The sequence below is a fragment of the Molothrus aeneus genome, chromosome 3 (assembly GCF_037042795.1).
Source record: "Molothrus aeneus isolate 106 chromosome 3, BPBGC_Maene_1.0, whole genome shotgun sequence".
In the NCBI taxonomy this organism is placed as follows: Eukaryota; Metazoa; Chordata; class Aves; order Passeriformes; family Icteridae; genus Molothrus; species Molothrus aeneus.
The window spans coordinates 9,995,790-10,065,452 of NC_089648.1; the positions used below are offsets into that span (position 1 = coordinate 9,995,790).

General features: G+C 49.1%; 1 protein-coding gene and 1 long non-coding RNA gene across 2 annotated transcripts; one reads left to right on the top strand and one right to left on the bottom strand.

Annotated features, from left to right (window-relative positions):
• Positions 1 to 11,450: 11,450 nt before the first annotated feature.
• On the top strand, positions 11,451 to 58,389 carry LOC136553869 (TOG array regulator of axonemal microtubules protein 2-like). Its single transcript, XM_066545623.1, has 24 exons — positions 11,451 to 11,456; positions 14,876 to 15,036; positions 15,501 to 15,547; positions 17,873 to 18,084; positions 18,937 to 19,097; positions 19,562 to 19,608; positions 25,916 to 26,127; positions 26,973 to 27,133; positions 27,598 to 27,644; positions 29,550 to 29,752; positions 38,970 to 39,222; positions 41,267 to 41,428; positions 42,098 to 42,293; positions 43,931 to 44,036; positions 44,781 to 45,016; positions 46,468 to 46,620; positions 47,730 to 47,847; positions 48,802 to 48,905; positions 50,204 to 50,408; positions 51,588 to 51,804; positions 52,883 to 52,969; positions 54,326 to 54,557; positions 54,698 to 54,774; positions 58,367 to 58,389. The coding sequence occupies exons 1-24, from the start codon at positions 11,451 to 11,453 to the stop codon at positions 58,387 to 58,389; spliced, it is 3,426 nt and encodes a 1,141-aa protein (XP_066401720.1).
• Positions 47,401 to 49,278, bottom strand: LOC136554361 (uncharacterized). Its single transcript, XR_010783313.1, has 2 exons — positions 47,918 to 49,278; positions 47,401 to 47,814 (listed from the first exon to the last, which is right to left on the bottom strand). It is a non-coding gene; the product is annotated as an uncharacterized lncRNA (long non-coding RNA).
• Positions 58,390 to 69,663: the final 11,274 nt, after the last annotated feature.

The window sequence follows — 69,663 nt, forward strand, 5'->3', positions numbered from 1 at the left end:
GAGACAGCAGCATGGAGCCCCTGCAATGAGATGGCAGCACAGGTCAGGTTTGGCTTTGGAGCTCCTCCTGGAATGGCTCAGATGGGTTCAGCTCTGGAGCAGGCAGGGTTGATGCCAGCTTGCCTGTTGCTGGATCCTTTCGTGGGCAGAGTAGGCAGATAAGATGTCCAAGAAGGTGACAATTGGCCCAGCTGCCACCATCAGCACTGAGAGCTTTGGCTGTCCTGCTCTCCCTGCCCCTCTCCTGCTGTGTGGGCTCCTTGCTGCTCCTTCCCCCAGGCCCTGGGGAGGGAGGGACAGCTGAGGTTGCTGGATGGCTCATGTGTCCTTGCTGGTGTTACCCAGGAGAGGAATTCATGCTGACAAAAAGGGGAAGAATGAATTCCTGCTCTCTCAGTGCTCCCAAATGCATTCTGCAGCAATGGCAGCATCATTGCAAGGCTGCTGGCTTCCTCCCAGCCACTGAGTTCTCTTCAGGTTTAATTGTACAGTGGGCTTTTCTGTGATCCATTTGTTTTCATGGAATATTTCTTGGCTCTGCTTCAATTTCCAACCAACCTCAGTCCCAAGACAGGTCTTCAGTGTTCTCATGAGGTCAAGAAGCTCCTGTGAAATTCAGAGCAAATGGGAAGGAAGAAACCCTGGTGACAGGTCACTGACCATTTCAAAGAGCAGGAGCCGTCCCTCCCTGGCAGGCTGCCCTTTTCTCCCTGTGATCTGTCCCACCAAGAGGGTGGGAGATAACTCAGTGGCAGATCCCTCCCCTGCCCTGATGAAAGGGGATTTAATGGACCAGCGTGGTCCTGGCCCTGCAGAGCAGCATGAGAGTGATGACTCCCCTTGTGCTCAATGCACTTCCAAACCTTATTGATAAACTTGAAACAAAGGACCTGAGGATTCATGATCCTTTGGATGATGAGGAAGGCAAACAGCTCCTCTGTCTCAATGTTTCCCTTGTTTAATATCCAGAAATAGTTTGTCTGATTTGCTGTCTTCCATCCAAAAAGAGTAATTTTCTTGAGGTTAGTCTCCTGTTTTCAGGGGAAAAGGAAATGATCATCTCTGTAGGTGGGAAAGCAGAGGCAGAAAGAGAGCGAGAGAACTGTTCTGCAGAGCAGGAAAAGGATCCCATCACTGATTATCCCTGTAGTAATTTTATCCCAAGCCCTGTAACTTTGGGGGCAGACTAGCTAATGATTCAATGAGCAGGGACAATATCCATATTGCTGCTTGACATGTGCTGGGCAAATCTGTCCCTCATTTTGTTATGTGTCTGTGTGCCTCCAGCAGGAGTCAAGTGTAGAAATTCCTTTTTGTCTACCTGTATTCTTTGCATGAGAAGAAACAAAACACAACACCTTCACAGGCTCTTTCCCTAAGCCCCAGCATTCAGAGCAGTGAAGGATGGACTTTCTCATTGTTAGCACAGGGAAAAAAACCCCACAACATTTTTTAGTCTTATTCCCTGAATGAAAACAATTGGCTCTTTATTTAAGGCCATTTATTTATTTAAGGCCCTTCTTTTTTTTATGAGATTCTCCTTAAGATCTCTGGCATTCCTTGCCCAGTGTTAGCCAGGCTTGCTGGAAGCATTGAGCTCTCAGCAGTAATTCCATCCATGAGTGTTGTGTCATTTAGTTGTTAACAGGAAAGGCAGCAGACAGCGCCTGCCTGAAGGAGTCAGTCTTGGGAAAAGCCTTTGGAAATGGACCCATAAAAAACCTCCAAGACCTGAAACCCCCATCACAGGATCCACTCCATGGATCCATGGAGTTTTATTTTTTTATTTTTGAAATTTTGTTGTTTTTCTTCTTTTTTTTATTTTTAAAATTTATGTATGTGGGACTGTCACCATGATATTTTCTGAAAAATCTTCTTTGCTCAGGATTTTTCTCCTGAGAAGCCTCAGAAAAGAAATATAATCAATAATTATCTGATTGCTTTGGAACGTGGTCTGGAGGTTGCTCACCAACGGGTGCATCTTTGATTGGTTCCATGTGGATTGTGTTGACTTAATGACCAATCCCAGTCCAGCTGTGTCAGGACTCTGGTCAGTCATGGGTTTTTATTACTCATTCTTTTCTTGCCTTCTGATGCATCCTTTCTCTTTCTTTAGTATGGCTTTATAATATTATAATATAATCTATAAAATATGATATAAATTATATATAATAATATCAGCCTTCTGAGAACATGGAGTCAAGTTCCCATCTCTCACCTCATCCTAGGACCCCATCAGCACCACCTGGGACCTAGATGGGAATTTAATGAGAGGATGTGAGGAGCAAAGCTGCCGAAGCAGTGACCTCTCCTGTGGGGTGAGGCAGCCCCAGTCCATGCCCAGGCACTGGCATTGATGAACACCTTGGTTCCAGCCCACAGCAAATGGACACCAGTTCCATCCCAGGGCTGCTTTATTGGGATGCCAATTCCATAGCACTGAACTCTGGGCTCAAGAGGAGCCTGGAGCTGAGCCAGCACAAGGAATCTTTGAATTATCTGCAATTTCTACCCCAAGCACGTTCTGGGGTCAGGGCTGGAGCAATCTCTCCCAGTGTAGGGTTGGCCACCTGGTATGATTTACAAATAACTCGCTGAGGAGGAGTGTGGGGTTTCCCTATTTGGGTTGGTTAGAAATGCAAAGTAATCTGCATCCATGATCCTGGCTGCAGCCAGAGCAGTGTGGGCAGCAGCTGGGGAAGGGGATCCTGGTGAGATCCCAGCTGCAGGGCTGCACCCAGCTCTGGGCACTCAGCAGGAGGAGGATGGGGCCTGTGACCGTGTTCACAGGGGTCTTGGATGAGGGCAGAGACCAGGATCTGACTCCATGTTTCAGAAGGCTGATTCATTATTTTATGATATATATTACATTAAAACTATACTAAAAGAATAGAAGAGAGGATTCCATCAGAAGGCTGGCTAAGAATAGAATAGCCAAGATAGAATGATTACAAAGGTTTGTGGCTCGGGCTCTCTGTCTGAGCCAGCTGGGCTGTGATTGGCCATTAATTAGAAACATCCAACATGGGCCAATCACAGATCCACCTGTTGCATTCCACAGCAGCAGATAATCAATGTTTACATTTTGTTCCTGAGGCCTCTCAGCTTCTCAGGAGGAAAAATCGTAAGGAAAGGATTTTTCATAAAAGGTGTCTGACATAAACCCAGCAGGACTTGAAGGGTGGCCTGGTTTTCATTGTAAGGATGTGCAGCTCTGCACTGAGCAGGAGGCTGTCAGGACCCATTTCTTTGTGTGTGTGTGTGTGTTTGGATCAGACCAGAGGTGCCAGCACTGCGTGCCAGGCAGCAGGGATTAGGTTTCCATCCTGTGCTTATACTCTATGTGTCAAAACTGAAAAAAAAATTAAAAAAACATTTATCAGGGACAGAGCACTGCTGACCAATATCTCAGCCTCAGTGATGCTCATCTGGAGTGAACAGAGAGTCTGGAATCAATAAAAAGCCATATTTAGAAAGCTGAGACCAGATTAGGAAGAGCAAATGCACTGGAAGAGGCAGAAAGGGAGAGACAGAGCAATTATGAAAGGCAGAAAATGACACTCAACCTTCAGAGACACAAATGGGCTGCTATGTCAGCAATTTAATCATCCATCCCATTTTCAGCACTGTGTTTGGATTAAAACCTCCCTCCCCAGCATGTCCTGGGTAAATAAAGCTGGGTCAGGGCCATATTTTCCTGCTCAGTGAGTGAGATAAATATAGAAAGATGTTTTTCACCTTTTGAGGAGAGCTTTTCCAAAGCAGGAGGAGTGGGAGCTCTTAGCCTGCTCGCAGGTAGTGTCTGTTGTGCACATTTCTCCCTCTGCCTTTTCTTCTTTCCTGTTTGTTTTTCCTCCTGAAGGATTTTTGAGCTGTTCTGTGCCACACACTGAGATGAGAGGCCTCCTTTGCTCAGGGGCAGAGGCAGGGCTGTGCTGCAGCCTCCAGCTCTGGTGACAGCTTGGATATAACTCACGGCAGCTCAAAAGGTCATGTGAGGCGGGTGGGCTTCTAAAAGCAGCAAAGAAATGCTCCTTCCCTCACCTTGCAAAAAAAAAACAACAGAAAAAAGAGGGCAAAAATATTCTGCTGCAATGTTGTGCTGTGCATTAAGTCAGGAAAAATGTATAGGCTGGGAGAGGAGCCATGACCTGCTAAAATCTGGTCAGGGTTAGGGGAGCGGAGCCCCTCCCGTGCTCCCGAGCAAGGAGTTACCTGAGTTGCGCAATTTACGTAAAAGTTGCTTACGTAGGTTGCGTAGCTTACGTAAATTGCGTAGTTTACGTGAATTGCGTCACTTGGGTAGCTCAGGAGCACGGGAGGGGCTCCGCTCCCCTAACCCTGATCAGATTTTAGCAGGTCCTGGCTCCTCTCCCAGCCTATACATTTTTGCATAACGTGCGCAATTTGTGTACTTTACACTATCTGCCTACTTTGCGTACTTTACGATTTTTAGGCAGTTTAGGTTTTTTTACTTTCTTTGTTTATTTATTTTTACATTATTTTATTTTAATTTTTTTAATTATTTATTTAAAAAAGATTTCATTTCATTTTATTTGGTGCTGCCCAGACCAGCTCAAGCTGTTGATTGTAGTGGTGTTTGAGGGTCCCCAGGACGAGGGAAGAGATGATAATCTTGACTCCATATTTCAGAAGGCTGATTTATTATTTTATGATATAAATTATATTTAAAAAATGAGATATTAGAACTATGCTAAAGAAAAAGCAAGGAGACATCAGAAAGCTGGAAAGGAATGAATAATAAAAACCTGTGACTGCTCACAGCCCTGACACAGCTGGACCATGATTGGTCATCAAGTAGAAACAATGCACATGAGACCAATCCAAGATGCCCCTGTTGCTAAACCATCTCCAGCCCCACTCCACAGCCAGCAGAGAGTTATTGTTTCCATTTCTGTTCTGAGGCTTCTCAGGAGAAAAATCAGTGCCAGGTGATGGCACAGGCAGCATGGGCTGGCCGAGGTCACTGTGTCATCCCTGCCAGCCCAGGTGTCACAGCAAGGAGGAGAGAGCTCACCCTGTGCTCACATAGCCCTGCCAAGGGACTGGCTGCCAAAACAGAGCCGTGCCATGGATGCCAGTGTCTGCATGGCAGAGAGAGGACATGAAAAGCCACTGAGGAAGCTGCCACCTCCTCCCTGAACTCTGCCCGCAGGCCGGGCCATGGGCAGCCACTTTGGGAAGGCTGCATTTGCTGCCCATCAGCTGCTCTGTGTCTGCCAGGAATTTCAACAGCCCAGGTTTGGGTTGGTGCTGAGCAGAGGGCAGGGAGGAGAAAGGGAGAAGGCTCTGCTGCACGGCAGGTGGATCCAGGCAGGGCCAATCTGGGGAGCAGCCTTGTCTAACAGCATTTCATTTTCCAGTTCTACCACATTTCATTTCATTCTTCACTTCTGCTAGAACTGCACATCCACAGGTTTCAAATATCCCCCTCAGTCCCAGCAGCCTGCTTGAAGGTGCTGTGTCTTTATCAGAGCATTGATGGTCCTTCTGAAATGTGAGTCTCACTGGCTGCATCCAAACCTTGTGCTTGGAGAGCATTCCTAACTAAAGCAATTTGGGCCTTTGGGGAAGAAGGGGCTGCAAAGCTTTTCCTAAAGCATTTTCTACTCCAATTTCATTGTGAGAAAATACACCTGAAGGATGATGCAGAGATTAGGATTGAGACAAACAGGAGTTTGGTGGGTCAATTTTACTTTGAGAAATTGAGAAACACAGGAAGCCCAAGTGATGATCCCAGAGGGTTGAAGACTGAGGTTTCGCCCTCCCAGAAATACAAGGGCCTTAAAACCACGTTAATTTTTAAATTAATTTCAATTCCTTGCCGGGCTCAGTGGACTCTCCCAGAGCCCAGTCCCTGGCAGTGTTCTCTGGTGGTGCAGTGAAAGTTCCTCCAGTGTGAAGTGTTGAGTGGCAGGAGCTGGAGTGGTACCTTGGAGTCCTGGAAATGCAGCGCTGAAAAGAAAACATTCCTCTCCATCCTGCACACGCCTTTTATCTCCCTGCAGGCTTTCTAGTGTCAAAATGAGACTAGAAAAGGAAGGCATTTAGCAGGAAATGAGAAATGTTCCCACTCCTTTGACCTGCCCTTGAAGGAGAAAAGCTTTCCCTAGGGTTTTTTTTGATCTGAAGCCTTTGAGATGTGAAGGAGATTCGTGGGTATAGCCTGGTTAGACACTGTCGGAAATAGGGAAACCTCCTATGACAGAAAGTCCTTTTGATTTTTCCAGTGAAGGAGAAGGAAACTTCCAAATGGGTGCAGCTAAGGCAGGGTGTGAGTTTGTCATCCTCTGACAGCACAGTCCCAAAGCCACCTATGGCAGGGTCACAGTGACAAATCTCTTCCCAGGCTGTCTCTGCCTGTGTCAGTGTTGCAGGCTGAGGCTGGGACAGGAGATGCCTTGTGCCTGTCCCTGCCTTGCCTGATCCCTGACAAGTGGAATTGTGCCAGACAAAATGCTGGGTCTGGTGCATCTGGGTCAGGCAATGCTTTCAAGTTGGAAGCCTCATTGATGCTGTTGTTGTTCCTTTGGCATCTTTGGGCTGTGTAATGATAGGAGAGATGAGACTTGGAGAACTAATTCTGCTGATGCAGAGAAAGGGATCAGATCCCCCTGGTTTCTTGGCTTAGGGTTAGTTCTGCCAAATCCTGGGTATGGCCCCTTTGGATTGACTCCTTCATTGCTGATCTGCAGCTTAATGCAGTTAAGGAGAAGTATTGGTCATTGAAGAAGTTGAAATTTTTCTGGATTAATTCTGGACTAGGAATTACTTATTTCATTAATCCATACTGGTGTGTCTTTGATTACTGACTGGGACATTTTACAGAGGGAAAGAAATCCAGTTTTAAGAGTGGTATTCCCCTCATAGTCTTGGATGCCACATGGTTTAACCCTCTGTGGAGCCATGTAAATAATTAGTTGTCCCAATTCCAACAGCTGTTTTGGGGAGTATTTCAGATTGACTGGCCATGGGCTCTTTCCGTTAAGGATAATTTTAATTGTCAGTATTAGCCATGATAAGAATTGTTTTGAGATAGGTCGTGTTTATTTGGGTTTGGGTGTCTCTGCTGAAAAGAAAGCAGAGGATAAACCCCTGGAACAATGAAATACAGCAAAAGAGGAATGTTTGGATGGTCAATTTGTTCCCTACAGCTCTTGGCCAACTGAATTTTGGGCTCATCCACTGGGGAGTGCAAAGCTGCTTTTTCTTCCACTGGCCTATGCCATTGTGTGTGTTCCAGCGCTTTATTTGATGTGAAGAAAATTAAACAAAATCCCACACCAACAATCTGCAACCCAGAAATGAGTGGGAATTACAGAAATGAAGGCCTTGAAAAGTAGCTTTGGGAAGGGTTCTACATCCTAGACAATGTGCAAGCCTCAGGCCTGGCTAGGCCGGGCTTAGGGCTGGCTAGGCTTGGGAAGGGAATGGAAAGGGATGGAGTTGGGGTGGGGTTTTGCAGCCATGGTAACGAGAGAAGCATGGGGAGCGTGTCACAAAGGGTCCTTCTGTGTCAAGCACCAGGCTGGGCTGGTGCAGGCTGTGCTTGACACGGCCCCAGTGGCAGCAGACGCGTCCGCCTCTGCCTCTCTGTGCCGAGTGCTGGCGATTGGAGTCACCCGGCCTTGTTCTAAGGCTGGGTACCAAGCTCCCGTCACTGCCACCTCCCAGAGCCATCCCAGATTCAAACCCTGACACTTCTGCCTGGCAGAAGCACGGGTTTGAAGATGGATTTCAGCAGAAAAGCAAAGACCACAGAAGGAAAAGGTGAGGATTGAAGGGAGCTAAAAGGCTGAAGCCAAATGGAAAGAATTTCCCTCCAGATTTCAGGGAAAACGGGTCCATGTTGGTCAGTGCTGGCTCTGTGTCAGAGTAGGTGCCTGACAGCTACAGGTGATCCTGCAAGGACACCCATGGCATCACAACATTGTGTCGTTAGTTTTCGCTGCTTTCTCCTTTTTGACGGTGGCCAAATGACTCCTTCTGTAAGCCAGGACAGGGACTGTGGCCACAGCTGACCCCAAAGTGGAAATGGTCTTGAGATGCAAATTCTGTTGCTTTCCTTGCCTTCAATGTTGAGTCTCACTACAGAGAAATTTCCCGTTCTTCCTCTGCTTGCTGATGAGGTCCAACATTGAAGATGGTGTTACAGTGCTATAGAAACACCAACAAGGCCTGGCTGGTGGCTGCGAGGTCTTTGTGGTTTGCAGAGCTAGCAGTTACAGCTGTGTGGGTTTCTCTTGTGGATTCAGACAAGGCCAGCCTCAAAAAGGAATCTTTTTTCCCCTCTTACCGTTGGAACCTTCCATCTTTCCCTTCAGACTAACTAACTGAATACTGCTCAGAGGAATTAAACACAGGCTAGGTCGGGGAAAAATAAAACCAAAGAAATTGTCTCAGAAAGTAAACAAACCTTGAGTGTCACATCCATTAGATGTGTTGGTGATAAAGGTGGGAGTTCACTGAACTCATTTCTTGCCTTGTGAGCATGGCTCAGCCTCACACAGAGGTAAGGGTAAGCAGGGCTGCTCTCTGATGGGAGGAAGGGTCTTGTGTCAGCCCAGAGAGGCTGTGCACATTGCCAGGGAACAGCTGTGGCCTGCATGTGCCCCCTGCAAGGAGCTGTGCTGCTGGCAGTGCCCCTGGAGCTGTAGGGCTGCTGAGCTGTGGGGCAGGGAGAGGAGCAGGAGGGTGCCTGTGCAGCTGAGGCATTCCTGGAGAGCACAGGGCTCTGGGCTCCCTGCTGTCCCAGGGCAGCCCAGAGGCCAGGCTGTGCCTGTGGTAGCTCTGGGGAAGTGGCTCAGGGTTTTCCCCCTGGCCTGATTCAAGTAGCTGCCTGCAGGAGCATGTTTCCCTGTGCAGGTGTTTAGAAATTTCCAAGGAATGTGTCCCATGAAATACAGAGCTTCAGATGCTTTAGGTTTGCATTGCAGGCTCTGATCCATTTTGTGTCTCCACTTTGCAGGCCTGACTCGATACCCTCTTGCCAGGACTTTTTCCCTGACAAGTCCATCCATGCTCCTTCCCTCCAAGCCATTGCTTCCCGTCTCCAAGAGCTATCCTTCTCCCATGGTGTGCCATGGAGAGCAGGAGACTGGGAAACCTGGCAGCGGCTGGGATGAGGAGAGCATAATGAAAAAGTTAATCACTTCTGAGGATAAAGGAAGTAAGGTAAGGAGACCAAGCTAAGTCCAGTGTACTAAATTTTCAGTTTATGTGCTGTTGGCAGAGCTCTGAGACCTTTGCCCTGGCAGGAACTGACCTTTTCAGTCAAGTTTGAATAGGTCCTGCCTTGGCTCTTTAGCCGGGCCAGAAATGATGGGATACTAGGGGTGGGTGTGCATCTACGCCCAGTGCCTCCAGCCCCATTCCTGGCCATGGCATGGGGGCCCTGGAGCAGCTTGGGCAGGCAGAGAGCTTGCAGACAGCAGCAGGGCAGGGAGCTCTGCTGAGCTTCCCAAATGCCAGTGAGCCTGAGCTGATGGATGTGTGGGAGCTGGAGAGCAGCCAGCATGCTGAGAGCTGAGCAGCATCTGTGCTCAAAGGCTGCTGGGGAACTGTAGGAGGGAAGGGCAGCAGCAGGAGAAATGAGGGTGTTGAGAAAAGCAGGTTTTGACATCCTGCAGAGTGGCTTTGTGGGGCCATGGCTGGAGATCAGCAGTGGCTGTGAGACAGCTTAGGGGCAGGGAGAGGACAGTGATCTAAAGCCACTGCCATGCCATCCCAAAGGCCAGTGGGGGCAGTGGCACCCCAGAATATCTTGATGTCATTGGGAATGCAGCCACACTTGACCCAGAGAGAGCATGAGTGGGGAGGTGTCAAATGTGGGATATTGTCTGTCCCTCACCAGTTCCATTTCCATTCCCTGTGCTTGGCCAATCTGCTCCATCAGTTTGTCTTGTTTATTCCTGCCAGGTCCCAGTTGAGGGCCTATGTAAATGTCTTGAGGCATAAATGGGGGCAAGGCTGGCTGCTTGATCTGAGCACTGTGTTCTACTCTTTCCAGGCTTCCTTGCCATATCCCAGTGGTGGGGAAATGAAGAAGGCATCATTTGGACTGCCTTTGATCCCCCCAATTTGCAAGGCAAGCAGCTCCCATGTTGGAAGTGCTGCAGGGTCTGTCCAAAGCTCTCCCCAGCTGGATTTCCAGGCGTCCTGGGAGATGAGGTAAGCCAAGGTGTCTGCTGCTCCAGTGTGCTGTTCACTCTCCCCATCTCCTGTGGTCATTTTGCACAGTCTCCCATTTAGGCAAGCCTCTGTGTATTCTCCATTTTGCCCATCCAATGTCAAAGCCAACAGCAATGCCCCAAGAGCAGAGGTGGTGGTGGGGAAGAGGAGGCAGGGCTTCAAACCATCTCAGGATGGGTCCTCTGCTGGACTTGGCTCTTGATTCCCCCTGTAATTGTTGTGGTGTCATTTGGGAAGTGTTTTGCATGGGTCTGGATCCTGCAGTACTTTGAATGCTGAGATCCTTGACTGTTAAATTCTGCAGCCAGGAGAATATGCATGGGCAAATATTGGCTCCTGGAGAGGTGTCTGCAAATTCAGGTGCTGCTTCTGTAAACATCAGGTGTAATTTCTCTGTTCCTGGGCCTCCACTGTGAAATGAGATCCCTGATAAATTTTGGGATGCAGGTGTATAATCCAATTCATGTTTAATGTTTAGAACTGGGCTTAAGATCAAAGAGGTCGAGGTACTAAAGAAGAGTTCTAGGACTGTACCTGATGGGAAGATATGGGCTTGGATACGTGTGAGAAAATGTAGTTGTGAAGCTTATCCAAGTTATAACCATAAAGAGGGAGCCACAGAAGTATCATTCCAATTGAAAATCTTTGGTAGGGCTTTGAAAGTGCACTGTGAATATCCTTCTCTAGCAGCTAAATTGGAAAAAGCCATTTTGTTCTGGAAAGAGCTAGGAGGTGTAATATCATTCTCAGGAGACAACAGTGCTCTGACCACATGTAGCATGGGGCTGCCACTAGTGCAAGGCACAAGCAGGCAAAGTCAAACTTTGTGAGCAGTACAAAAGTAGCTGCCCTCCATCCAGGCTGGTGTCTCAGCCCAGCAGCTCTTGCTGCTTCAGAGAGGCTGCAGGAGATACTTGGCTCCGAAAGGAGAGGCAGCAGAATTGGGGAGTTCTGGTGCAAGTTGAAGAATGAACTGCTGTGTTTCAGCCAGAGCTTGGCCAGCTCTGTGTGACTTCAGAGACTCAAAGCTTAAGGAAAATTAATAATATTTGCATTATGCTTTTGGGTTTCGGTGTTGCATTCCCTCCTTCATAGAAGTGACCATGCTAAGTAGCTTTGTCTCCTTCCATGGTACGCCCATTCCCTGCCTTCTCTTTCTACCTCCTCATGTGTTCTTTTCTCCTCCATTTTCTCCAGGCCAAGATCCAGCAGCATAAGCCAAAAGAAGTCCTCTGAACATGCAGGTAGGTACAGGGCATGTCTTTCCTAAAATGACCTTTGTAGTCTGGACTTAGAGGTGACATTTGGAAAGGTTGGTTAAAACCCATTCTTTTAAAAATTTCTTTAAATTCGTTGCAATTCCTTGATGGGCTCAGTGAACTCCCCCAGAAACCCAGTCCCTGGGAGTGTTCTCTGGTCATGCAGTGAAAATTCGTCCAAGTGTGAAGAGCTGAGTGGAAGGAGCTGGAGTGGTACCTTGGGGTCCTGGAAATGCAGTGCTGAAAAGAAAACATTCCTCTCCATCCTGCAAATGCCTTTTATCTCCCTGCATCCTTTCTAGTGTCAAAATGAGACTAGAAAAGAAGGCATTTAGCAGGAAATGAGAAATGTTCCCACTCCTTTGACCTGCCCTTGAAGGAGAAAAGCTTTCCCTAGGGTATTTTCTGATCTGAACCCTTTGAGATGTGTAGGAGATGTATGGACATGGCCTGGTTTTGCAACGGGTGGAATAGGAAAACCTCCTATGACAGAAAGTCCTTTTGACTTTTCTAGTGAAGGAGAGGGAGACTTGCAAAGGGATGTAGCCAAGGCAGGGTGTGAGTTTGTCATCCTCTGACAGCACAGTCCCAAAGCCACCTATGGCAGGGTCACAGTGACAAATCTCTTCCCTGGCTGTCTCTGCCTGTGTCAGTGTTGCAGGCTGAGGCTGGGACAGGAGATGCCTTGTGCCTGTCCCTGCCTTGCCTGATCCCTGACAAGTGGAATTGTGCCAGACAAAATGCTGGGTCTGGTGCATCTGGGTCAGGCAATGCTTTCAAGTTGAAAGCTTCATTGATGCTGTTGTTGTTCCTTTGGGATCTCTGGGCTGTGTAATGATAGGAGAGATGAGACTTGGAGAACTAATTCTGCTGATGCAGGAAAAGGGATCAGATCCCCTGGTTCCTTGGCTTAGGGTTAGTTCTGCCAAATCCTGGGTATGGCCCCTTTGAATTGACTCCTTCATTGCTGGTATGCAAGTGGAATGCTGAATGCAGTTAAGGAGAAGTATTGGTCATTGATGAAGGTAAATTTTTTTCTGGATAATTCTGGACTAGGAATGACTTATTTCATTAATCCATACCTGTTTATCTTTTATTACTGACCGGGACATTTTACAGAGGGAAAGATATCCAGTTTTAAGACAGGTATTCCTCCATAGTCCTGAATGCCCACATGGTTTAACCCTCTATGGAACCATGCAAAGAATTAGATCTCTTACTTTTAACAGCTGTGTTGGGGAGTATTTCAGAATGACTTGCCGTCTGCTATTTAATTTAAAAAAATGTCAATTGTCAGTATTAGCCATGATCAGAAATGTTTTGAGGCAGGTCAGGTTTAAGTTTGGTTTGGGTGTCTTTGCAATAAAAAAGCAGGAATAATAGCCCATAGAACACTGAAGTAGAGCAAAAGAGGAATGTTTGGATGGTCAATTTGTTCCTTACAGCTCTTGGCCAACTGAATTTTGGGCTCATCCACTGGGGAGTGCAAAGCTGCTTTTACTTCCACTGACCAATGCCATTGTGTGTGTTCCAGCGCTTTGATGTGAAGGGAAATAAACAAAATCCCACACCAACAAACTGGAACCCAGAACTGAGTGGGAATTACAGAATTCAAGGCCTTGAAAAGCAGCTTTGGGAAGGGTCTATATCCTAGACAGTGTGAAAGCCGCAGGCCTGGCTAGGCCGGGCTTAGGGCTGGCTGGGCTTGGGAAGGGGATGGAGTTGGGGTGGGGTTTTGCAGCCATGGAAACGAGAGAAGCATGGGGAGCGTGTCACAAAGGGGCAGCCCCAGGCTGGGCTGGTGCAGGCTGTGCTTGACACGGCCCCAGTGGCAGCAGATGCGTCCGCCTCTGCCTCTCTGTGCCAAGCGCTGGCGATTGGAGTCACCCTTAGGCCTTGTTCTAAGGCTGGGTACCAAGCTCCCTTCACTGCCACCTCCCAGAGCCATCCCAGATTCAAACCCTGGCACTTCTGCCTGGCAGAAGCACGGGTTTGAAGATGGATGTTACCAGAAAAGCAAAGACAACGGAAGGAAAAGGTGTGGATAGCAGGGAGCTGTAGGGCTGCTGAGCTGTGGGGCAGGGAGAGGAGCAGGAGGGTGCCTGTGCAGCTGAGGCATTCCTGGAGAGCACAGGGCTCTGGGCTCCCTGCTGTCCCAGGGCAGCCCAGAGGCCAGGCTGTGCCTGTGGTAGCTCTGGGGAAGTGGCTCAGGGTTTTCCCCCTGGCCTGATTCAAGTTTCCCTGTGCAGGTGTTTAGGAGTTTCCAAGGAATGTGTCCCATGAAATAATGAGCTTCAGATGCTTTAGGTTTGCATTGCAGGCTCTGATAGATATTGTGTCTCACTTTGCAGGCCTGACTGGATACCCTCTTGCCAAGAGGTTTTCTTTGGCAAGTCCATCAATGCTCCTTCCCTCCAAGCCGTTGCTTCCCATCCCCAAGAGCTCTCTTTCTCCCATGGCAAGCAAGATATGGAGTAGAGAGCGGGAGAGTGGGAAACTTGGCAGCGGCTGGGATGAGGAGATTAGAGGGAAAGAGATCACTTCTGCGGATAAAGGAAGTAAGGTAAGGAGACCAGGCTAAGTCCAGTGTAGTAATTTTCAGTTTATGTGCTGTTGGCAGAGCTCTGAGACCTTTGCCCTGACAGGAATTAAACCCTTTCAGTCAAGTTGAACAGGCCCTGCCTTGGCTCTTTAGCTGGGCCAGAAATGATGGGATAATAAGGATGGGTGTGCATCTACACCCAGTGGCTCCAGCCCCATTCCTGGCCATGGCATGGAGGCCCTGGAGCAGCTTGGGCAGGCAGAGAGCTTGCAGACAGCAGCAGGGCAGGGGGCTCTGCTGAACTTCCCAAATGCTAGTGAGCCTGAGCTGATGGATGTGTGGGAGCTGGAGAGCAGCCAGCATGCCGGGAGCTCAGCAGCATCTGGGCTCAAAGGCTGCTGGGGAACTGTAGGAGGGAAGGGCAGAAGCAGGAGAAATGAGGGCGTTGACAAAAGCAGGTTTTGCCATCCTGCAGAATGGCTTTGTGGGGCCATGGCTGGCGATCAGCAGTGGCTGTGAGACAGCTTAGGGGCAGGGAGAGGCCAGTGATCTAAAGCCACTGCCATGCCATCCCAAAGGCCAGTGGAGACCGTGGCACCCTAGAATATCTTGATGTCAATGGCAGGCAGGAATGCAGCTACACTTGCACAGGAGAGAGCAGGAGAGGAGAGGTGTCAAATGTGTGACATGGTCTGTCCCTCACCAGTTCCCTTTGCATTCTGAATCCTTTCCCAGTCTGCTCCATCAGTTTGTCTTGTTTATTCCTGCCAGGTCCCAGTTGAGGGCCTATGTAAATGTCTTGAGGCATGAATGTGGGCAAGGCTGGATGCTTGATCTGAGCTCTGTGATTTGCTCTTTCCAGACCTCCTTGCGTTATTCCAGCACTGGGGAAATGAAGAAGGGGTCAGTTGGAAAATCTCTGATCCCTGTGATGCGCAAGGCAGGCAGTCTCGCTGTTGGCAGTGCTGCAGGGTCTCTGCGCAGATCCCTCAAGGTGGATTTACAGGAGTCCGGGGAGATGAGGTAAGCCAAGGTGTCTGCTGCTCCAGAGTGCTGTTCACCTCACTCTTCCCATCTCCTGTGGACATTTTGCACAGTCAGCTATCCCATGTATTTAGGCAAACCTCTGTGTGTTCAGCATTTTGCCCATCTCTGATGATCCAGCCCAATGTCAAAGCCAACAGCAATGCCCCAAGAGCAGAGGTGGTGGTGGGGAAGAGGAGGCAGGGCTTCAAAGCACCTCAGGATGGGTCCCCTGCTGCACTTGGCTTTTCTGTCAGCCAGAGCTTGGCCGTTTTTATGTGACTTCAGCAACTGAAAGCTTAAGGACAATTATTCAGCTTTGCATCCTTCTGGGTTAATGTGTTGCATTCCCTCCTTCATAGAAGTAACCCTGCTAAGTAGCTTTGTCTCCTTTCATGGTACACCCATTCCCTCCCTCCTCATTCTACCTCCTCATATGTTCTTTTCTCCTCCATTTTCTTCAGGCCAGGATCCAGCAGCATAAGCCACGGGAAGACCTCAGAACAGTCAGGTAGGTTCTGGGCATGTCTGTCCTAAAATGACCATTGGAATCTTGACTTAGATGTGGCATTTGGAATGCTTGGTTGGAACCCATTCTTTCAAAAATTTCTTTAATTTCATTTCAATTCCCTGATGGACTCAGTGGACTCTACCAGAGCCCAGTCCCTAGGGAGTGTTCTCTGGTGTTTCAGTGAAAATTCCTCCAAGTGTGAAGTGTTGAGTGGCAGGAGCTGGAGTGGTACCTTGGGGTCCTGGAAATGCAGTGCTGAAAAGAGAACATTCCTCTCCCTCCTGCAAATGCCTGTTATCTCCCTGCAGCCTTTCTAGTGTCAAAATGAGACTAGAAAAGGAAGGCATTTAGCAGGAAATGAGAAATGTTCCCACTCCTTCCTTATGCTTTTGAAGGAGAAAAGCTTTCCTTTGCAGATGTTTTTGATCTGAACTCTTTGAATTGTGAAGGAGATTCATGGACATTGCCTGGTTTTGCACCGGAAGGGATAGGGAAACCTCCTATGACACAAAGTCTTTTTGCCTTTTCCGATTAACTTGAGGGAGACTTGCAAATGGGTGCAGCCATGGCAGGGTGTGAGTTTGTCATCCTCTGACAGCACAGTCCCAAAGCCACCTATGGCAGGGTCACAGTGACAAATCTCTTCCCTGGCTGTCTCTGCCTGTGTCAGTGTTGCAGGCTGAGGCTGGGACAGGAGATGCCTTGTGCCTGTCCCTGCCTGCCTGATCCCTGACAAGTGGAATTGTGCCAGACAAAATGCTGGGTCTGGTGCATCTGGGTCAGGCTATGCTTTCAAGTTGAAAGCCTCATTGATGCTGTTGTTGTTCCTTTGGCACCTCTGGGTGTGTAATGATAGGAGAGATGAGACTTGGAGAACTAATTCTGCTGATGCAGAGAAAGGGAACAGATCCCCTGGTTCCTTGGCTTAGGGTTAGTTCTGCCAAATCCTGGGTATGGCCCCTTTGGAATGACTCCTTCACTGCTGGTATGCAAGTGGAATGCTGAATGCAGTTAAGGAGAAGTATTGGTCATTGATGAAGGTAAAATTTTTTCTGGATTAATTCTGGACTAGGAATGACTTATTTCATTATTCCATGCCTGTGTGTCTTTGATTACTGACTGGGACATTTTACAGAGGGAAAGAAATCCAGTTTTAAAACAGGTATTCCTCTCATAGTCTTGAATGCCACATGGTTTAACCCTCTGTGGAAGCATGTAAATAATTAGCTGTGTTGGGGAGTAGTACAGAATGACTGGCTGTCAGCTGTTTCCATTAAAGACATTTTGAATTGTCAGTATTAGCCAAGATAAGAATTGTTTTGGGATAGGTCATGTTTCTGTTGGGTATGAGTGTCTCTGCTGAAAAGAAAGCAGAGAATAAACCCCTGGAACACTGAAGTAGAGCAAAAGGGGAATTTTTGGATGGTCAATTTGTTCCCTACAGCTTTTGGCCAACTGAATTTTGGGCTCATCCACTGGGGAGTGGAAAGCTGCTTTTACTTCCACTGACCGATGCCCACCACAACAAGCTGCAACCAAGAACTGAGTGGGAATTACAGAATTTAAGGCCTTGAAACACAGCTTTGGGAAGCGTCTACATCCTAGACAGTGTGAAAGCCTGGCTAGGCCGGGCTTAGGGCTGGCAGGGCTTGGGAAGGGAATCGAAGGGGATGGAGTTGGGGTGGGCTTTTGCAGCCATGGTAATGAGAGTAGCATGGGGAGCGTGTCACAAAGGGGCAGCCCCAGGCTGGGCTGGTGCAGGCTGTGCTTGACACGGCCCCAGTGGCAGCAGACGCGTCTGGCTCTGCCTTTCTGTGCCAAGCGCTGGAGATTGGAGTCACCCTTAGGCCTTGTTCTAAGGCTGGGTACCAAGCTCCCGTCACTGCCACCTCCCAGAGCCATCCCAGATTCAAACCCTGACACTTCTGCCTGGCAGAAGCACGGGTTTGAAGATGGATGTTACCAGAAAAGCAAAGACAACGGAAGGAAAAGGTGTGGATAGCAGGGAGCTGTAGGGCTGCTGAGCTGTGGGGCAGGGAGAGGAGCAGGAGGGTGCCTGTGCAGCTGAGGCATTCCTGGAGAGCACAGGGCTCTGGGCTCCCTGCTGTCCCAGGGCAGCCCAGAGGCCAGGCTGTGCCTGTGGTAGCTCTGGGGAAGTGGCTCAGGGTTTTCCCCCTGGCCTGATTCAAGTGTCTACCATTTAGAGCATGTTTCCCTGTGCAGGATTTAGGAGTTTCCAAGGAATGTTTCCCATGAAATATGGAGTTTCAGTTGCTTTAGGTTTGCATTGCAGGCTCTGATCCATTTTGTGTCTCCACTTTGCAGGCCTGACGGGATACCCTCTTGCCAAGGGGCTTTCCCTGGCAAATCCATCAATGCTCCTTCCCTCCAAGCCGTTGCTTCCCATCCCCAAGAGCTCTCTTTCTCCCATGGCAAACAAGATACGGAGTAGAGAGCCGGAGAGTGGGAAACTTGGCAGCGGCTGGGATGAAGAGATTAGAGGGAAAGAGATCACTTCTGCGGATAACGGAAGTAAGGTAAGGAGACCAGGCTAAGTCCAGTGTACTAAATTTTCAGTTTATGTGCTGTTGGCAGAGCTCTGAGACCTTTGCCCTGACAGGAACTGACCCTTTCAGTCAAGTTTGAATAGGTCCTGATTTGACTCTTTAGCTGGGCCAGAAATGATGGGATACTAGGGGTGGGTGTGCATCTACACCCAGTGCCTCCAGCCCCATTCCTGGCCATGGCATGGGGGCCCTGGAGCTGCTTGGGCAGGCAGAGAGCTTGCAGACAGCAGCAGGGCAGGGAGCTCTGCTGAGCTTCCCAAATGCCAGTGAGCCTGAGCTGATGGATGTGTGGGAGCTGGAGAGCAGTGAGCATGCCGGGAGCTCAGCAGCATCTGGGCTCAAAGGCTGCTGGGGAACTGTAGGAGGGAAGGGCAGCAGCAGGAGAAATGAGGGCGTTGAGAAAAGCAGGTTTTGACATCCTGCAGAATGGCTTTGTGGGGCCATGGCTGGAGATCAGCAGTGGCTGTGAGACAGCTTTAGGGGCAGGGAGAGGCCAGTGATCTAAAGCCACTGCCATGCCATCCCAAAGGCCAGTGGGGGCAGTGGCACCCCAGAATATCTTGATGTTAATCATGTGGATGCCAGCTGGGAATGCAGCCACACTGGCAGAGGAGTGAGCATGAGTGGGGAGGTGTCAAATGTGGGATATTGTCTGTCCCTCACCAGTTCCCTTTGCATTCTGAATCCTTTACCAATCTGCACCATCAGTTTGACTTGTTTATTCCTGCCAGGTCCCAGTTGAGGGCCTATGTAAATGTCTTGAGGCATGAATGTGGGCAAGGCTGGATGCTTGATCTGAGCTCTGTGATTTGCTCTTTCCAGACCTCCTTGCGTTATTCCAGCACTGGGGAAATGAAGAAGGGGTCAGTTGGAAAATCTCTGATCCCTGTGATGCGCAAGGCAGGCAGTCTCGCTGTTGGCAGTGCTGCAGGGTCTCTGCGCAGATCCCTCAAGGTGGATTTACAGGAGTCCGGGGAGATGAGGTAAGCCAAGGTGTCTGCTGCTCCAGAGTGCTGTTCACCTCACTCTTCCCATCTCCTGTGGACATTTTGCACAGTCAGCTGTCCCATGTATTCAGGCAAACCTCTGTGTGTTCAGCATTTTGCCCATCTCTGATGATCCAGGCCAATGTCAAAGCCAACAGCAATGCCCCAAGAGCAGAGGTGGTGGTGGGGAAGAGGAGGCAGGGCTTCAAAGCACCTCAGGATGGGTCCCCTGCTGCACTTGGCTTTTCTGTCAGCCAGAGCTTGGCCGTTTTTATGTGACTTCAGCAACTGAAAGCTTAAGGACAATTATTCAGCTTTGCATCCTTCTGGGTTAATGTGTTGCATTCCCTCCTTCATAGAAGCAACCCTGCTAAGTAGCTTTGTCTCCTTTCATGGTACACCCATTCCCTCCCTCCTCATTCTACCTCCTCATGTGTTCTTTTCTCCTCCATTTTCTCCAGGCCAGAGTCCAGCAGCACAAGCCAAGAGAAGACCTCAGAACATTCAGGTAGGTTCAAGGCCTGTCTGTCCTAAAATGTCCGTTGGAATCTTGACTTAGCTGTGACATTTGGAATGCTTGGTTGGAACCCATTCTTTCAAAAATTTCTTTAAATCCATTTCAATTCCCTGATGGGCTCAGTGGACTCTACCAGAGCCCAGTCCCTAGGGAGTGTTCTCTGGTGTTTCAGTGAAAATTCCTCCAAGTGTGAAGTGTTGAGTAGAAGGAGCTGGAGTGGTACCTTGGAGTCCTGGAAATGCAGCGCTGAAAAGAAAACATTCCTCTCCATCCTGCACATGCCTTTAATCTCCCTGCAGCCTTTCTAGTGTCAAAATGAGACTAGAAAAGGAAGGCATTTAGCAGGAAATGAGAGATGTTCCCACTCCTTCCATATGCTTTTGAAGGAGAAAAGCTTTCCTTTGCAGCTGTTTTTGATCTGAACCGTTTGAGATGTGTAGGAGATGTATGGACATGGCCTGGTTTTGCAACGGGTGGAACAGGAAAACCTCCTATGACAGAAAGTCCTTTTGACTTTTCTAGTGAAGGAGAGGGAGACTTGCAAAGGGATGTAGCCAAGGTAGGGTGTGAGTTTGTCATCCTCTGACAGCACAGTCCCAAAGCCACCTATGGCAGGGTCACAGTGACAAATCTCTTCCCTGGCTGTCTCTGCCTGTGTCAGTGTTGCAGGCTGAGGCTGGGGCAGGAGATGCCTTGTGCCTGTCCCTGCCTTGCCTGATCCCTGACAAGTGGAATTGTGCCAGACAAAATGCTGGGTCTGGTGCATCTGGGTCAGGCAATGCTTTCAAGTTGAAAGCTTCATTGATGCTGTTGTTGTTCCTTTGGGATCTCTGGGCTGTGTAATGATAGGAGAGATGAGACTTGGAGAACTAATTCTGCTGATGCAGGAAAAGGGATCAGATCCCCTGGTTCCTTGGCTTAGGGTTAGTTCTGCCAAATCCTGGGTATGGCCCCTTTGAATTGACTCCTTCATTGCTGGTATGCAAGTGGAATGCTGAATGCAGTTAAGGAGAAGTATTGGTCATTGATGAAGGTAAAATTTTTTCTGGATTAATTCTGGACTAGGAATGAATTATTTCATTATTCCATGCCTGTGTGTCTTTGATTACTGACTGGGACATTTTACAGAGGGAAAGAAATCCAGTTTTAAAACAGGTATTCCTCTCATAGTCTTGAATGCCACATGGTTTAACCCTCTGTGGAAGCATGTAAATAATTAGCTGTGTTGGGGAGTAGTACAGAATGACTGGCTGTCAGCTGTTTCCATTAAAGACATTTTGAATTGTCAGTATTAGCCAAGATAAGAATTGTTTTGGGATAGGTCATGTTTCTGTTGGGTATGAGTGTCTCTGCTGAAAAGAAAGCAGAGAATAAACCCCTGGAACACTGAAGTAGAGCAAAAGGGGAATTTTTGGATGGTCAATTTGTTCCCTACAGCTCTTGGCCAACTGAATTTTGGGCTCATCCACAGTGGTGTGCAAAGCTGCTTTTTCTTCCACTGACCGATGCCATTGTTTGTATCCCAGCACTTTGTTTGATGTGAAAGGCATTTAACAAAATCTCACACCAATGAGCTGCAACCCAGAACTGAGAGGGAATTACAAAAATTAGGCCTTGAAAAGCAGCTTTGGGAAGGGTCTATATCCTAGACAGTGTGAAAGCCGCAGGCCTGGCTAGGCCGGGCTTAGGGCTGGCTGGGCTTGGGAAGGGGATGGAGTTGGGGTGGGGTTTTGCAGCCATGGTAATGAGAGTAGCATGGGGAGCGTGCTACTCACAAAGGGGCAGCCCCAGGCTGGGCTGGTGCAGGCTGTGCTTGACACGGCCCCAGTGGCAGCAGACGCGTCTGGCTCTGCCTCTCTGTGCCAAGCGCTGGCGATTGGAGTCACCCTTAGGCCTTGTTCTAAGGCTGGGTACCAAGCTCCCTTCACTGCCACCTCCCAGAGCCATCCCAGATTCAAACCCTGACACTTCTGCCTGGCAGAAGCACGGGCTTGAAGATGGATGTTACCTTAAGAGCATGTTTCCCCGTGCAGGTGTTTAGAAGTTGTCAAGGAATATGTCCCATGAAATATGGAGCTTTACATGCTTTAGGTTTGCATTGCAGGCTCTGATCCATTTTGTGTCTCCAATTTGCAGGCCTGACTGGATACCCTCTTGCCAAGGGATTTTCTTTGGCAAATCCATCAATGCTCCTTCCCTCCAAGCCATTGCTTCCCATCCCCAAGAGCTCTCTTTCTCCCTTGGCAAGGAAGATACGGAGTAGAGAGCGGGAGAGTGGGAAACTTGGCAGTGGCTGGGATGAAGAGATTAGAGGGAAACAGCTCATTTCTGTGGAAAAAGGATGTAAGGTAAGGAGACCAGGCTAAGTCCAGTGTAGTAATTTTTCAGTTTATGTGCTGTTGGCAGAGCTCTGAGACCTTTGCCCTGACAGGAACTGACCTTTTCAGTGAAGTTGAACAGGCCCTGATTTGGCTTTTTAGCCAGGCCAGAAATGGTGGGATTCTAAGGATGGGTGTGCATCTATCCCCAGTGCCTCCAGCCCCATTCCTGGCCATGGCATGGGGGCCCTGGAGCAGCTTGGGCAGGCAGAGAGCTTGCAGACAGCAGCAGGGCAGGGGGCTCTGCTGAGCTTCCCAAATGCCAGTGAGCCTGAGCTGATGGATGTGTGGGAGCTGGAGAGCAGTAAGCATGCCAGGAGCTGAGCAGCATCTGGGCTCAAAGGCTGCTGGGGAACTGTAGGAGGGAAGGGCAGCAGCAGGAGAAATGAGGGCGTTGAGAAAAGCAGGTTTTGCCATCCTGCAGAATGGCTTTGTGGGGCCATGGCTGGCGATCAGCAGTGGCTGTGAGACAGCTTAGGGGCAGGGAGAGGCCAGTGATCTAAAGCCACTGCCATGCCATCCCAAAGGCCAGTGGAGACCGTGGCACCCTAGAACATCTTGATGTCAAACATGGGGATGGCAGCCTGCGATGTAGCCACATTTCCAGGGAAATGAGAAGGCAGAGTGCTCGTAAATGTGTGACATGGTCTGTCCCTCACCAGTTCCCTTTCCATTGCCAGTCCTTTCCCAGTCTGCTCCATCAGTTTGTCTTGTTTATTCCTGCTAGGTCCCAGTTGAGGGCTTATCTCAATGTCTTGAGGCATGAATGTGGTCAAGCCTGGATGCTTGTTCTGAGCACTGTGTTTTATTTCTTCTAGACCTCCTTGCCATATACCAGTGATAGAGAAATGAAGATGGGGCCATTTGGAAAATCTTTGATTCCTGTAATGCGCAAGGCAGGCAGTCTCCCTGTTGGAAGTGCTGCGGGGTCTTTGCCAAGCTCTCCCCAACGGGATTTCCAGGAGTCCGGGGAGATGAGGTAAGCCAAGGTGTCTGCTGCTCCAGAGTGCTGTTCACCTCACCCTTCCCATCTCCTGTGGTCATTTTGCACAGTCAGCTGTCCCATGTATTTAGGCAAACCTCTGTGTGTTCAGCATTTTGCCCATCTCTGATGATCCAGCCCAATGTCAAAGCCAACAGCAATGCCCCAAGAGCAGAGGTGGTGGTGGGGAAGAGGAGGCAGGGCTTCAAAGCACCTCAGGATGGGTCCCCTGCTGCACTTGGCTTTTCTGTCAGCCAGAGCTTGGCCAGTTCTGCGTCATTCCAGCACCCGAAAGCTCAAGGGCAATTATTCAGCTTAGCATCCTTCTGGGTTTATGTGTTGCATTACCTCCTTAAAAGAAATGACCATGCTTAGTGGGGTTGCCTCCTTTCATTGTACACCCATTCCCTCCCTTCTCTTTCTACCTCCTCATGTGTTCTTTTCTCCTCCATTTTCTTCAGGCCGGAGTCCAGCAGCACCAGCCAAGTCAAGTCCTCTGAACATTCAGGTAGGTCCAGGGCATGTCTGTCCTAAAATGACATTTTTAGTCTTGACTCTGAGGTGACCATTGGAAAGCTCGGTTGAAACCTATACTTTCAAAAATTTCTTTTTAATTGATTTCATTTCCTTGATGGGCTCAGTGGACTCTCCCTGAGCCCAGTCCCTATGGGGTGTTCTCTGGTGAAAATTCTGGTGCAGTGAAAATTCCTCCAGTGTGAAGTGTTGAGTGGCAGGAGCTGGAGTGCTACCTTGGGGTGCTGGTAATGCTGTGCAGGAAAAGGAAACATTCCTCTCCATCCTGCACATGCCTTTTATCTCCCTGCAGGCTTTCTAGTGTCAAAATGAGACTAGAAAAGGAAGGCATTTAGCAGGAAATGAGAAATGTTCCCACTCCTTTGACCTGCCCTTGAAGGAGAAAACCTTTCCTTGGAGGTCTTTTCTGATTTGAAACCTTTGAGATTTGAAGGAGATGTATGGACATTGCCTGGTTTTCCACTGGGAGAAATAGGGAAACCTCCTATGATAGAAAGTCCTTTTGACTTTTCCAATGAAGGAGAGGAAGACTTCGAAATGGATGCAGCTAAGGCAGGGTGTGAGTTTGTCATCCTCTGACAGCACAGTCCCAAAGCCACCTCTGGCAGGGTCACAGTGACAAATCTCTTCCCTGGCTGTCTCTGCCAGTGTCAGTGTTGCAGGCTGAGGCTGGGACAGGAGATGCCTTGTGCCTGTCCCTGCCTTGCCTGATCCCTGACAAGTGGAATTGTGCCAGACAAAATGCTGGGTCTGGTGCATCTGGGTCAGGCAATGCTTTCAAGTTGAAAGCCTCATTGATGCTGTTGTTGCTCCTTTGGCATCTCTGGGTGTGTAATGATAGCAGAGATGAGACTTGGAGAACTAATTCTGCTGATGCAGAGAAAGGGATCAGATCCCCTGGTTCCTTGGCTTAGGGTTAGTTCTGCCAAATCCTGGGTATGGCCCCTTTGGAACGATTCCTTCATTGCTGGTATGCAACTGGAATGCTTAATGTACTTAAGGAGAAATATTGGAAATTGAAGAAGTTGGAAATTTTTCTGGATAAATTCTGGACTAGGAATGACTTATTTCATTAATCCATACCTGTTTATCTTTTATTACTGACCGGGACCTTTTACAAAGGGAATGAAATCCAGTTTTAAGAGTGGTTTTCCTCTCATCATCTTGGATGCCACATGGTATAACCCTCTGTGGAGCCTTGCAAAGAATTTGTTCTCTTACCCCCCAACTGAACTGTTGAAAGTATTTCAGAATGACATGCCCTCCACTCTTTCCATTAAGAAAAATTTCAGTTGACAGCATTAGCCAAGATCAGAAATGCTTTGAGGGATATAGCGTTTATGTTGAGTTCTGGTAACTTCAAGAAAGAACACCGGGAAAAACACCCCATAGAACACTGAAGTAGAGCAAAAGAGGAATGTTGGATGGTCAATTTGTTCCTTACACCTCTCAGCTAACAGAATTCTCGGCTCATCCACAGGGGAGTGGAAAGCTGCTTTTACTTCCACCGCCTGGTGCCATTGTCTGTGTCCCAGCACTTTGTTTGATATGAAGAGTAATAAACAAATTCCCACAACAACAAGCTGCAACCCAGAACTGAGAGGGAATTACAGAATTCAAGGCCTTGAAAAGTAGCTTTGGGAAGGGTTCTACATCCTAGACTCTATGAAAGCCTCAGGCCTGGCCAGACTGGGCTTATGGCTGGCTGGGCTTGGGAAGGGAATCGAAGGGGATGGAGTTGGGGTGGGCTTTTGCAGCCATGGTAATGAGAGTAGCATGGGGAGCATGTCACGAAGGGGCAGCCCCAGGCTGGGCTGGTGCAGGTTGTGCTTGACAGGGCCCCAGTGGCAGCAGACGCGTCTGGCTCTGCCTCTCTGTGCCAAGCGCTGGAGATTGGAGTCACCCTTAGGCCTTGTTCTAAGGCTGGGTACCAAGCTCCCTTCACTGCCACCTCCCAGAGCCATCCCAGATTCAAACCCTGACACTTCTGCCTGGCAGAAGCACGGGTTTGAAGATGGATGTTACCAGAAAAGCAAAGACAACAGAAGGAAAAGGTGTGGATAGCAGGGAGCTGTAGGGCTGCTGAGCTGTGGGGCAGGGAGAGGAGCAGGAGGGTGCCTGTGCAGCTGAGGCATTCCTGGAGAGCACAGGGCTCTGGGCTCCCTGCTGTCCCAGGGCAGCCCAGAGGCCAGGCTGTGCCTGTGGTAGCTCTGGGGAAGTGGCTCAGGGTTTTCCCTGAGCCTGATTCAGGCCCTGGCCTGCCTCAAGTGTCTGCCAGCAGGAGCATGTTTCCCTGTGCAGGTGTTTAGAAGCTTCCAAGCAATGTGTCCCATGAAATACGGAGCTTCAGTTGCTTTAGGTTTGCATTGCAGGCTCTGATCCATTTTGTGTCTCCACTTTGCAGGCCTGACTGGATACCCTCTTGCCAAGAGGTTGTCCCTGGCAAATCCATCAATGCTCCTTCCCTCCAAGCCGTTGCTTCCCATCCCCAAGAGCTATCTTTCTCCCATGGCAAGCAAGATATGGAGTAGAGAGCGGGAGACTGGGAAACTTGGCAGCGGCTGGGATGAAGAGATTAGAGGGAAAGAGATCACTTCTGAGGATAAAGGATGTCAGGTAAGGAGACCAAGCAAAGTCCAGTGTGGTAATTTTTCAGTTTATGTGCTGTTGGCAGAGCTCTGAGACCTTTGCCCTGACAGGAACTGACCCTTTCAGTCAAGTTTGAATAGGTCCTGATTTGACTCTTTAGCTGGGCCAGAAATGATGGGATACTAGGGGTGGGTGTGCATCTATCCCCAGTGCCTCCAGCCCCATTCCTGGCCATGGCATGGGGGCCCTGGAGCTGCTTGGGCAGGCAGAGAGCTTGCAGACAGCAGCAGGGCAGGGAGCTCTGCTGGGCTTCCCAAATGCCAGTGAGCCTGAGCTGATGGATGTGTGGGGAGCTGGAGAGCAGCCAGCATGCCGAGAGCTGAGCAGCATCTGGGCTCAAAGGCTGCTGGGGAACTGTAGGAGGGAAGGGCAGCAGCAGAAGAAACGAGGGCGTTGAGAAAAGCAGGTTTTGCCATCCTGCAGAATGGCTTTGTGGGGCCATGGCTGGAGATCAGCACTGGCTGTGAGACAGCTTAGGGGCAGGGAGAGGCCAGGGATCTAAAGCCACTGCCATGCCATCCCAAAGGCCAGTGGGGGCAGTGGCAACCCCAGAACATCTTGATGTCAATGACAGCTGGGAATGCAGCCACACTTGCACAGGAGAGAGCATGAGTGGAGTTGGTGTCAAATGTGGGAAATGGTCTCTCCCTCACAGCTTCCCTTTCCATTCCACGTCCTTTCCCAATCACCTCCCTCAGTTTGACTTGTTTATTCCTGCTTGGTCCCAGTTGAGGGCATATATAATTGTCTTGAGGCATTAATGTATTCAAGGCTGGATGCTTGATCTGATCAATGTGATTTGTTCTTTCCAGACCTCCTTGCATTATTACTGCGGTGGGGAAATGAAGAAAGGGGCATTTGGAAAATCCTTGATCCCCGTAATGCGCAAGGCAGGCAGTCTCGCTGTTGGCAGTGCTGCGGGATCTCTGCACACATCTCTCCAGGAGGACTTGAAGGAGTTCCAGGAGATGAGGTAAGCCAAGGTGTCTGCTGCTCCAGTGTGCTGTTCACCTCACTCTTCCCATCTCCTGGGGTCAGTTTGCCCAGTCAGCTATCCCATGTATTTAGGCAAACCTCTGTGTGTTCAGCATTTTGCCCATCTCTGATGATCCAGCCCAATGTCAAAGCCAACAGCAATGCCCCAAGAGCAGAGGTGGTGGTGGGGAAGAGGAGGCAGGGCTTCAAAGCACCTCAGGATGGGTCCCCTGCTGGACTTGGCTTTTCTGTCAGCCAGAGCTTGGCCAGCTCTGTGTGATTGCAGCCACTGAAAGCTTAAGGACAATTATTCAGCTTTGCATCCTCTTGAGTTTATATGTGGCATTCCCTCATTCATAGAAGTGACCATGCTAAGTAGCTTTGTCCCCTTTCATTGTACACCCATTCCCTCCCTCCTCATTCTACCTCCTCATATGTTCTTTTGTCCTCCATTTTCTCCAGGCCAAGGCCCAGCAGCGTAAGCCGAGAAAAGACCTCTGAACATTCAGGTAGGTTCAAGGCCTGTCTGTCCTAAAATGACCATTGGAATCTTGACTTAGAGGTGACATTTGGAATGCTTGGTTGAAACCCATTCTTTCAAAAATGTCATTAAATTCATTTCAATTCCCTGATGGGCTCAGTGGACTCTCCCAGAGCCCAGTCCCTGTGAGCGTTCTCTGGTGTTTCAGTGAAAATTCCTCCTGTGTGAAGTGTTGAGTGGAAGGAGCTGGAGTGCTACCATGGGATCCTGCAAATTCTGTGCAGGAAAAGGAAACATTCCTCTCCATCCTGCACATGCCTTTAATCTCCCTGCAGGCTTTCTAGTGTCAAAATGAGACTAGGAAAGGAAGGCATTTAGCAGGAAATGAGAAATGTTCCCACTCCTTTCTCCTTGTTTTGAAAGATAAAAGCTTTCCTTTGCGGCTGTTTTTGAGCTCAACCGTTTGAGATGTGAAGGAGATGTATGGACATTGCCTGGTTTTGCACTGGGAGGAATAGGGAAACCTCCTATGATAGAAAGCCCTTTTGACTTTTCCAGTGAAGGAGAAGGAGTCTTCCAATGACCTATCTCATTAATCCTTACCTGTCCCTCTGTTTTACTGACTGGAACATTTTACAGAGAGAAAGAAATCCAGTTTTAAGATAGGCGCTCCTCTCTAACAGCTTGGATGCCATAGGATTTTGTCCTCTGTGAAATCATGTTACGCCTTAACTCTCTGAGTGTTAACAGCTCTGTTGGAGAGTATTTCAGAATGAGTTCCCCTCTGTGATTTCCATTACGAACATTGTGAATTTTCGCTGTTAGCCAAGATCAGAAATGTTTTGAGGCAGGTTTTATGTTGGTTTTGGTTGTGTCTGCTGGAAAGAAAGCAGAGAAAAAACCCCATGGAACAATGAAGCAGAGCAAAAGTGGCAATTTGCAGTTGGATGGCCAGATTTTTCCCTGCAGATACAGATTCCTTGAATACTGGGATATGTAATGTGGATTGCAAAACTTCTTCCAACATGAGGTGCCATTGCTTATGTACCAGCACTTCCTCTGTTGTGAAGAGAAATAAATGCAAGGAGCAAAGCCCAACCCAGAACTGAGTGGGAGTTACAGAAACAAAGGCCATGAACAGTAGCTTGGGAAAGTAATTACTTCCTAGGTGTAATTGTCAAATTCTGGAGACCACTGTGGATTGCCAACAGTTTAGAAGGAAAGGGATTTCAAATTAGTACATGACCAATGAGCAACACACAAGCAAAGCTGTAGAAGCTTTCTCTCCTGGCTTGTCAGCCCCATACAGTTCAGAGGAATTGTAGTGAGGCTAGTTTCATAACAACTCAAAACAAAGCCATCTTTTGAATAGTAAAAAACCTCTTGGATGCCTCATCCATGAGATGGATTGATTGTATAGGTGGGAGTTCACCCAACTCACTTCCTGCCTTGTGAGCATGGCTCAGCCTCCCACAGAGAGGTGAGGTGGGAGCTGGGCTGCTCTCTGTTGGGAGGAAGGGTCTTGTGTCAGCCCAGAGAGGCTGTGCACATTGGCAGGGAACAGCTGTGGCCTGCATGTGCCCCCTGCAAGGAGCTGTGCTGCTGGCAATGCCCCTGGAGCTGCAGGGCTGCTGAGCTGTGGGGCAGGGAGAGGAGCAGGAGGGTGCATGTGTAGCTGAGGCATTCCTGGAGAGCACAGGGCTCTGGGCTCCCTGCTGTCCCAGGGCAGCCCTGAGGCCAGGCTGTGCCTGTGGTAGCTCTGGGGAAGTGGCTCAGGGTTTCCCCCTGGTCTGATTCAAGTGTCTGGCATTCAGAGCATATTTTCCCGTGTAGCTGTTTAGGAATTTCCAGGAAGTCTCTCCCATGAACTACAAGGCTTCAGATTTAGATTTACTTTGTGGGCTGTGTTACATTTTGTGTCTCCACTTTGCAGGCCTGACTGACTCCAGTATTTCCAGGAGTCTTCCACAGACACGTCCCTCCTCACTGCTTCCACCCAAGCCACTGCCTCCCATCCAAGAGACCTCTTCTCCCATCAAGCCAAGCAAGATGTTTGATGCAGAGAAAATGAGCACTGGCGACGACGATATTGGAAGAAGCAGCCAGGAACGGAATTCAGAGAGAAAAGGACACACGGTAAGGCCACCAAGCGAAGTCCTGTATGGTAGATTTTCAGTTTATCCACAAACATGTGGATACCAGCTGGGAATGCTGGCACCCATGCAGAGGAGAGCACGGGCGGGGAGAGGAGTCAAATGTGGGACATGGTCTCTCCCTCACCAGTTCCCTTTCAATTGCCAATCCTGTGCCAATCTGCTCCATTGGTTTGACTTGTTTATTCTAGCCAGGTCCCAGTTGGGGGCGTATGTAAATGTCTTGAGGCATAAATGGGGGCAAGGCTGGATGCTTGATCTGAGCGCACTGTGTTCTACACTTTCCAGGCCTCCTTGCCATATCCCAGAGGTGGGGAAATGAAGAAGGCATCATTTGGACTGCCTTTGATCCCCCCAATATGCAAGGCAGGAAGCTTCCCTCTTGAAAGTGCTGTGGGGTCTTTGCCAAGCTCTCCCCAGCTGGATTTGCAGGAGTCTGAGGAGATGAGGTAAGCCAAGGTGTCTGCTGCTCCAGTGTGCTGTTCACCTCACCCTTCCCATCTCCTGTGGTCATTTTGCACAGTCTCCCATTTAGGCAAGCCTCTGTGTATTCTCCATTTTGCCCATCCAATGTCAAAGCCAACAGCAATGCCCCAAGAGCAGAGGTGGTGGTGGGGAAGAGGAGGAAGGGCTTCAAAGCACCTCAGGATGGGTCCCCTGCTGGACTTGGCTTTTCTGTCAGCCAGAGCTTGGCCAGCTCTGTGTGACTGCAGCAATGAAAGCTTAAGGACAATTAATCATCTTTGCATCCTTCTGGGTTTAGTTGTGGCATTCCCATATTTATAGACGTGACCATGCTAAGAAGGTTTGCCTCCTTTCATTGAACGCCCATTCCCTCCCTTCTCATTCTGCATCCTCATATGTTCTTTTGTCCTCTATTTTCTCCAGGTCAGGATCCAGCAGTAGAAGAGAAGAGAAGTTCTTGGAACATGCTGGTAGGTATAGGGCATGTCTGTCCTAAAATGACCTTGATGGGCAGAGTGAACTGTCCCAGAGCCCAGTACCTGGGAGTGTTCACTGGTGTTGCAGTGAAAATTCCTCCAGTGTGAAGTGTTGAGTGGCTGGAGCTGGAGTGGTACCTTGGAGTCCCGGAAATGTTGTGCAGGAAAAGGAAACATTCCTCTCCATCCTGCACATGCCTTTTATCTCCCTGCATCCTTTCTAGTGTCAAAATGAGACTAGAAAAGGAAGGCATTTAGCAGGAAATGAGAAATGTTCCCACTCCTTCCTCCTGACGTTGAAGGAGAAAAGCTTTCCCTGGGGTATTTTTCTGATCTGAACCCTTTGAGATGTGAAGGAGATTCATGGACATTGCCTGGTTTTGCACTGGGAGGAATAGGAAAATCTCCTATGATAGAAAGCCCTTTTGACTTTTCCAATGAAGGAGAGGGAGACTTGCAAATGGGTGCAGCCTAGGCAGGGTGTGAGTTTGTCATCCTCTGACAGCACAGTCCCAAAGCCACCTATGGCAGGTTCACAATGTCAAATCTCTTCCGTGGCTGTCTCTGCCTGTGTCAGTGTTGCAGGCTGAGGCTGGGGCAGGAGATGCCTTGTGCCTGTCCCTGCCTTGCCTGATCCCTGACAAGTGGAATTGTGCCAGACAAAATGCTGGGTCTGGTGCATCTGGGTCAGGCAATACTTTCAAGTTGAAAGCTTCATTGATGCTGTTGTTGTTCCTTTGGGATCTCTGGGCTGTGTAATGATAGGAGAGATGAGACTTGGAGAACTAATTCTGCTGATGCAGAGAAAGGGAACAGATCCCCTGGTTCCTTGGCTTAGGGTTAGTTCTGCCAAATCCTGGGTATGGCCCCTTTGGAATGACTCCTTCATTGCTGGTATGCAAGTGGAATGCTGAATGCAGTTAAGGAGAAGTATTGGTCATTGATGAAGGTAAAATTTTTTCTGGATAAATTCTGGACTAGGAATGACTCATTAATGAGATCATCTCATTAATCCATACCTGTGTGTCTTTGATTACTGACTGAGACACTTTACAGAGAGAAAGAAATCCAGTTTTAAGATAGGTGCTCCTCTCTAACAGCTTGGATGCCACAGGATTTTGTCCTCTGTGAAATCATGTTACGCCTTAACTCTCTGAGTGTTAACAGCTCTGTTGGAGAGTATTTCAGAATGAGTTCCCCTCTGTGATTTCCATTACGAACATTGTGAATTTTTGCTGTTAGCCAAGATCAGAAATGTTTTGAGGCAGGTTTTATGTTGGTTTTGGTTGTGTCTGCTGGAAAGAAAGCAGAGAAAAAACCCCATGGAACAATGAAGCAGAGCAAAAGTGGCAATTTGCAGTTGGATGGCCAGATTTTTCCCTGCAGATACAGATTCCTTGAATACTGGGATATGTAATGTGGATTGCAAAACTTCTTCCAACATGAGGTGCCATTGCTTATGTGCCAGCACTTCCTCTGTTGTGAAGAGAAATAAATGCAAGGAGCAAAGCCCAACCCAGAACTGAGTGGGAGTTACAGAAACAAAGGCCATGAACAGTAGCTTGGGAAAGTAATTACTTCCTAGGTGTAATTGTCAAATTCTGGAGACCACTGTGGATTGCCAACAGTTTAGAAGGAAAGGGATTTCAAATTAGTACATGACCAATGAGCAACACACAAGCAAAGCTGTAGAAGCTTTCTCTCCTGGCTTGTCAGCCCCATACAGTTCAGAGGAATTGTAGTGAGGCTAGTTTCATAACAACTCAAAACAAAGCCATCTTTTGAATAGTAAAAAACCTCTTGGATGCCTCATCCATGAGATGGATTGATTGTATAGGTGGGAGTTCACCCAACTCACTTCCTGCCTTGTGAGACTAGCTCAGCCTCCCACAGAGAGGTGAGGTGGGAGCTGGGCTGCTCTCTGTTGGGAGGAAGGGTCTTGTGTCAGCCCAGAGAGGCTGTGCACATTGGCAGGGAACAGCTGTGGCCTGCATGTGCCCCCTGCAAGGAGCTGTGCTGCTGGCAGTGCCCCTGGAGCTGCAGGGCTGCTGAGCTGTGGGGCAGGGAGAGGAGCAGGAGGGTGCCTGTGCAGCTGAGGCATTCCTGGAGAGCACAGGGCTCTGGGCTCCCTGCTGTCCCAGGGCAGCCCAGAGGCCAGGCTGTGCCTGTGGTAGCTCTGGGGAAGTGGCTCAGGGTTTTCCCCTGGTCTGATTCAAGTAGCTGCCTGTAGGAGCATGTTTGCCTGTGCCGGTGTTTAGGAATTTCCAGGAAGTCTCTCCCATGAACTACAAGACTTCAGATACTTTAAGTTTGCATTGCAGGCTCTGATACATTTTGTCTCTCCGCTTTGCAGGCCTGACTGACTCCAGTATTTCCAGGAGTCTTCCACAGACACGTCCCTCCTCACTGCTTCCACCCAAGCCACTGCCTCCCATCCAAGAGACCTCTTCTTCCAACAAGCCAAGTGCTATTTATGATGGTGAGAAACTGAAAGCTAGCACTGGCTTCAACAATATCAGAAAAAGCCTTCAGGAGGAGAGTTCTGAGGGAAAAGGACATAAGGTAAGGAGACCAAGCTAAGTCCTGTGTGGTAGATTTCCAGTTTATTTGTTGTAGGCAGAACTTGGAGACCTTTTCCTGTGCTGTGAGCGCAGGGAAGGAGCTGAGCCAAGGAACAGCTCAGCTGGACACTGTGCTTCAGGCTGTCTTTGCAATGGGTGTACAGGGCAGACTTCATGTCCTCAGCATGTATCAATAACAGGAGAGGTCTCAGAATGGTTTCTGGGCTCTGTTGTGGTTTCTCCTCTGTCTTATGGCTGAGAAAACACCAACAAGCAGTCAGAGCAGCACAAGTTGTCCAATCTGGAAAAGCAATCCTTTTCCGTTTAGTAACCTATGGGTTTCTATGAAGCATCTCTATGTCTTGGTGGTGTTTTGTGTCAGCTGTGTCTGCTTTGGATGGAAAAAGGTGTTTGCAGGAAGCTGCCAAGTCAGGTTGTCTCAGCTTGTGAGTTGTACAGCCATGCCCTCTGCGCAGTTGTCTCTGATGCTATTTCCAGACTCCATCAAGTCCTGGGCAGCTGTGTGCTATGGCATGGCTTTGTCCAGAGGGAAGGGATGGGAGGTGGCCATGGGGAGAGCAGCCCAGAGCCCAGGCACACGATTGCCTTTGCAGCAGGGCCAGGAACTGCAGTTGTTTTGGGTTTGCCGTGGAGTGCAGGAGGAGGCAGATGAGCGACAGCTTTGGTAGAGAGAATGTGCAATCCTAGGCGTGGGTACTTGATTTCAGCCTTGCAGAGAAAGGGCCCAAGGTATCCCTGACAGGAACTGACCCTTTCAGTGAACTTTGAACAGGTCCTGATTTGGCTCTTTAGCCAGGCCAGAAATGATGGGATACTAGGGGTGGGTGTGCATCTATGCCCAGTGCCTCCAGCCCCATTCCTGGCCATGGCATGGGGGCCCTGGAGCAGCTTGGGCAGGCAGAGAGCTTGCAGACAGCAGCAGGGCAGGGAGCTCTGCTGAGCTTCCCAAATGCCAGTGAGCCTGAGCTGATGGATGTGTGGGAGCTGGAGAGCAGCCAGCATGCCGTGAGCTGAGCAGCATCTGGGCTCAAAGGCTGCTGGGGAACTGTAGGAGGGAAGAGCAGCAGCAGAAGAAATGAGGGCCTTGAGAAAAGCAGGTTTTGACATCCTGCAGAATGGCTTTGTGGGGCCATGGCTGGAGATCAGCAGCACTGGCTGTGAGACAGCTTAGGGGCAGGGAGAGGCCAGGGATCTAAAGCCACTGCCATGCCATCCCAAAGGCCAGTGGGGGCCTTTGGGATGGCATGGGGGCAGTGGCACCCCAGAACATCTTGATGTCAGTGGCAGCTGGGAATGCAGCCACACTTGCACAGGAGAGAGCAGGAGGGGAGAGGTGTCAAATGTGGGAAATGGTCTCCCCCTTTCCATTCTGCATCCTTTTCAAATCAGCTCCATCAGTTTGTCTTGTTTATTCCCGCTAGGTCCCAGTTGAGGGCCTATGTAAATGTCTTGAGGCATAAATGGGGGCAAGGCTGGATGCTTGATCTGAGTGCGCTGTGTTCTACTCTTTCCAGACCTCCTTGCCATATTCCAGTGGTGGGGAAATGAAGAAGGCATCATTTGGACTGCCTTTGATCCCCCCAATATGCAAGGCAGGCAGTCTCCCTGTTGGAAGTGCTGCGGGGTCTTTGCCAAGCTCTCCCCAGCTGGATTTGCAGGAGTCCGGGGAGATGAGGTAAGCCAAGGTGTCTGCTGCTCCAGTGCTGTTCACCTCATTCTTCCCATCTCCTGGGGTCAGTTTGCACTGTCAGCTATCCCATGTATTTAGGCAAACCTCTGTGTGTTCAGCATTTTGCCCATCTCTGATGATCCGGCACCATGTCAAAGCCAACAGCAATGCCCCAAGAGCAGAGGTGGTGGTGGGGAAGAGGAGGCAGGGCTTCAAAGCACCTCAGGATGGGTCCCCTGCTGGACTTGGCTTTTATATCAGCCAGAGCTTGGCCGTTTTTATGTGACTCCAGCAAATGAAAGCTTAAGGACAATTATTCAGCTTTGCATCCTTCTGGGTTTATGTGTTGCATTCCCTCCTTCATAGAAGTGACCCTGCTAAGTAGCTTTGTCTCCTTTCATTGTACGCCCATTCCCTCCCTTCTCTTTCTACCTCCTCATGTGTTCTTTTCTCCTCCATTTTCTCCAGGCCAAGATCCAGCAGCATAAGCCCAGAGGAGACATCAGAACATTCAGGTAAGTACAGGGCATGTCTGTCCTAAAATGACCATTGGCATCCTGGCTTAGAGATAACATTTCGAAAACTTGGTTAAAACACAAAATTTTGAAAATTTATTTAATTCCGTTTCAATTTCTTGACTGGCTCAGTGGACTCTCCCAGAGCCCAGTACCTGGGAGGGTTCTCTGGTGCTGCAGTGAAAAATCCTCCAGTGTGAAGCATTGAGTCGCAGGAGCTGGAGTGGTACCTTGGGGTCCTGGAAATGCAGTGCTGACAAGAAAATAATTCCTCTCCATCCTGCACATGCCTTTTATCTCTCTGCAGGCTTTCTAGTATCATAATGAAACTAGAAAAGGAAGGCATTTACCAGGAAATGAGAAATGTTCCCATTCCTTCCTCCTTGTTTTGAAGGACAATAGCTTTCCTTGGTGTAGTTTCTGAGGTGAACGCTTTGACATATGTAGGAGATTGATGGACATTGCCTGGTTAGACACTGTCGGAAATAGAGAAACCTCCTATGATAGAAAGCCCTTTTGACTTTTCCAATGAAGGAGAGGGAGACTTCGAAATGGATGCAGCTAAGGCAGGGTGTGAGTTTGTCATCCTCTGACAGCACAGTCCCAAAGCCACCTATGGCAGGGTCACAGTGACAAATCTCTTCCCTGGCTGTCCCTGCCTGTGTCAGTGTTGCAGGCTGAGGCTGGGGCAGGAGGTGCCTTGTGCCTGTCCCTGCCTTGCCTGATCCCTGACAAGTGGAATTGTGCCAGACAAAATGCTGGGTCTGGTGCATCTGGGTCAGGCAATGCTTTCAAGTTGGAAGCCTCATTGATGCTGTTGTTGTTCATTTGGCCCCTCTGGGTGTGTAATGATAGGAGAGATGAGACTTGGAGAACTAATTCTGCTGATGCAGAGAAAGGGATCAGTTCCCCTGCTTCCATGGCTTAGGATTAGTTCTGCCAAATCCTGGGTATGGCCCCTTTGGATTGACTCCTTCATTGCTGCTATGCAGCTGGAATGCTGAATGCAGCTAGAGAGAAGTATTACTCAGTAAGGTGACATTTTTCCTGGATTATTTCTTGACTGGAATTGACTTATGTCACTTATTCTTTCCTGTCTTACTTTTCCTTACTGCCCTGAGCATTCTACAGGGTGAAAGAATCCCCTTTTGAGACAGGTTTTCCTCTCATAGTGCTTGGCTGCCACATGATTTTATCCTCTGTGAAGCCATGTAAAAAATTAGTTCTCCTGGTTCTAACAGCTCAGTTGGGGATTATTTCAGAATGACTGGCCATGGGCTTTTTCTGTTTAAGGGCATTTTGAATTGTCAGTATTAGCCAAGATCAGAATTGTTTTGAGATAGGTCATGTTTATTTGGGTTTGGGTGTCTCTGCTGAAAAGAAAGCAGAGAATGAACCCCTGGAAGAAGTAAGTAGAGCACAAGTGGAACTTTGGCATGAGCACTTTGCTCCCTACAAATACAGGCTCGCAGAATACTGGGCACATCTAGTGGAGAAAGCAAAGCTGCTTTTGCATCTAAGACGTGGTGCCATTGTTTGTGTCCCAGAACTTCCTTTGTTGTAAAGAGTAATATAAAAAATCCCCAAAACTGCAACACCCGACCTAGAATTGAGTGAGAACTACAGAAACAAAGGCCTTGAAAACTCCTTTTGAAAACAATGACTTCCTTGCCAGTGTCAGATTCTGGAGAGCACTGTGAATTCCCAAGTGTTTGGAATTGATCCTGTCGTAGTGGAGAGGCAGCGGGCAGCACATGAAGTAGTAGAGCCCTTCTCTCTTGGCTTGGCAGCTGCATATTGTTGAGAGAAATTTAACTGATGCTAGTTTCATGAAAAATAAAAAAGCAAGCAATCTTTTCAGTAACTAAAATAAACTTTGAATTCCTCACCCATTAGAAGGCCGGATTAAAAAGGCATGAGTTTAATTAACTCACTTCTTCTCTTGTACCTGGTCAACAGCTTCTTCTGAAACTACAACAAAAACCCAGAGCAAGGAGGAAGTGAGCTCTCAGTGCAAGACAGGACCTGGGATGCCTCTGTTCCCAAAGGAACTCATGGATCCCTTCAGTTTGGATATTCATGTGCCTGACCCCGGCCTTGGGAATGGAGGTCTGGGCTCCCAGCCAGCTCAGGTGGCCTTGGCCCAGGAGCCCCAGGAGCCCGGATCAGCCTCACAAAAAGGTGAGGTGGGAGCTGGGTTGCTCTCTGGTGGGAGGAAGGGTCTTGTGTCAGCCCAGAGAGGCTGTGCACATTGGCAGGGAACAGCTGTGGCCTGCATGTGCCCCCTGCAAGGAGCTGTGCTGCTGGCAGTGCCCCTGGAGTGTAGGGCTGCTGAGCTGTGGGGCAGGGAGAGGAGCCAGGAGGGTGCCTGTGCAGCTGAGGCATTCCTGGAGAGCACAGGGCTCTGGGCTCCCTGCTGTCCCAGGGCAGCCCAGAGGCCAGGCTGTGCCTGTGGTAGCTCTGGGGAAGTGACTCAGGGTTTCCCCCTGGTCTGATTCAAGTGTCTGCCTGCAGGAGCATGTTTCCCTCTGTAGCTGTTTAGAAGTTTCCAGGAAGTCTGTCCCATGAATTATGGAGCTTCAGATGCTTTAGTTTTGCATCACAGTTTCTGTTATATTTTGTCTGTCCATTTTGCAGACCTGACTGACTGCTATGGTCCCAAGGAGGTTACCCTGGGATCTGTAGTTTCCCTGCCACCTTCCCAGGTGCCCTTACCTTCCAAGATCTTGCCTTCCGTCCAGAATTGCCCTTCTTCCTCAAAACCCAGATCTTACTCTCCTTTATTATTAAGCTAGCCATTCTGCAGGGGCAAAAAAATCGGGATTTACAGCATTGTTATTTTTCTACTTCACTGCCTTATTTTATCCTCTGTGAAGCTGTTGTATAGAATGATTTGTTCTCAGAATTTTAACAGGTCTGATGTAGTGTTTTCCAGAATGAGCTCTGTTGTTCTACTTGCATTAAGAAAATCAACCTCTTGTCCGGCTAGCCCCAAAGTGGCCCAATCTCATACAGCTGAGAAGGAGAATCCTTGGGGAAAATTTATTATCTAGTGTCAAGAACACAATTTACATTTGGGTATCACTCCTGCGACCCTAGGCTTGTCTTTGAATGTCCTCTAAAATATTCCAACAAAGAGAAGAAAATGTTGATCTAATGCTTCCAGGTATTAGAACCTGGGAGTTCTTTCAGGAACTGGATGGAAGATGTTTACTAAAATCAGCATGAATAAGGGCAGATAAGAATCTCTGCCAAGAGCAATCTCCATCTCTGCCCTTCTCTCTCAGACACAGAGGCTGTCCAGCATGCAGGGGCTGAGGCCTTTGTCATGCAGCAGGTTTCAGTCTGCTGGCCAACAGAGTAATGTCATGTCTGCTGCCAGTAGCCCATCCCTTGGGAGAGGGTCTTGGGGTTGTACCTTGCTGCTCTCAATCCCAATCTCTGTGTTTTATGAGAGCTCTGCAATCTGGAACCTGTTTTTCCTGTTGGTCAGCGTGGCATTTTTGGGGCCTTGAAGTCTGCCAGACATTTACAGGAATCTTTGCTTCCATTCCCAGGCTTCCCACTGAGCCAGGCCAAGGAGATGGATCATCCCAGCAGTCCTGGTCGTATGAGGGACAACTCTGGAAAGGTAAGGAATAAGGACAGGGATAAGCAGACTTCCTTTCCAGTGGCTGTTTATGCCCAAAATGTCACTGAAAATCATAATCTTCCACTCCTTGGGGGATGGGGATTCTCTTGGGAATGTATTTGACAACTCCAGGGCAATTGTTTGGCCATTTCCAGTGGTGCCACGGTCACTGGTTTGGAGATGGTGCTAAGGTCATGCCAAAAGCATTCTTTATGTGCAAAGGCTGTTTTAGAGAAGTTCTGAATGGCAGAGCAAGCTACACATCAGTGAAGGTGGGCAAAGTGCATCCTTGGAAGCAGAGAAGCAAAGATTCTGATGTTGAATGTAAGCAAGGCTGCAAAATCAAATGGGAGAGTTTGATTTTTCCTGGTTACCTTTGTGGCTGTATCTCACAGCCCTCTCACAAGTTTTCTGCTCATGAGCATCAGTGCTTCTGCAACTTGTTTTCACAAGAGTCCTCCTTTTGGTCTGCTGGTCTCAGAGACAAAGTCCTTGAGAGCTGAGGCCTTCAGAAGCCAGGAAGTGAGAAACAGCTGCAATTGCTGGCCATGAGTGTTAAGCAACAGCTCATTAGCCCTCCTTGCTGGGTATTGCACATGGTTTTTATTCTCCTGCCATGGCCTGTAGGAACTGAACTGCCTGCTCACTGTCATGTGAGCTCTTCATCTGTCTTGGAGCACTCCTATGAGTTTCATGCTTCAAGCAGGGCTTCCTGACATAGGTTGCAGTTACAGCATTGGAAGGTTGTGGCACTACAGTGTTCCACCCCACTGTGTGTAATTGCCAAGGTGAGGACTGGAGACATTCCTCTGAAACTATTGGAATGTATATGGAGCTGCATTGAAGCCTATGGCACTCTGTGGACTGTGTCTGGTTTGTGTGTCTCTGCTTACAGTCTGTGATGTATTTCCATTGTACCTAGGTCCGTGCTACATTGAGCAAGCTGGCTCAAAAGAACTTGGAGTGGAAGAAAATGGAGCTTTTGGAAAAACTGGTGAAGAGGAGACAAAAGGAAACATCCTCACAGCTTCCTCCTAAGGCAGTTGAGCCCAGGGATGCAGCTGAAGCAAGTAAGTGGTGGCTACACATGTGGTGGTCCTTTTTGACCCCTTGCTTGCCCTTTGCATGTTGTTGCAGTCACACTGGGGGGCTGTTCTGCTTGCATCTGAGTGGAAGCTTGCATTAGGATTTAATTCTGTTTTCCAAAGAAAAATACAGAGGTATGAAGTGTCTTGCCCATGGCCTCACTGAGTCAGTTAAGAGAATATCAGCTTCCCACCTTCACCTCTAAATTCTTTCAAAGTAGAAAACTCTATCTTGCAAAGTACACTGGGGCTTCAGACTGTCTCCTGGAGAGCAGTCTCCAGGGAAGGTGAGGCCAAAAGAATGCTTTTCAACCAGGCTGCAACCTGGAAGAAACAAAATTCACCTCCAGAGATCCTTCTCCTGCCGCTCCCTGCTGAGGAGCTGGCACTGTAGAGCTGTGCTGAAGCCCCAGGCAGGGCTTCTGTTGTAGCCCCAGGAGCAAGCAGCGTTCCCGGCTGAATCCCGGCTGAGGGGCTCTGCCTGCAGGGCTGTGAGTGCTGCCCGAGGGCGGCAGCAGGGCCCTCAGGAGGCAGCACTCAGCCCGAGGGCATCACGCAGGGCTATCTGCACTTTCTGTGGGAACTGCCCCTGCCTGCCTCTGGAACAGAGCAAAAGCAAAGCAATACTGGGTTTTTCTTGTTTCTCAGGGGAAGCATCACTGCAGTTTGCTTTTAAGCTAGAAGAGGGTAGATTTTGGTTAGATACTAGGGAGATTTTTTTTTTTAATGAAGATGATGAAAAGCTGGCAGGATTTGTCCAGAGATGCTGTTGTTGGTCCATCCTTGAAGGTGTTCAAGGCCAGTTTACATGGGACACTAAGGAAGCTGATCTAGAGGAAGATGTCCCTGCTCACAGGGGTTGGACTAGATGGTGGTTAGAGGTGCCTTCCAACCCAAACTATCTGGGATTCTGTGATTCAGTGATCACAGTCCCATGTTAGTGTGCCATTGTTATACTTGAAGTTCTTTGGGATAGCAAAGAGATGTTGCCCAGCTCCAGCAAGTTTTCTGGCCCTTTCCATTGTCACCTTGTTCAGCACCCTCCATTTACAAGCTCCTCTTTGGTCCCTGCAGGCTTTAGCCTACCACCTGTCAATGGCACAGCTTCTAGTATGCAGAGAAAACCCCCTGGTAGTGCCATAAAGAAGAAGGTTGTGAAAAAGCAGGACAACATTCCCTTATTGCCCAGTACACTCACCCTCCACGGGGATGACAGCTTCCCACGCAGTTCCTCAGGTAAGCCTGCTCCCTGGCAGCTTTTTCCTGCAGGGGTTTGTCCTTGCACAAGGAGCACAAACTGCCTCCTGCCTCAGCCAGCACAGCCGGGATCTTGGGTCCATAGTCTGTCCTGAGAATGAACAGCAAATCTACTTTTGAGTTACTCCAAAAGTTGATAGTCTAGAATATTTGAAGTCAATGGAAACAGAGGTGCTGTGAGGTGGGAAGGGTCAGGTATGGCTGTTCCCTGGTTGTTGCTCCGTGGGGATTGAGCCAGGCCCAGCAGGGCTGGGTTGTTCAGGCTTGGCTTGGTGCTGTCACAAGGCAGCTGCAGGTCTTTCCTCAGGGAGGTGCAGAGTGCCCCTGTCCTCATGGCTGGGGGAAATCAGGGTGCTGAGACAAGAGAGGCCCCTGAGGGGTTCCCTCCTGGGCTGGCCAGTGCTGCTGTGGGCACTGTCTCACAGGGAGTGGGAGCTCTGCGGCCTCAGGAAGCTGCCGCTGGCTCTGGCACCTGTGGCACTTGGGAGCTGGCGCTGTGGGGGCAATTGTCAGGTTCAGCCTGGAGCTGTGGCCAGCTGGGGGAGGCTGGGAGCAAGCAAGGAGCCCCAGGATCCAGGCAGCAGGGAAGTCTCTGAGCCAGGGGCAGTGTGTGCCACACTTAGCCCTGGCTGGGAGATGGGGCTGCAGGCCGCGCCATGGCGGGTGCCTCGCCCGGGGCTGCAGCGCCCACGGCCGACCCTCTCCTTACAGTGACCCCGCAGACGGCCACTGGTGCCAAGCGGCGAGAGGAGCCGCTCCGTGGGCGTGGGCAGAAGGACAAAACCTTTTCAGACCCACAGAAATCCTTGCAGGAGGCACTCTCCATGCTGGGCAGCGATGACTGGTAAGAAAGGCCCCGTTCCCTCTGTGTCCCTCTCGGCGTTAAGGTCGGTCAGAAGCGTGTCTTGCTCGTTTCTCGGAGCCCCGAGAGCCCAGAGGGCCAAAGGGCACTGGTGAAACCCCTGCAGAGCAGGGAGAGCATAAAGATTGGAGAGCAGCCTTTTCTTGGCCTTGCTCTGCAGCAGTGCTGCAGCTGCAGCAGGCCCGTGCTGTTTCCTCGCTTTGCCTGCTGCTCCATGGAGCTGCAAGGGAAATGTGGAGGGAAGAGAGAGAGCTGTGAGATGAGATCATCTGCTGGCTGAAGGCAGAAGCAGGATGGCAGCAGTTTTGAGTGTAGAGATTTGGGTGCCTTGGGCCGCTGGCCCAGTGGGACTGAGTAAGATTCCTCTCTGCTCCCACTGCTGACAGCAATGGCAGGGACTCGTGCATGTGAGTCCCAGAAGCAGCTCCAGGGAGCTCCTCTTTTTGAGAAATGGACTGCGTTGTTGTGGTCACAAGTCCCTCAGCCCGCCATTATTCCTGAAGGGCTCATGGCAGAAGAGAAGGAAAAAGAAATCAAATCCTCTAAGAATCTTGCACTTTGGGAATTCAACTTTTCCTTCTCACTGCTTCATATGGGCCTGAGATGTTTTGTCAATACTCAAAATGTGTCCTAAAATTCTACACAGACAGAAGGAGGCCAGGAGATGATACCCTTACAAATGCTAAGTGATATTGGTTATCTTTTTGATGTCTGGGTTAGCATCCACTCATTGGTGGATGCTTCATTTTCACAGGGATAAGCATGAAAAATTGGCCACGATACATCTCCTTTGCTTTGCCCTTTCTCTTGTGCTTTCTCTTCCCCATTTCTCTTTGGTGCCCTGTGAGGTGCAGAGAGCTTCTGCAGGTGTGGGGGGTCCTGATGAGACTCAGGGTGCCTGTGGGATCAGTCAGCAGCCCTGTGCTGCAGCCCTGATGCCTCACATACCTTCCTGAGGCTGAGGGCCTGCACAAAGCAAGTGCTGAGAGCTGGAGTTGTTTGCACCTTTTAAATAACATGTTGCTGTTGTGGGGCTTGTTTTAGGTAGGAGTGTTGTGGGAAAAGCCAGAGTTTCAACAGTTCTTGCCCAGGGGTGGAATCTTAATCTTCTGGGATGACATCCTGCTGCATTTTCGGGGAATGTGTGAGGTGGAGTGGAGTGGGTGGCACACAGGCCTAGACTGTCAAGCGGAAACTCAGCTCCAGAGTGGCAGTGCAGACTCTCAGGGCTGCACTGCTTGCTGGGGCTGACAAAGAAGGAAAATCCTGTCCCAGTAACAGCCCAATGGGACTGTGTCTCAGGGACAGGTACAGGGAGGTGACAAGAAACAGCAGCATGGCCCAGCCTCACAGCTCTAGGAAGCAGTGGCAGAGGGATTAATAGCAGAGATTTTCCGAAAGGCCACACATGAAGACTCTGAAAGCCCTCTCTTTGCCTCTTGGATTTGTGTATGCTTTTGACAGCCACAGCATCCTGTGGCAATGTGTTCCATGATTTCATTAAGTGCTCCTTGAAAAGCACCTCCCATGCTTTGAGCTGCCAGCCTGGTCATTTCAGAGGGTGCTGCCTAGTTCTTGGGTGGAGAGAAAAATCAATCATTTTGGTACTTGCCTTTCAGGGAACTGAAGAAGAAGGGACTCTTCAACATCCCATGCCTGGCTGAGTCCCATCCAGAAGTCGTGCTCGGCCGACTTCGTGAGATTTGCTTGGCAGTTACCAGCGAGGTGAGAACATTGTTCTGAATTGTCCCCCATCCTTCATCCACGGCTTGTAGAGTAGATATGTGCTTGTTCATCTCCATGTGTGCTCAGGGACTGCCTTCATTTCTGGTTTTTATTTCTTCTATTTCTAATGTCTGTCAGCTATCTGTAGGATCTGTGTGTATGTGCAGCTGTATTTACTGGCAGGTTGGGTATCTGGCACTTGTCTTTGAGTGTGGTGCCTTTATAATGCAAGGCAGAAACGGGGACACTAATGACATTATATGCCAGAGTCCCAATCTCTGCCCAAGCTGTCATTGAACACTGCAATGAGTCTGTAGATCTGAGCCTGTGTTTTCTGTTTGCTGTCTGAGTGCTTCAACTACAGGTGTTGCTTTTTTGAACAGGAGCACCTGACTGGTTCATTTTTATGACTTGTGCCTTTATGGTTTGAAAACATGCTTTACTTTATTTTGCTTCTTTGTTTTTCAAATCAAAGGTCCTAAAATCGAAGCAGTTGACATTATAGAAAGGTTAAGTAGAACACTTTAGTGAAACAGATGTTTTTATGCCTGCAGTAAGCAGGTGTGAGGCCAGAAATTGGTGCCAGAGCAAGTGCCTATCTGTGCTTGGGCTCTTCTGCTCTTCCTGTGCTTTTATGTTGCTCTATACACAGTGGGACATGCTGTGATTTCCTGGGAGTTTTGTCTAAGGAAACTGGTTTACTTTTCAAGGTGATTCTTATGTTTCCCCTCATGACTTCCCCAGGTGTCCAACCTCCGGTCCATGGTGTCCTGCTCAGCAATTGTCTCTCTGGGAGAGCTCTTCACCATCTTGAAGAAGGACATGGACTCTGAGGTGGATGAGGTTGCTGAGGTCCTTCTCCATGTGGTGTGGAACTCCCCAGAGTTTATTTATAAGGAAGCCTGTCAGAGCCTGGGGATGATGGTAGAGAATGTGACTCCTGTCCGAGCAATGACTGCTCTCATAGACAGGGGAGTCAAGTAAGTTCTTCTTTTAGTGATGTTCTTCACCTTCCAGTGTGTGGGTGGGGGAAGGGATCCGAGAGAGAGAATGGGAATGGTGGGAGGGAAGGGTCCTGTATCCGGCATCTTCTGGATACAGGACTCAGGGACTCGATTCTCTGATCAACGTCATTTCTTTCCTCTTGTCACCCATTTCTGCCCTCCTGCAGCCCATTAGGTCACAGAATCACAGAACTGTAGAATAGGGGAAGTTGGATGGGGCCTGTCAGGACTATCCAGTCCAGCTCCTGGCCTTGCACGGGTCACAGCGTGTGCCTGAGACTGTTGTCCAAATGCTTCTTCAGCTCTGTCAGGCTTGGTGCTGTGAGCACTGCCCTGGGGAGCCTGTTGCAGGGCCCAAGCACCCTCTGGGTGAAAAACTTTCCTGATATCCAAACTAAAGCTCCTCTAAATAAGCTTCCTGGAGTTCTACCAGTCTGTCAGAGGTTTCCTTGATTTGGTGAACACTGGGGAAGTGCAAGTGCCTGCAAAGGCTCAGGGTAGAGCCTTGTGCTTTTGTGGGAAGAGGGACAATTGCAATTGCAGCTGTGAGCACTGTTGGTATTTTGCAGTGCTAACCACAGGGGCCCTGGGGAAAACCAGGTATCCTCATGATGCCATTACCCTGAGAAATAAGGAGGGTCCTTGCTGGGGTGTGGAGCACATGGGGTGGGTGTGGCACAGCCTGCACAGCAAGTGCAGCTCCTGCCAAAAGGAGTCTTCTATGAGTGTCCTGGCCTTCGAGCTCTGCTTTCTATTCAAAATGATGTTTCATGTTAGCCCTGAGATGATGATTCACTTTCCAGGCACCTTCACAGGCCGAGGGCCTTGGGACAGCTGAAGCAAATGCTGCCCTAAGTGTTGGTGCTGGGCCTGATAGTTCCCAAGAGACACTCTATAGAACAGGACAACCTGGCTAAACTGACTGCCACCCTTTCCTCAGCTTTGCAATAGGGTAAAACACTCAGATGTATCCCTTGCCAAGCTTTACAAAAGAAACAGGCTGCATTGCTGCATTTGTTCCTTTCCAGAGGTCTGCAGATTTGGGGATGAATGGGTGGAAATAGCCTCATCCTGCTGCAGCTCTGTGTAGTGGGTGCCCTCTGATGGGTCAGCATGAATTGTCCTTAATTTCTAAATAATTAATATGTGATCTATTACTTTAATCTTTTTCTGAGTATATTTTGGGAAAGAAATGGAGTATCAGCTAGTGCAGGGAGATGGAATTCTTCCCTCTTGCGTGCAGGCAGTCCTTCTGTACAGTGCTAGCTTAGTGTTTCTCCGAGGACAGAACCTTCTGCAGGTGTTGGAAGGTGCAGGGAGAGCCCAGGCTCCTTCTCCCAGCAAGGCCAGGGAGCACACTCTGGCCAAGGCCTGTGCTGCTGCTGCTCCTTGTCCCTGTGCCCCAGGGTTTGCTCTCTCCTTCCCAGGAGCCGCTACGTCCAGGTGCGGAAGTGTGCGGCCGAGCTGCTCCTGTCCTTGATGGAGAAAATGGGAGTCACCAAGCTCGCAGGCACCCCCAGGGCTGAGAGGCTGGCACACGTGGCAGGGACACTGGCTCAGGACTGTCACAAGGACACAAGGTAATGATCTTCATTTCACCTCCAAAACAAGGAAAACCGTTTTGTGTTTGGCTTTAAAGATAAATCCACAAAAGAGTGGAAAGGAAAGGAAATAATGAGTGACGTTACTGTGTGGCTATGGGGCATAGAATCATGGAATATGCTGAGTTGGAAGGGACCCATGCAGGTCACCCAGTCCAGCTCCTGGCCATGTGCAGGACAGCCCAAGAGTCACACCATGTGCCTGAGAGCATTGTCCAAACGCTTCTTGAGCTCTGCCAGGCTTGGTGCTGTGACCGCTGCTCTGGGTTGCCTGGGGAAATGACTGTACTGGGTAACCAAAGTCTGGCCAGCAAGAGGGAGCATTGCCAACTTCCAGTGACGTGAAGGATTCTTTACTGAAATCAAAAGAGCTCAGATTAGCCAATCCAACAGTTTTGATTGGCCTTAGGTGCACATGAGAGAGCCAAAGTGTTGGCTAATGTTCATCACTGAAGGATCCCAAACATTTGTTTCACATTAACTTAAGACTTCCCTAGAAATATTTTAGAGGTCTTTAGCCAATCTATTCAGTCTTTCTAAACCTCTTCAGATTTCTAGAATGCTGTTATGTGTGGCTCAGTGATGTCCAAATTTCTTCTTGAAGAAAACTGTGGTTTCCTAGCAGCAAAATCACCCCAAACCACCAAAATCCCCTTACTTTGATGATGAAATTCCCATTAATAGCTGCCAAGAACACCAGAGCAACTAGCTGACCCTGTGAATACATATAGTATAAAATAATCAGAAGGAAGCATGAGGTGAGAAAGGTAAATTACTGTGCAATGGCAGCAGGACACTGCTAACAAAGCACATGTGTTTTGCTTGTTCCCTGGGATCCTTTGATCCCACAGAAGCACACCCCCAGTTTCAGAGAGAAATGGTATTTTTCTCTTGCCCCACATTCTCCTCTTGCCCCTTGTGTTCAGCTACAGCACTGTGCAGTGTCAAGTGAGGTAAATCTCCCTCTTTGCTGAGTAGGTAATGGCTTCTCATGCAAGCACTGCACCTGATGAGTTTAAGGCATCAGCTCTTCTGTTAGCACTCTTCCTTTGTTCACTTTTCTTTCATTTCCTTCCTTCCTTCCTTAGGCATTATGGACAGGAGATGGTGAAGATGTTGCTAAATAATAAAAAATTTAAAAAGCTTTTGGAGCAATCTCTTTCCCCGCATGACCTGGAAGATATTTTGAGAAGAATTAAGAAGAAGGTAAGTGCTTGGCAGGAGAAATGTCTCCTTTGTGCAAGTATTGCCACTGCTAATACGAGATCAAACATACCTGATGCGTCTTTATCCTATTCCACTTCTGCTGATTCATTTTGCTCCTTGGAATGAGCTGTTAATCCTCAGCCTGTTCATCTGGAGACCACAGAGGAACTGCTATTATTAGGGGAAAAGTGGGGTTTTGAATACTTTGAATATTGGTCAGCAAGGGGAAAGGGAAAGAGGAGAAAATGGGTTTACGCTCACATGTACGCCCCCACCACACTCTCCCTACTCTGCCCCAGTAATGCAGCTAAGTGAGAATAGTGCTTCTGAACATAACAGTCTTTGCAAAAGAGACTGGAAGTAGTAGTGCCAAGGAAATTTCCAAATATACAAAAGATGTCCAAGTCAATCCTCGTTACTAAAATTGCTGTCTGTCTTTTGGGAATACTGCTGTGCTGTCAAGCCCTGTGGAGCTGGAAGAAGCTTGGTCAATTCAGCTGCATCCAGTGGAAAACTATTTGTTTGTTTGTTTTGGGGGGGATTTTATTATTTTCATCTACATTGCAGAAGGGAGTGTGCCTTGATGCAGGAGCAGGGAGAGTAAGCCTTGAACCAAATCAACTTCCAACACAATGGAAGTTGAGTCCAATTTTTTCTGCAGCTTCTTTTAAGACCACTCATTGCCTGTCAGTTTGCATTATTCCCATTTATGCTCAAGACTAATGAATTTGGGATTTTTGACTGCTGCTCAGTGTGGTAGCACCCATAACCTGCCTTGGGCTATTGAAACCAAAGAGTTGGCATCACTGAATCTCTGGTCTGTCTCTTTCTGTACGTTAGGAAATGTTTCCCTAAGCCTTGGTAGCAGTGATCCTGGTTCTAACTTGTGTTTTAAAGAGGGAATTTCCTATTTTATATTCTAAAGATTCCTGGGGTTTCTTTATGTCTTTGTAGGGGATGGAAAACCAGAAAGCTGAATGCCCCTCTGTCAAGGAGCCAGTGGAGAAGAGGAAGGACACCCCGAAGAAGCCCCAGGACACACTGCCCTCTAGCAAACGGTACTGAGCACTTTTGTCAGATGTGACAAAGCACATGACAAGCTTTACATGCCTCTTCCACAGGCAAATCTTTCTGCTGGAGATGACCAGTGCCAGAGATGTTTTCCTTTCCCTACAAGTGCTCTAGGATAAAAAATGTTTACTTCTGCATTCTACTTCTTGACGATCCAGTGCAGTGGCAAGGGCAGTGTTGTGGAGGCTAGGAGAGGGCCAAGTCTCTGCTGCCTGACTTGAGACAAGTAAATTCAACCAGGGTTTTTTTTTCATCCAAGTGGAGTCTTTTTTAGGTGGGTGTTTTAATGAGAAGTCCCAGTCTAGAAGCAGGATGCCATTCCCCAGACAAGCAGTTCCCATCCATGTGGTTTGGCCTGGCTGATTCATGGTTTTCTTACCCTCAAACAGCGCCAAGTTTGCGTAGTAAGGAGCAAGTCAATTCCTGAGCCATTTTCGTCAGCAGGTGTCTCAGTGTGGACTTTTTGTCTTGCTATTCCTGTCCTTCATATAGTTTGCTTGATGGACAGTGTGTTTGGTTTATTTCCCCCTATGCTGCAATCAGCATTTAAGACAGGGATTTGGTCCTTGCTGTCTTTCCATGCCAGTGGCAGAGCTACTGGTACCTGTTCTCCTCTGTTACCAGAGGGGGTTTATTGAGCTCTGTCCTGCTCAGCGGTGGCAGGAAAGTGACCACATGCCTCAGTAGCATGGCTAGCATCTTCCTGTGCTCATGGAAGAGACAGGTTGATCCAAGATGATTATTCCCAGAGGATTTGTTAAGCTGTGCATCTAGTCTCTAGGGAAGCAAATGAAATGTGAGTGTAGTTCAGGCCTGTCTGGCTTCTGTTTCAATCTCTGTTCCTGATTTTCTGGATCCTTCAGATATGCCTCTGTTCATCTGTTCAAATGCATCTGAGCTACTTTTCCAGATTGTCATGCCTGGTGTAGAGACACTTCTTCAGAGTGATGATTTTCCTCATTAAAAGACACACACGTGCCATATGAGGAGGCATTTAAACTTGGAAGTAGTGTCTCTCTTTCCCCACAAAGCAATGTGTGCCTTGGAAGGCATCTGAAGATAGATCAGATGCATCTCTTCCTTGGTTTTCCTGAGTGAGCAGTGGTGAGAATGTCACTTGCAGATTGTTTCCCATAATGATTGTCACGAGGTCCACGTTGTCCTTCAGAGCCTCATGATTTTCTAGCTTGAAGTCACATCATTAGGAAAGCTCCTCAGGATGTTTTGTTCACAATTAACTGAAGGTCTTACCAGCAACAGGTCCTAATTTGGTTTTGTTTTGCAGGGTGAAGTCTGCCCCTGGTGGACGCCTCCTCCACCGTCCAAAAGCCCAGGCCACGTTACCTGCAACTGTGGAAGGAAGGGAGTCACTCCAGAAGCTCTACCATCTCCTGGAAGCCAAGGGGTTTCAGACACGGATGGAAGGAGTGGCACTCCTCCTAGATCTGTGCAAAAGCAGCCCCCAGCTGATCTCCAGTAACATTGTCCAAGTATGTAGGGTATCTTCATGGTTCCTTTCCTTTAGCTGCTTTCCCAAGCCTGTAGAAGTAAAGTTAATTCAGTGTGTCTTGGCACTACATCCTGGCTGTTCGGGACAGGCTGGTCCCTCTTACCCAGACAAATGTAATTGAGGTCCAGGCTTCAGGACAAGTTCTTTCAGTCCAGCTGTATTTGGCTGGCAGGTGCCTATTGCTGCTGTTCATCAGATGATGGCAGAATTTTCTGCTGGTGTAACTGCTGCTGTCTCCTGCTCCCAGTTGGGTTAAGTGAAGGGAATCCAGCCATTGAAAGCATGGCAATCATTCTCTAGACAAAATATAGGTTGGCATGGGGAAGGGAAGTATCAGGCTGGGTTGGTTTAAACGAAATGTTTTTAAAAGGATACTTTTGTAAACTCCATCTTGTCTTGCACAGGCACAACTCTGGCTACTCATGTCCATCCTCATCCCTATTCCTCTTGGTAAAGAAGGTGCTCACCCTTCTTGGGGGGCCTTTTTTTCTTTTTGGAAAAGGAGGAAAACAGCTAAGGACAGATCTATCCTTTCTCCTCCCAGTAGCTGCTTTTTCCCTTTTTCCAGAAAATGGTGCCTGATACTGTGGCTGTCAAGGGACTGAACGTGCTCTAATGAGAGCTTAGAGCACGTTTCATTTCAGAAGTCCATCTGTTACTTAGAGAAATGCTCTGGATCCTGGAAGAGTTGACCAGAGGCCTGCCCCTCTGCAGACACAGGTTCCGAGACAGACAAAATAAAACTTTGATCTCCTCCCGCCACAGTTTTGGCAAAATCATAATTGACCTCAGTACTTGAGGCAACTGTATAAGAAAATGAGCATGGTAAATATCTGCTTCCATACTTGAAAAGCAAAGGTAGCCTTTTGAATTAATAAATGGAATTGATTTAATGATTTATAGGTGGAGAGAGATACCATAGGAACTTTTCTGTCCCCAGCCAAAACTCTTAAAAACAGATGAAAATCTTTCAAGCAGCATCAGGTTGTGCAACCATTCCTGTGAGTGGCCAACAGGAAAACAGTGAAATTGTGCAAGCAAGTGCTGACCTGACAGAAAGGATCACTTTCATCTGTTATATTGCTGAGTGCTCATTTCTGCATATTCTTCAAACAAGCTCATTTTAATCCAGCTTTCGTGTTGTTTGTTCTCTTCACAGATTTTTGATCGTTTTGTCCTGAGAATAAATGACACCCATAAGAAAGTGAAGCAGCAGGCGCTGGAGGTGCTGGCAGAAATGATTGGACTCCTGGAAGATGCCCTGAACCCGGTGCTGATCCATTTGGTTGAAGGGATAACAAAGAACCTCAACTCAAAGGATCCCGGGGTTCATCCTGCAGCTGTGAGGGCACTGGACAAATCTGTTGCTCATTTAGGTAAGGCTGTGCCCTGGCATGGACTCTCCTCAGCTGTGTCTCTGTCCCACACAAGAGAGCGCTGAGTGCCTTGGGAGCTGTTGTTGTCTTTGGAAGGCTGCAGCTGACACCCACCAGGAGCTGTGCAGGTGCAGTCCTTATGCACCATCCCCAACAGGCTGGAATGTGCAGCAGCATTTCCCAACAGTCCCAGGCTCCCTTGGCTCTGTGCCGCTGGTCTGAAGAGCAAGTCCTGGACTCCAGCTTTGCTACAGTTCAGAGGCAAAGGGGTTTTGGAATTTGCTTGGGCCCCATCTGACTTCCCAAATGAACAGCTTTGCTGTTGGCATGAAGGGACACCAGCCCATCAGAGCTTCTGCAGAGCAGCCACCTGGAAGGCTCTACATTATTGGCATCAGCTGCCTATTTCCCACCTTTCTCCTTTGTCTTCTTTTTCCAATGGGAAACTTATGATTGACCGAGTTCATTTCTTTAGAACAAACTGATCCAAGTCCAGCTGTCAATGATGATTTGTTCCACTTGTTGTTTTGGATGGGGCAAGATGGCAACAGCAAATACCTGCCTAGGCAAGGGCTGCTGAAAATTCCTTTGCCACACAGATTTATGTCAGCTCTGAAAATGACACACTGGGGGAATAAGCCTGAAAAATGGAGTGTTGAAGAAGAAGGTCTTCAGGGGCAGTTTCCACTTTCTCCACCTCAGCTGCTCTTTGAAGTCAAGGACTGCCTGACTCAGTGCCTTTCTGTGTCCCAAGTATGGGCTTCTTCCTTTTTGCTCTGGCGTGCAAAACCATTGCACTGCTTCCATGTGACTGGACTCTTGAGGTCCCTTATGTGAAATGTGTTAACATAGCTCCTGGTCCAGCAGACAACTTTGGATTTACAAATGTGAAAGGAGAGCTTTTCTTTGGAATTTTAAACCCTGCCAAGAAGGCTGGAAGGAAAGAAGAAAATAATTCAAAAATCATCAGAAATTGACTTTATTGTACAAAATGGGGTTGCCCCTGCCCTTTCCCTCCCCACTGTCCTTTCTCCTATGCCCTCAGAAGAGTGAGCAGAAACGTGTGTTTCACTTGTAGATGAAGTGTCACTGATGAAAGAGCTCTGCCACCAATGGAGCCAACTGAGTGGCGAAGCTCTGCTGGATGTCACGGAGCGTATCACAGGTATGGCCTTCCCCTCTAAGCCAAGAGGTCTCTGAGGGAGAATTGACAGGGAATGCCTGTGAACAGACAGCAGAGTAGCTCCTCCACATCAGGAGGTGCTGAGCTTGTCCCTCGTGCCCAATAGCCAAGGCAGGTGTATTTGGCAGGCTTTCCCTGGCTGCTGCAGAGCTGTGCAGCATCTGAGATGGGGGCAGCGCTCGGCCTCGGGGCTGAGCTCTCACTGGGGCTCTTCTCAAGTTCCATAGTGACCAATGTCTTTGATTGCATTTAAACTCAAATGAAGTGCCATTTTCAAATGGGTGCCATAACCCTTTTCCTGCTTGGCAGAATTGGTTTTGGGTACTTTCAGGAGCTGTTTGAATGTTGATGACTGCTGGTGGATTAATAGCATAGAGAAAATGACGTCTCTTCCACCACAGAATAATAAATAGCTACTACATAACATTTTGCCTGATCAGAAAATAAGACTGGTCTCCAGAGCATTTCAGGTTTTGATCTCTCAGCCAAATCAGCCATGCAAGGAGCCTGTTGGTAGTAAATTTTTGTTTGTGTTTGATAAGTTGAGTTCATAAAATGAGCAGAGAGAAAATTCCAGAGACAATGTGAGAAAACACTCATGTTCTGGCTAAATTTCAGTCCCCTGTGTAGCCTTTCTCTCTCTCTATGCCCCTATTTCAGTGCACATTGTAAGAAAAATGCCATTAACATTGAGAGGGGAAATGCCATTAAAATGTGGAGATGGCCAAATGCCAGGGCAATGGGGTCTGGGTGATTCTCTAAGACACCCTGAGGTGTGAAAGAGCTCTTTGTTGGCAGCCACAAAAGCATTCTGCCAAAGACACCAGCTAGCCACTGATGTTTCTCATCCAGCTGTCAAGCAGCACCCGTCTCTGCTGGGCTGGAGTTTTGGAGTGTGTTCTAATACTGCCCTTTGCTGTGTGCCACGGAGCAAAGGGAAGAGCCAGATGAGACCTCTGGCCCTTGACATCAAAGTTACAGAAATGGAATCATCCCTTTTATTAGAAATCTCTCAATTGCCTCTCTAGGGTACATTTCTAAATCTTCCGTGTGGATTTAGACTACTTGTTAATGGAAATAAAAGGCAATTTGACGTTTTATTAATTGTTCATGCAGAAATAAATAGTGAAATGATTTAGTAAAGGTACAAAGTCTGCCACAGGTACAAGGCTCTGGTTGGAGAAATTAGTCCTGAGGGGTTGGTGGTTCTGTTTCAAGGATGATCAGTGTGCTATTTCACTGATCTTGGCCAGAGAGGCTTGCCAGAAGCAAAAGCAGAGGTGGATCCTTGTTTGCATTGAGGCTGGTGGGTAAGGAGCTGTGTCTCTGTCCCGGCAGTGCTGGTGGAATGGGTCCATGCCAGGAGCCCTGAAGTGGTGCAGCGCTACGCCCTGCCCGTGCTCTGGTGCTGCCTGGAGAACAAGGCGCTGCCTGTGCGAAGCGCCAACGTCTGCGCTGTGGTCACCAAGCTTGCCTGTGCCCTCTGCGAGGTGATGGGCACCCAGCTGATTAAGTGTGCTGAGAGCAAGCCTCCACATGTGCAGGAAAACCTCTCCAGCCTTTTGGGCTGGTGAGGGTTTGAAGTTCTCCAGAAAGCTGACAAAGTGCTGGGTTGGAGACCTCCGGATGGGACATCTTACTGGGACAAAAATGACAGAACACTAAGGAAGGGTGTGCATCTGCCCCCACTCTCTCCATCACCCGTCCTAGTCATGGCATGGGGGGCCTGAAGGAACTCCAGACTGAGGGCAAGGTGAAGACCAAGAATGGATCAGACTCACACAGAGGTAAGCAGTGAGCAGGGCCGATGTCTGACAGGAGCGCAGCCAGCATGCCGAGACATCAGCAGCATCTGGGCTCAAAGGATGCTGGGGAACTGTAGGAGGGAAGGGCAGCAGCAGAAGAAATGAGGGCCTTGAGAAAAGCAGATTTTGGCATCCTGCAGAATGGCTTTGTGGGGCCATGGCTGGAGAATCAGCAGTGGTTGTGAGACAGCTTAGGGGCAGGGAGAGGCCAGTGATCTAAAGCCACTGCCATACCATCCCAAAGGCCAGTGGAGGCAGTGGCAACCCAGAACATCTTGATGTCAATGCCAGCTGGGAATGCAGCCACACTTGCACAGGAGAGAGCAGGAGGGGAGTGGTGTCAAATGTGGGAAATGGTCTCTCCCTCACAGCTTCCCTTTCCATTGCCCATCGTGTGCCAATCAGCTCCATCGCTTTGGCTTGTCCTTTCCGGCCAGGTCCCAGTTGGGGGCGTATGTAAAGGTCTTGAGGCATGAATGTGAGCAAGGCTGGATGCTTGATCTGAGCCGTATTTTACTTTTTTCTACTCTTTCCAGACCTCCTTGCCATATCCCAGTGGTGGGGAAATGAAGAAGGCATCATTTGGACTGCCTTTGATCCCCCCAATATGCAAGGCAGGCAGTCTCCCTGTTGGAAGTGCTGCGGGGTGTTTGCCAAGCTCTCCCCAGCTGGATTTGCAGGAGTCTGAGGAGATGAGGTAAGCCAAGGTGTCTGCTGCTCCAGTGTGCTGTTCACCTCACTCTTCCCATCTCCTGTGGTCATTTTGCACAGTATCCCATATATTTTGGCAAGCCTCTGGTGTTCAGCATTTTCCTGAACAAAGGCCTTGAAAACTCCTTTTGAAAACAATGACTTCCTTGCCAGTGTCAGATTCTGGACAGTGCTGTGAATTCCAAAGTGTTTGGAAGGAACATGATCCTGTAGTAGTGGGGAGGCAACAGGCGGCACATGAAGTAGTAGAGCCCTTCTCTCTTGGCTTGGCAGCTCCATATTGTTGAGAGAAATTTAACTGATGCTCGTTTCATGAAAAATAAAAAAGCAAGCAATCTTTTCAATTGCTAAAATACACTTTGAATTCCTCACTCATTAGAAGGGCTGATTATAAAGGCGTCAGTTTAATTAACTCACTTCTTCTCTTGTTCCTGGTCGACAGCTTCTTCCGAACCTACAGCAAGAACCCAGGCGAAGAAGAAAAAGAGCCCTCAGTGCAAGACAGGACCTGGGATGCCTCTGTTCCCAAGGGAGCTCATGGATCCCTTCAGTTTGGATATTCATGTGCCTGACACCGGCCTTGGGAATGGAGGTCTGGGCTCCCAGCCAGCTCAGGGGGCCTTGGCCCAGGAGCCCGGATCAGCCTCACAAAAAGGTGAGGTGGGAGCTGGGCTGCTCTCTGTTGGGAGGAAGGGTCTTGTGTCAGCCCAGAGAGGCTGTGCACATTGGCAGGGAACAGCTGTGGCCTGCATGTGCCCCCTGCAAGGAGCTGTGCTGCTGCCAGTGCCCCTGGAGCTGTAGGGCTGCTGAGCTGTGGGGCAGGGAGAGGAGCAGGAGGGTGCCTGTGCAGCTGAGGCATTCCTGGAGAGCACAGGGCTCTGGGCTTCCAGCTGAGCCTGGGCAGCCCAGAGGCCAGGCTGTGCCTGTGGTAGCTCTGGGGAAGTGACTCAGGGTTTTCCCCTGGCCTGATTCAAGTAGCTGCCTGTAGGAGCATGTTTCCCTCTGCAGCTGTTTAGAAGCTTCCAAAGAATCTGTCCCATGAAATATGGAGATTAATGTACTTTAGATTTACTTTGTGGACTCTGTTACATTTTGTGTCTGCACTTTGCAGGTCTGACAGGCTCCACTATTGCCAAGAATCTTCCCCAGGCACATCCTCTTCACACCTTCCCTCCAAGCCCTTATGTCCAATCCGAGAGAGGTCTCCAATCAAGCCAAGCACAATGTATGATGGCGATGATGAGAAAAGGAAAACTAGACCTGGGTTCAAAGATATCAGAAGAAGCAGCCAGGAGCAGTGTTCCGAGGGAAACGGATGTAAGGTAAGGAGACCAAGCTAAGTCCTGTGTGGTAAATTTTCAGTTTGTTGTAGGCAGAACTTGGAGACTTTTTCCTGTGCTGTGAGCGCAGGGAAGGAGCTGAGCCAAGGAACAGCTCAGCTGGACACTGTGCTTCAGGCTGTCTTTGCAGTGGGTGTGCAGGGCAGACTTCATGTCCTCAGCATGTATCAATAACAGGCGAGCTCTTTGAATGGTTTCTGGGCTGTGTCGTGGTTTCTCCACTGTGTTATGGCTGAGAAAACACCAACAAGCAGTCAGAGCAGCACAAGTTGTCCAATCTGAAAAAGCAATCCTTCTCCATTTAGTAACCTATGGGTATCTATGAAGCACCTCCATGTCTTGGTGGTGTTTTGTGTCAGCTGTGTCTTCTTTGGATGGAAAAAGGTGTTTGCAGGAAGCTGCCAAGTCAGGTTGTCTCAGCTTGTGAGTTGTACAGCCATGCCCTTGGCACAGTTGTCTCTGATGCTATTTCCAGGTCCATCAGCTCCTGGGCAGCTGTGTGCTCTGGCATGGCTTTGTCCAGAGGGAAGGGATGGGAGGTAGCCATGGGGAGAGCAGCCCAGAGCCCAGGCACACGATTGCCTTTGCAGCAGGGCCAGGAACTGCAGTTGTTTTGGGTTTGCTGTGGGGTGCAGGCGGAGGCAGATGAGCGACAGCTTTGGTAGAGAGAATGTGCAATCCAAGGCGTGGGTACTTGATTTCAGCCTTGCAGAGAAAGGGCCCAAGGTATCCCTGACAGGAACTGACCCTTTCAGTGAACTTTGAATAGGTCCTGATTTGGCTCTTTAGCCAGGCCAGAAATGATGGGATACTAGGGGTGGGTGTGCATCTATGCCCAGTGCCTCCAGCCCCATTCCTGGCCATGGCATGGGGGCCCTGGAGCAGCTTGGGCAGGCAGAGAGCTTGCAGAGAGCAGCAGGGCAGGGAGCTCTGCTGGGCTTCCCAAATGCCAGTGAGCCTGAGCTGATGGATGTGTGGGGGCTGGAGAGGAGCGAGCATGCCAGGAGCTGAGCAGCATCTGTGCTCGAAGGCTGCTGGGGAACTGTAGGAGGGAAGAGCAGCAGCAGAAGAAATGAGGGCCTTGAGAAAAGCAGGTTTTGCCATCCTGCAGAATGGCTTTGTGGGGCCATGGCTGGAGATCAGCAGTGGCTGAGAGACACCTTAGGGGCAGGGAGAGAACAGTGATCTACAGCCACTGCCATGCCATCCCAAAGGCCAGTGGAGGCAGTGGCACCCCAGAATATCTTTATGTTAAACATGTGGATGTGTGGCAGCTGGGATTGCAGCCACACTTGCACAGGAGAGAGCAGGAGGGGAGAGGTGTCAAATGTGGGAAATGGTCTGTCCCTCACCAGTTCCCTTTCCATTGCCCATCCTGTGCCAATCAGCTCCATCGCTTTGGCTTGTCCTTTCCTGCCAGGTCCGTGTTGGGGGCCTATGTAAAGGTCTTGAGGCATGAATGTGAGCAAGGCTGGATGCTTGATCTGAGCCGTATTTTACTTACTGTGTTCTGCTCTTTCCAGACCTCCTTGCCATATACGAGTGATGGGGAAATGAAGAAGGCATCATTTGGACTGCCTTTGATCCCCCCAATATGCAAGGCAGGCAGTCTCCCTGTTGGAAGTGCTGCGGGGTCTTTGCCAAGCTCTCCCCAGCTGGATTTGCAGGAGTCCGGGGAGATGAGGTAAGCCAAGGTGTCTGCTGCTCCAGTGTGCTGTTCACCTCACTCTTCCCATCTCCTGTGGACATTTTGCACAGTCAGCTGTCCCATGTATTCAGGCAAACCTCTGTGTGTTCAGCATTTTGCCCATCTCTGATGATCCAGCCCAATGTCAAAGCCAACAGCAATGCCCCAAGAGCAGAGGTGGTGGTGGGGAAGAGGAGGCAGGGCTTCAAAGCACCTCAGGATGGCTCCTCTGCTGCACTTGGCTTTTCTGTCAGCCAGAGCTTGGCCAGCTCTGTGTGATTGCAGCCACTGAAAGCTTAAGGACAATTATTCAGCTTTGCAGTCTGTTGGGTTTATATGTTACATTTGCTCCTTCATCAGAATGACCATGCTAAGAAGGTTTGCCTCCTTTCATTGTACGCCCATTCCCTCCCTCCTCATTCTACCTCCTCATATGTTCTTTTGTCCTCCATTTTCTCCAGGCTAAGGCCCAGCAGCAGAAGACAAGAGAAGCCCTCGGAACACGCAGGTAGGTCCGGAGCGCGTCTGTCCTAAAATGACCATTGGAATCTTGACTCTGAGGTGATATTTGAAAAGTTTGGTTAAAACTCATTGTTTGAAATTTATTTTTTTTAATTAATTTCAATTCCTTGCTGGACTCAGTGGACTCTCCCCGAGCCCAGTCCCTGGCAGTGTTCTCTGGTGGTGCAGTGAAAATTCCTCCAGTGTGAAGTGTTGAGTGGCAGGAGCTGGAGTGCTATCTTGCAATCCTGGTAATGCTGTGCAGGAAAAGGAAACATTCCTCTCCATCCTGCACATGCCTTTGATCTCCCTGCATCCTTTCTAGTGTCAAAATGAGACTAGAAAAGGAAGGCATTTAGCAGGAAATGAGAAATGTTCCCACTCCTTCCTTCTGCTTTTGTAGGATAATAGCTTTCCTTGGTGTAGTTTCTGAGGTGAACGCTTTGACATATGAAGGAGATTGATGGACATTGCCTGGTTTTGCACTGGGAGGAATAGGGAAACCTCCTATGATAGAAAGTCCTTTTGACTTTTCCAATGAATGAGAGGGAGACTTGCAAAGGGATGTAGCTAAGGCAGGGTGTGAGTTTGTCATCCTCTGACAGCAGTCCCAAAGCCACCTATGGCAGGGTTACAATGACAAATCTCTTCCCAGGCTGTCTCTGCCTGTGTCAGTGTTGCAGGCTGAGGCTGGGACAGGAGATGCCTTGTGCCTGTCCCTGCCTTGCCTGATCCCTGACAAGTGGAATTGTGCCAGACAAAATGCTGGGTCTGGTGCATCTGGGTCAGGCAATGCTTTCAAGTTGAAAGCCTCATTGATGCTGTTGTTGTTCCTTTGGCACCTCTGGGCTGTGTAATGATAGGAGAGATGAGACTTGGAGAACTAATTCTGCTGATGCAGAGAAAGGGATCAGATCCCCTGGTTCCATGGCTTAGGATTAGTTCTGCCAAATCCTGGGTATGGCCCCTTTGGATTGACTCCTTCATTGCTGGTATGCAGCTGGAATGCTGAATGCAGCTAGAGAGAAGTATTACTCAGTAAGGTGACATTTTTCCTGGATTATTTCTTGACTAGAAATTACTTATGTCATTATTCTTTTCCTGTTTTCCTTTTGTTACTGACCCAAGCATTCTGCAGGGTGAAAGAATCCACTTTTGAGACAGGTTTTCCTCTCATAGTGCTTGGCCGCCACATGATTTTATCCTCTGTGAGGCCATGTAAAGAATTAGTTCTCCTTGTTCTAACAGCTCTTTTGGGGAGTATTTGAGAATGACTGGCGATCAGCTGTTTCCTTTAAGGACATTTTGAATTGTCAGTATTAGCCAAGATCAGAATTGTTTTGAGATAGGTCGTGTTTATTTGGGTTTGGGTGTCTCTGCTGAAAAGAAAGCAGAGAATGAACCCCTGGAAGAAGTAAGTAGAGCACAAGTGGAACATTGGCATGAGCACTTTGCTCCCTACAAATACAGGCTTGCAGAATACTGGGCACATCTAGTGGAGAAAGCAAAGCTGCTTTTGCATCTAAGACGTGGTGCCATTGTTTGTGTCCCAGAACTTCCTTTGTTGTAAAGAGTAATATAAAAAATCCCCAAAACTGCAACACCCGACCTAGAATTGAGTGAGAACTACAGAAACAAAGGCCTTGAAAACTCCTTTTGAAAACAATGACTTCCTTGCCAGTGTCAAATTCTGGAGAGCACTGTGAATTCCCACGTGTTTGGAATTGATCGTGTTGTAGTGGGGAGGCAGCGGGCAGCACATGAAGTAGTAGAGCCCTTCTCTCTTGGCTTGGCAGCTGCATATTGTTGAGAGAAATTTAACTGATGCTAGTTTCATGAAAAATAAAAAAGCAAGCAATCTTTTCAGTAACTAAAATGCACTTTGAATTCCTCACCCATTAGAAGGGCCGGATTAAAAAGGCATGCGTTTAATTAACTCACTTCTTCTCTTGTACCTGGTCGACAGCTTCTTCTGAACCTACAGCAAGAACCCAGGCAAAGAAGAAAAAGAGCCCTCAGTGCAAGACAGGACCTGGGATGCCTCTGTTCCCAAAGGAACTCATGGATCCCTTCAGTTTGGATATTCATGTGCCTGACCCCGGCCTTGGGAATGGAGGTCTGGGCTCCCAGCCAGCTCAGGGGGCCTTGGCCCAGGAGCCCCAGGAGCCCGGATCAGCCTCACAGAAAGGTGAGGTGGGATCTGGGCTGCTCTCTGTTGGGAGGAAGGGTCTTGTGTCAGCCCAGAGAGGCTGTGCACATTGGCAGGGAACAGCTGTGGCCTGCATGTGCCCCCTGCAAGGAGCTGTGCTGCTGCCAGTGCCCCTGGAGCTGCAGGGCTGCTGAGCTGTGGGGCAGGGAGAGGAGCAGGAGGGTGCCTGTGCAGCTGAGGCATTCCTGGAGAGCACAGGGCTCTGGGCTCCCTGCTGTCCCAGGGCAGCCCAGAGGCCAGGCTGTGCCTGTGGTAGCTCTGGGGAAGTGGCTCAGGGTTTTCCCCTGGCCTGCCTCAAGGTGCTGCCTGTAGGAGCATGTTTCCCTGTGCAGGTGTTTAGAAATTTCCAAGGAATGTGTCCCATGAAATATGGAGCTTTAGGTTTGCATTGCAGGCTCTGATCTGTTTTGTGTCTCCACTTTGCAGGCCTGTCTGGCTACCCTCTTGCTAAGAGGTTTTCCCTGGCAAGTCCCTCTGTGCTCCTTGCCTCCAAGCCATTGCTTCCCATGCAGATGAGCTCTCCTTCAACCATCCCCGGGAAGATGTGCCATGGAGAGCAGGAGTGTGGGAAACCTGACATTGCTGTGGCTGTGAGGAGGAGAGCAGAAAGAAACAGGAGCTCAATTCAGAGGAAAAAGGAAGTAAGGTATGGAGGCCAATCTCAGTCCAGTGTGGTAAATTTTCAGTTTATGTGCTGCCAGCAGAGCTCTGAGGCCTTTTCCCTGGAAGGAACTGACCCTTTCACTGAAGTTTGAACAGGTCCAGATTTGGCTCTCCCTGCTGTCTCAGGGCAGCCCAGAGGCCAGGCTGTGCCTGTGGTAGCTCTGGGGAAGTGGCTCAGGGTTTTCCCCTGGCCTGATTCAAGTAGCTGCCTGCAGGAGCATGTTTCCCTGTGCAGCTGTTTAGAAGCTTCCAAAGAATCTGTCCCATGAAATACGGAGATTAATATACTTTAGATTTACTTTGTGGACTCTGTTACATTTTGTGTCTGCATTTTGCAGGTCTGACAGGCTCCACTATTGCCAAGAATCTTCCCCAGGCACGTCCTCTTCACACCTTCCCTCCAAGCCCTTATGTCCAATCCGAGAGAGGTCTCCAATCAAGCCAAGCACAATGTATGATGGAGATGATGAGAAAAGGAAAACTAGTCCTGGGTACAAAGATATCAGAAGAAGCAGCCAGGAGCAGAGTTCCGTGGGAAAAGGATGTAAGGTAAGGAGACCAAGCTAAGTCCTGTGTGGTAGATTTTCAGTTTATTTGCTGTAGGGGAACTTGGAGACCTTTTCCTGTGCTGTGAGCGCAGGGAAGGAGCTGAGCCAAGGAACAGCTCAGCTGGACACTGTGCTTCAGGCTGTCTTTGCAATGGGTGTGCAGGGCAGATTTCATGTTCTCAGCATCAATACCAGGAGAGGTCTTTGAATGGTTTCTGGGCTCTGTTGTGGTTTCTCCTCTGTGTTATGGCTGAGAAAACACCAACAAGCAGTCAGAGCAGCACAAGTTGTCCAATCTTGAAAAGTAATCCTTCTCCATTTAGTAACCTACATATATCTATGAAGCACCTGTGTGTCTTGGTGGTGTTTTCTGTGTCAGCTGTGTCTTCTTTGAATGGAAAAAGGTGTTTGCAGGAACCTGCCAAGTCAGGTTGTCTCAGCTTGTGAGTTGTACAGCCATGCCCTTGGCACAGTTGTCTCTGATGCTATTTCCAGGTCCATCGGCTCCTGAGCAGCTGTGTGCTCTGGCATGGCTTTGTCTAGAGGGGAAGGGATGGGAGGTGGCCATGGGGAGAGCAGCCCAGAGCCCAGGCACACGATTGCCTTTGCAGCAGGGCCAGGACCTGCAGTTGTTTTGGGTTTGCCGTGGAGTGCAGGAGGAGGCAGATGAGCGACAGCTTTGGTAGAGAGAATGTGCAATCCAAGGCGTGGGTATTTGATTTCAGCCTTGCAGAGAAAGGGCCCAAGGTATCCCTGACAGGAACTGAACCCTTTCAGTGAACTTTGAATAGGTCCTGATTTGGCTCTTTAGCCAGGCCAGAAATGATGGGATACTAGGGGTGGGTGTGCATCTATGCCCAGTGCCTCCAGCCCCATTCCTGGCCATGGCATGGGGGCCCTGGAGCAGCTTGGGCAGGCAGAGAGCTTGCAGAGAGCAGCAGGGCAGGGAGCTCTGCTGGGCTTCCCAAATGCCAGTGAGCCTGAGCTGATGGATGTGTGGGGGCTGGAGAGGAGCGAGCATGCCAGGAGCTGAGCAGCATCTGTGCTCGAAGGCTGCTGGGGAACTGTAGGAGGGAAGAGCAGCAGCAGAAGAAATGAGGGCCTTGAGAAAAGCAGGTTTTGACATCCTGCAGAATGGCTTTGTGGGGCCATGGCTGGAGATCAGCAGCACTGGCTGTGAGACACCTTAGGGGCAGGGAGAGGCCAGTGATCTAAAGCCACTGCCATGCCATCCCAAAGGCCAGTGGGGGCACTGGCACCCCAGAACATCTTGATGTCAATGGCAGCTGGGATTGCAGCCACACTTGCACAGGAAGAGAGCAGGAGGGGAGAGGTGTCAAATGTGGGAAATGGTCTGTCCCTCACCAGTTTCCTTTCCATTGCCCATCGTGTGCCAATCAGCTCCATCGGTTTGGCTTGTCCTTTCCGGCCAGGTCCCAGTTGGGGGCATATGTAAAGGTCCTGAGGCATGAATGTGAGCATGGCTGGATGCTTGATCTGAGCCGTATTTTACTTTTTTCTACTCTTTCCAGACCTCCTTGCCATATACGAGTGATGGGGAAATGAAGAAGGCATCATTTGGACTGCCTTTGATCCCCCCAATATGCAAGGCAGGCAGTCTCCCTGTTGGAAGTGCTGCGGGGTCTTTGCCAAGCTCTCCCCAGCTGGATTTGCAGGAGTCCGGGGAGATGAGGTAAGCCAAGGTGTCTGCTGCTCCAGTGCTGTTCACCTCACTCTTCCCATCTCCTGTGGACATTTTGCACAGTCAGCTGTCCCATGTATTCAGGCAAACCTCTGTGTGTTCAGCATTTTGCCCATCTCTGATGATCCAGCCCAATGTCAAAGCCAACAGCAATGCCCCAAGAGCAGAGGTGGTGGTGGGGAAGAGGAGGCAGGGCTTCAAAGCACCTCAGGATGGCTCCTCTGCTGGACTTGGCTTTTCTGTCAGCCAGAGCTTGGCCAGCTCTGTGTGATTGCAGCCACTGAAAGCTTAAGGACAATTATTCACCTTTGCATCCTTTTGACTTTGTGTTACATTTCCTCCTTCATCAGAGTGACCATGCTAAGTGGGGTTTCCTCCTTTCATTGTACGCCCATTCCCTCTCTTCTCTTTCTACGTCCTCATATGTTCTTTTGTCCTCCATTTTCTCCAGGCCAAGGCCCAGCAGCCGAAGACAAGAGAAGCCCTCGGAACACGCAGGTAGGTCCGGAGCGCGTCTGTCCTAAAATGACCATTGGAATCTTGACTCTGAGGTGATATTTGAAAAGTTTGGTTAAAACTCATTGTTTGATTATTTTTTTTAATTAATTTCAATTCCTTGCTTGGCTCAGTGGACTCTCCCCGAGCCCAGTCCCTGGCAGTGTTCTCTGGTGGTGCAGTGAAAATTCCTCCAGTGTGAAGTGTTGAGTGGCAGGAGCTGGAGTGCTACCTTGCGATCCTGGTAATGCTGTGCAGGGCAAGGAAACATTCCTCTCCATCCTGCACATGCCTTATATCTCCCTGCATCCTTTCTAGTGTCAAAATGAGACTAGAAAAGGAAGGCATTTAGCAGGAAATGAGAAATGTTCCCACTCCTTCCTCCTGCTGTTGAAGGACAATAGCTTTCCTTGGTGTAGTTTCTGAGCTGAATGCCTTGACATATGAAGGAGATTGATGGACATTGCCTGGTTAGACACTGTCGGAAACAGGGAAACCTCCTATGACAGAAAGTCCTTTTGACTTTTCCAATGAAGGAGAAGGAGACTTGCAAATGGGTGCAGCTAAGGCAGGGTGTGAGTTTGTCATCCTCTGACAGCACAGTCCCAAAGCCACCTATGGCAGGGTTACAATGACAAATCTGTTCCCAGGCTGTCTCTGCCTGTGTCAGTGTTGCAGGCTGAGGCTGGGACAGGAGATGCCTTGTGCCTGTCCCTGCCTTGCCTGATCCCTGACAAGTGGAATTGTGCCAGACAAAATGCTGGGTCTGGTGCATCTGGGTCAGGCAATGCTTTCAAGTTGAAAGCTTCATTGACACTGTTGTTGTTCCTTTGGCCCCTCTGGGTGTGTAATGATAGGAGAGATGAGACTTGGAGAACTAATTCTGCTGATGCAGAGAAAGGGATCAGATCCCCTGGTTCCTTGGCTTAGGATTAGTTCTGCCAAATCCTGGGTATGGCCCCTTTGGATTGACTCCTTCATTGCTGGTATGCAGCTGGAATGCTGAATGCAGCTAGAGAGAAGTATTACTCAGTAAGGTGACATTTTTCCTGGATTATTTCTTGACTAGAAATTACTTATGTCATTATTCTTTTCCTGTTTTCCTTTTGTTACTGACCCAAGCATTCTGCAGGGTGAAAGAATCCACTTTTGAGACAGGTTTTCCTCTCATAGTGCTTGGCCGCCACATGATTTTATCCTCTGTGAGGCCATGTAAAGAATTAGTTCTCCTTGTTCTAACAGCTCTTTTGGGGAGTATTTGAGAATGACTGGCGATCAGCTGTTTCCTTTAAGGACATTTTGAATTGTCAGTATTAGCCAAGATCAGAATTGTTTTGAGATAGGTCGTGTTTATTTGGGTTTGGGTGTCTCTGCTGAAAAGAAAGCAGAGAATGAACCCCTGGAAGAAGTAAGTAGAGCACAAGTGGAACTTTGGCATGAGCACTTTGCTCCCTACAAATACAGGCTCGCAGAATACTGGGCACATCTAGTGGAGAAAGCAAAGCTGCTTTTGCATCTAAGACCTGGTGCCATTGTTTGTGTCCCAGAACTTCCTTTGTTGTAAAGAGTAATATAAAAAAATCCCCAAAACTGCAACACCCGACCTAGAATTGAGTGAGAACTACAGAAACAAAGGCCTTGAAAACTCCTTTTGAAAACAATGACTTCCTTGCCAGTGTCAGATTCTGGACAGTGCTGTGAATTCCCAAGTGTTTGGAAGGAAAGTGATCGTGTAGTAGTGGGGAGGCAGCGGGCAGCACATGAAGTAGTAGAGCCCTTCTCTCTTGGCTTGGCAGCTGCATATTGTTGAGAGAAATTTAACTGATGCTAGTTTCATGAAAAATAAAAAAGCAAGCAATCTTTTCAGTAACTAAAATACACTTTGAATTCCTCACCCATTAGAAGGGCCGGATTAAATAGGCATGAGTTTAATTAACTCACTTCTTCTCTTGTACCTGGTCGACAGCTTCTTCTGAACCTACAGCAAGAACCCAGGCAAAGAAGAAAAAGAGCCCTCAGTGCAAGACAGGACCTGGGATGCCTCTGTTCCCAAAGGAGCTCATGGATCCCTTCAGTTTGGATATTCATGTGCCTGACCCTGTGTGGTGGTTTTACTGGAAATGTGTTTTTGGCGATGCTGTGTTTGCACCAAGGGATATTCAGGCTTTAATATTGGTATCTAACCTGGCCATTAGGACATTGGACACGCCTCTGAGAACACGGGGTCAAAAGCAGAGCTCTCCCCTGGGAGGGTCTCTTGGGTGTCCGGCGGGAAAGAGTTCGGGTCTCTCCCCCGGCTCTGGGGGGGCTGCCCGATGGCTCCCGGTGTCTCTCTCTCTCTCTCTCTTCCACCCTTCCACCCCCGGGCTCAGGCCTACCTCTCCCGGCCACATGGCTTTTCCCCTCCACCTGCCCAGCCAGCAGCTGGGCCGGGGGAGAGACCCGAACTCTTTCCCGCCGGAAACCCAAGAGACCCTCCCAGGGGAGAGCTCTGCTTTTTGACCCTGTGTTCTCAGAGGTGTGTCAATGTCCTAATGGCCAGGTTAGATGCCAATTTTAAAATGTGAACATCCATTGGCCCAACCACAGCATCCCAAAAACCACATTTCCTGTCAAACCACCACACCCCAGCCTTGGGAATGGAGATCTTGGCCCAGGAGCCCCAGGAGCCTGGATCAGCCTCACAAAAAGGTGAGGTGGGAGCTGGGCCCCTTTTTTTGGGAGGAAGGGTCTTCTGTCAGCCCAGAGAGGCTGTGCACATTGGCAGGGAACAGCTGTGGCCTGCATGTGCCCCCTGCAAGGAGCTGTGCTGCTGGCAGTGCCCCTGGAGCTGTAGGGCTGCTGAGCTGTGGGGCAGGGAGAGGAGCAGGAGGGTGCCTGTGCAGCTGAGGCATTCCTGGAGAGCACAGGGCTCTGGGCTCCCTGCTGTCCCAGGGCAGCCCAGAGGCCAGGCTGTGCCTGTGGTAGCTCTGGGGAAGTGGCTCAGGGTTTTCCCCTGGCCTGCCTCAAGTAGCTGCCTGCAGGAGCATGTTTCCCTGTGCAGGTGTTTAGAAGCTTCCAGTAAATGTGCCCCATGAAATACAGAGCTTCAGATGCTTTAGGTTTGCATTGCAGGCTCTGATCCATTTTGTGTCTCCACTTTGCAGGCCTGACTGGATACCCTCTTGCTAAGAGGTTTTGTCTGGTAGTTTCCATGTTCCCTTATCGACCAAGTCCTCGCCTCCAGCCCAGAAGAGCTGTCTTTCCTCGAAGATCAGGAAGAGGCTGCCGACTGACCGAAGAGTGTTTCAAGAACAGGATTTATGTTTTAGGCTTCACAGTTACATCTGTACATATGTTATTTAGATGTAGTTATTTATTTATGAACATTTATAAATAAATTATTTGCAATTATTTGTGATTATTTGCAGTCATTATTTTTAGTCATTATTTTTATTATTTTTAGTCATTATATATAGTTTTGAATAAATGTATTTTGATTGTATATTTAGATTTTGATGACATTATTTTAATTGTATCTATTTTATTTTGAAGATTTTTAAAAATTTTATTTTTAAGAATTTTATTTATTTTTTATTTTTAAAAATTTAGTTACAAATAAATAAATAAAATTTAAGTAAACGAAAGGAAATTGTGACACAAGGACCTGCTAGCCTCGAGGTAATGGGAGTGCAGCTCACTCGATGTGCCAGTGTCTCACCACGTCCTTTCCTCACTGGGCCACCTCTTCCTCTTTTGCCATGTTTTCTTTGCGTCATTTATGCTGCTTTTTGTTACTTGGCATTACAACGGGGCTACCATTGATATGTTTGGGGGAAAATGGATCCAAAAGATCCTGTCTAGTCAAAAGTTTTCTACCTAGATGCATTCTGTGCTCACCTCATGCTCACTCCTCTGCCAGTGTGGCTGCATTCCCAGCTGGCATCCACATGATTAACATCAAGATGTTCTGGGGTTGCCACTGCCCCCACTGGCCTTTGGGATGGCATGGCAGTGGCTGTAGATCACTGGCCTCTCCCTGCCCCTAAGGTGTCTCACAGCCACTGCTGATCTCCAGCCATGGCCCCACAAAGCCATTCTGCAGGATGGCAAAACCTGCTTTTCTCAAGGCCCTCATTTCTTCTGCTGCTGCTCTTCCCTCCTACAGTTCCCTAGCAGCCTTTGAGCCCAGATGCTGCTCAGCTCACGGCATGCTCGCTGCTCTCCAGCTCCCACACATCCATCAGCTCAGGCTCACTGGCATTTAAGAAGTTCAGCAGAGCTCCCTGCCCTACTGCTCTCTGCAAGCTCTCTGCCTGCCCAAGCTGCTCCAGGGCCCCCATGCCATGGCCAGGAATGGGGCTGGAGGCACTGGAGTAGATGCACACCCACCCCTAGTATCCCATCATTTCTGGCCTGGCTAAAGAGCCAAATCAGGACCTATTCAAAGTTCACTGAAAGGGTTTAATTCCTGTCAGGGATACCTTGGGCCCTTTCTCTGCAAGGCTGAAATCAAGTACCCAAGCCTTGGATTGCACATTCTCTCTACCAAAGCTGTTGCTCATCTGCCTCCTCCTGCACCCCACAGCAAACCCAAAACAACTGCAGGTCCTGGCCCTGCTGCAAAGGCAATCGTGTGCCTGGGCTCTGGGCTGCTCTCCCCATGGCCACCTCCCATCCCTTCCCTCTGGACAAAGCCATGCCAGAGCACACAGCTGCCCAGGACCTGATGGAGTCTGGAAATAGCATCAGAGACAACTGTGCCAAGGGCATGGCTGTACAACCAGTCCAGGAGCTTCACGATGCCGCGGAAGCCAGGGCACGACACCATCCACTGCAGCGCCAGCTCCAGGGGCACAAGGGTGCCCTTGTGCTGCGGGGGGACCGCGATGCCCTCAGCGGGGCCGGTGCTGCGCCGCGCCCACCCCGAGATGCGATTCCGGGACACTCGCTTGATGGCCACCTGCGAGCCAAGGCCAGCGGCGGCCTGAGCTCGCCCCGCTCCGACCGGGCCCCGTCTCTTACCGGGGCGCTGT

Bases quoted from the DNA above. Each gene is read 5' to 3' on its own strand.
- LOC136553869 (XM_066545623.1), top strand. The intron at 27,134-27,597 runs GTAAGCCAAGGT...CATTTTCTCCAG, and splicing joins AAGGAGTTCCAGGAGATGAG to GCCAAGGCCCAGCAGCGTAA. The intron at 29,753-38,969 runs GTAAGGCCACCA...CCTGTTGGTCAG, and splicing joins CAGAGAGAAAAGGACACACG to CGTGGCATTTTTGGGGCCTT.